This window comes from Pan troglodytes, chromosome X, assembly GCF_028858775.2.
Source record: "Pan troglodytes isolate AG18354 chromosome X, NHGRI_mPanTro3-v2.0_pri, whole genome shotgun sequence".
Lineage (NCBI taxonomy): Eukaryota > Metazoa > Chordata > Mammalia > Primates > Hominidae > Pan > Pan troglodytes.
In genome coordinates, this window is record NC_072421.2 from 150909110 (window position 1) to 150964092 (window position 54983).

A 54983-nucleotide genomic window follows, 5' to 3' on the forward strand; every position below is an offset into this window, starting at 1 on the left:
CAAGGAAGGTCTGAGGTGGTCACTGCCTGTGCTCTGGCCTCACCGTCCTACCACCGTGCACGCTGCAGTGGCTCCAGTCATTCTGACCTACTTAGGGCTTCCCAGCTTGTCCAGCTGGCTGGAGGCTCAGGCTTTGCTCGTGTGAGTCACTCTCAGGAGTGGCCACCCCATCCCTTCTTACCTGACCCAGCGTTGGTGACAGGTCTCTCCCCACCCATGAGGCCTCCCAAGACTGGGAGTGCCTCAGGGTGGGGCCCCTGAGGCAGGTTAGCAGGGAACCCAAAGCACAGTGTGGTGGCCAGAAGCTGCCCTCCCACCGAGCGGCCTCCTGGCCCTACGGGGACATGGGCTGCAGGATAGGCTCCCTTCCAGGGTCACCCTCACAGCACCAACCACCCCACCTCTGCTCCGCGCACCGTCAGGGCCCTTAGCATGTACATGTACATGTGCATGCCCACATGTGGGGGCACCTCCCTTTTCCCCAGCACCCCGTTTCTTAACATTTCACCCTGTTACCACTTCACAGAGCAGGGACAGAGACTCCAGGTCCCACGGCGGGCAAGCGCTGCAGCTGAGCTTTGTGCCCAGGCAGGCGGCCGGCTCTGTGGGCTTAAGGCCCTACTCATGGCTTCTTTGGGCCTCCGGGGCGACAATGCAGATGGGCGGCACTCAGCCCACAGCCACAACCCATCAGCCCTCAGACCAACCCAAGAGCTTGACGTCTCCCTACCCAGCCACCCACGGTCCTCACCGTGAGGAGAGGCCATAGGGGGGCGGCCCTGGAGGTCTTGTGCTGTCCCCTGGCATGGCTCACCGCCTGGCCCTGCTCAGCAGGGGGTCAAGGGAGTCCAGCCCCTAGTATCTGGCCAGCGAGTCGGAGGGTGAGTAGTTGGCAATGTTTATTAGGAAACAGCAAACTCTGCTGGGCACGCAGGCTAGCCGGGAGAGCATGGCCCTGGAAGCAGGGCCTGGAGAGGAATCCAGGGCTGTATGGCTGGTCAGGCAGCCAGGGAAGGCCTGGCAGGTGCACAGACCTGAAGCTGCCCAGATAGGAGGAGCCAGGGGTGGTAGAGGCCAGCTGAACGGTGGAGGCTGGCACTGTCCATGGCACAGGAGGTGGCCCTGGTGCTCAGGCCTCCAGGCTGGGGTCATCAGGCGGCAAGTACATGGGCTCGATGTGGGCCCACCCGCGGGCCTGCTCATCGGCCCAGGCGAGCAGCTCTGCGGCGCGGTGCAGGAAGATCAGGAGCAGGGTGTGCACGTCGCCCTCAGCTGAGTGGGCCGCGCTTGGCTCTGCCCGGAAGTAGCGGTGGAAGAGGCTGCCAAGGCTGTAACCCTGGCGGCCCCGGGCCCGGGTGCCGTGGCTGTGGGCGCGGTCCAGGCCCCGCAGGGCCGGCAGCGTGTCCAGGCAGACAGTGTCCCGGGGCAGGCGGGCACCCAGGCGCCGCAGCTCGGCACACAGCAGGGGGAAATCATAATCAAAGCCATTGTGGGCCACAAGGCAGATGGGCCCTGCCTGGCGGCTCAGGAAGGCTTGCAGCGTCCGCACCACGGCGCCATCAAAGCCAGCCTTCCGGCATCGCGCCAGGCCCTCGCTGCTCAGGCCGGTGATCTCGCTGGCCTTGGCAGTGAAGGGGCGCTCCGGGCACATGCACAGCGTGAGCTTGTCCAGGACCCGGGGCAATACTAGGGCACCAGACTCGTCGTGCTCCGGGTTCTCCAGGGAGGAGCGGTGGACAGCAAAGAGGGACAGCTCGGCAATCTCGGGCTCCACACTGGGGAGCCCAGTGGCTTCCAGGTCCAGGAAGACAAAGGTCTCGGCCCGGGGTGCCTCGGACATGGTGATGTTCCCACGGGGATAGCAAGTCCTCAAACTGCCAGAGCGAGAGGCACAAACCCTGAGGACTGGAGAGAGGGGTTCGCCCGGGCCCTGCTGTGTACCATCCTCCCCCTAGCCAAAGCTCTGACCCTTCTGGGGCTCACTTCCTGCCACCCCCGACCACAGCACCTGTGACCTTTGGCTCTGGGAGCATCAGCCCCACTCCTGTCACCTACTGAACAGAAAAGGCAGGCCTCAGAGCGCTCTACTGCCTGCCTCCAGCCACAGTCCCCAGCAGGGATTGGGAGAGGCAGAGGCAGCTCAGGGACCGCACCTTGGCAGGGTCCAGCCCCTTCACCGGAATGCCTTGGCTGGGAACCTGGGGCATAGCACACTGGGTCTCCAGCCCTGGAACCAGCTGCCGGGAAGCAGGCAAGCAGCCACCCGAAAGAGCCCATGCAGTGCACCCAGCTCCCGCTGGGCTCGACCTCCCCACCCTTGTCCCTGGCACACAGGTGCTGGTCCCGAGCTGGCCTCTGCCTGCTTGCCCCCAGGCTCCCGGGGAGACTGTCCTTGCCAACCCCACCGCACCAGCTTACCTGGGGCGGGCACTGACCGGCTTCCTGGGCTTCTGGGCACCTGTCGCCACACAGGCTGCTCTAGGCGGCCTTTAATCAGCGGCCGCAGCCCGCCCCCAGCTGCCTGTTGGCCAACAATGAGGCCTGGGGCCTCAGGACCTGCGCAGCTCGCTCGCCGCCCCCTCGCTAGCTCACAGCCACTGAGACACACGCCCCGTGTTTACAAATTAGGAAGCAGGCCCCGAGCTCTTCACAGGCACGGGGAGGAAGCCAGAGTGGTGCGGAAGGCAGTAACCTCCACCTAGCCAGGCTGTGGCTGCCAGGCCTGGCAGGCCTGGGGTCAATGCCTCCCCCATGCTGGGGCCAATGCCTCCCCCGTACTGGGGCCAGTTACACAAAGGCAACAGGTCCTCTTTGCCAGGCCTCAGTCTCCCCGTCACTGGAGATCAGGTGCCGCTCGTGGGGATGAAGCGAGCTCTGGAGTGTGACCAAGGTGCCCACACATGCCGTGCTCAGCCTCCAAAGGGGAAGGGGTGCTCCCCCAAAACCTAGGGATGGGGCAGCCTCGGGAGATGCTATCTGCTCTAAGGACGTCGCTTCATCATGTCTACCGTGCACCTAACAGTGGCTGCTGGGGAAGGAAGGGAGGTGGGCCTGGCCCGGGAGCTGTGCAGGCCGCAGCTGAGCTAATGCTTCCTCCACCACAGATAAGCAACATTAGGGGGTGGGCCACGAGCGCCGGGACTACAGGAGGAGTGAAGCCCAGCCCCTCGGACCCCAGGCTCAGGGACCTACCCTGTCTATCCCGCTCCAGGCAAAGGGCACCAGGTCCTTCCCGGTCCTGCGAGCAGTGGCGCCCTGAAGACCTCATTCTGGAGCAAGAGACAACAGCCCTTGATGGTGGGTGCACTGCAGGGCCAGCCCCATGCTGGGGGCACAGAGAGGTGACCAAGAGGAGTCCCTTGGCCTATAAATCAGGTGGTGCACCTGTACCATGGTGACCACAGGCCTGCCCGGCCTCCCACCTCTCACAGTGGTGGCTGGGGGATGCCTCAGGCGACTGGGATGGAGGGGGTCTGGCACCTGGCTCCTCCTGGCCTCCTTGCCTTGTGTGCCCACAGGGACCTTGGGGAAGCAAAGGAGATGGTGCCAGGAGGGAGCAGGGTGGGGCGGGCAGCAGCAGGTACAATGGCCCCAAGGAGGCAGAGGCCCCACCAGTCACGCCTGTTCCGGTACTCACAGGGAGGGAGGCAGCTGTGACAGGCACACTGCTCAGGGAGATACTGGGTCACCCTGGGAAGCCCAGACAGCATCTTCCTGGACAACCAGTCAGGCTGAATTCCCCAGCCCAGAGCTGAGCGCCCAGGCCAGGGAGGAGCAGGAAACTAGTACCCCGCGTGGGATCCAGGGGCACTCGAGGAGGGCGGCTGAGGGGTGCGTCTCGCACAGGACCCTAAGGCCAGCCGGGGGAGGCGACAGTGGGGTCTCTGCTTTCAAGTGGCTGGCAGCAGCAGGGAGGAGTGGAGCCACAGGAAGAGGACGCAGCCCAGGCCCGCCAAGATGACAGGAGGGCCGCCGCCAGCCTGCCCAGACCTGGGCCACCTGAGCAGCTCAGGACAAGGGGAAGGAGAGAGACATAGAGCTGAGGAAGCAGAAAGCAGGCTGGAGGCGACTGCTTAGAAACCAAGGCTTTCTTTGTGTCCAAGTCAAACCGCCCGTCTGTCTCTCCCTCCCCAAACGGGCCAAAGGTCCCTGCCTAGAGCACAACGTGGGGCTGCAACGGCTTCTGCTGCCACAATCATCCATCCTCAGCCAACTCGATCTTGGGAGAGGGCTTCCTGCCCGCCCCTATCCTGTGCTTTGGCGTAGGCCATCACTGAAGACTTTCTGTTTCTCCATTAGTTCATTCATCTTGGTAGCTGCAGAGGAAAGAAAAGAAACCAAAAGGATGGTGGGAGTGTAAACTAGTTCCACCATTGTGGAAGTCGGTGTGGCGATTCCTCAGGGATCTAGAACTAGAAATACCATTTGACCCAGCCATCCCATTACTGGGTATATACCCAAAGGACTATAAATCATGCTGCTATAAAGACACATGCACACGTATGTTTATTGCAGCACTATTCACAATAGCAAAGACTTGGAACCAACCCAAATGTCCATCAATGATAGACTGGATTAAGACAATGTGGCACATAGACACCATGGAATGCTATGCAGCCATAAAAAAGGATGAGTTCATGTCTTTGCAGGGACATGGATGAAGCTGGAAACCATCATTCTCAGCAAACTATCGCAAGGACAGAAAACCAAACACCGCATGTTCTCACTCATAGGTGGGAATTGAACAATGAGAACACCTGGACACAGGAAGGGGAACATCACACACCGGGGCCTGTTGTGGGGTGGGGGGAGGGGGGAGGGATAGCATTAGGAGATATACCTAATGTAAATGACGAGTTAATGGGTGCAGCACACCAACATGGCACATGTATACATATGTAACTAACCTGCACATTGTGCACATGTACCCTAGAACTTAAAGTATAATAAAAATATATATATATAAAATAAATAAATAAAATAAACAAATAAATAAATAGAAAAGAAACCAACAGGAAAGCGAGCCTGGCGCAAGAGGCGAGGTGCCTCCTGCCCACCACTCAAGGCACATGTCCTCAGCTGATCCTCCTTGAGCCCCAGGCACCACCAGGATGGCAGGGAAGGGACAGGCACTGCCGAGCGGGGAGCTGCTCAGGCTCTGTGGGGACCAGGCCAGCAGCTTGGGAGCCCTGGGCTGGGTCACACCGACCGCAGCACAGTTCCGAGACCCAGGCCAGGGTCTGCTGACCCGGCTGTGCCCCCGCCCACCTGCCCCCTGCCCCCCAAGCCCCAGGGGCAGCACATGGCACACAGTGAGGAGGCAGGGGCTGTCCTGACTTCAGTGGCACGTTCAGTATTAACCAGATGGAGAACACTGCACACACAATAAACCCAATCACACAGACAGCCCTAAGCCTTGGCTGCCCGGCCCAGTGGCGACCGTGGTGGCTGCGCTGACCTTATCTGCCATGACCACATCTGCCTCTCAGTTGCCAACCCTAGACCATGGCCATCATCCCCCTCCCCCAGCAGACAGAGGAGGACACAGCCCCTCACCTGCCCTGCCTGTCCACTCCCCATCCGTGGCCCCACTGTCAGCTACACTTTGCCTTTTACATGTTGAAGTCATTAGCATTGACATTAAGTGCTGTGAACCCTGAATCTGTCATCCTCTGCCCATCCCGAGGGTGACTCTGAAGCTCAGGAATCCCGGGGTGTGCCTCGGGGTGACACCGAGCTGGGGAATGTGCTCAGCCCGCCTGGAATTGCACCCCAGGACCCTCTCCACTCGCCATCAGCTTCCAGTGGCATCCCAGCAGAGGGGCTTCCTGCCGCAATGCGCACTGCTCTAGACTGTTTTCCTAGGCTCCGGACTGTGTCCCTCGTGTGGCATCTGCCCTTATCAAATCGTCTAGACCTCCATCCCGGCCTTCCTGCTCTGCCCTCACTCTTGGTGCAGGGCTTGGCAGGGTCCAGAGCCCAAGGCTGGGTGTGCAGGGCCCTCAGTGCTTGTAAGGCATCCTGGCTGCTCCTCTGAGGCCACAGGCTGTCTCTCTTGAAGCTTTGGCCCCAGCCCTTGGCCCCTGTACTCCAGATGGCAGGAGGTGGGTTCCATCTACCCTGTGCTCGGTGCCTGCACTCACCTGGCTTGTACTGTGTGCCCACTTCCTCCGGAGCCCTGCCCTTCATCTCCCCTGCCCCCTGCCCTGAAGACCCTGTGCCTGGCTGGGGCCTGTGTGATGCTGATCTTTGTGCTGGTTTTTCTGTCTCTTTTCTCTCTTCTTAGAGATCCCAGCCTCACTTCGTTTCTAGTCTCTTTGTGGCTGGGTTTTCACAGCTGTCCAAGCACGTCTGGATGTCGCACTGAGTGTATTCAGTGGTGTCGGAAAGTCCTTCAGGTCAGATTTCCTGCTCATCCAGGGCTTCCTTCTCTCCTGCATGGGGCTGCTTTTCGAGCCACGGGGGCTGGGGAGAGGATCTGGGTAGCTGCCACTCCCCCTGGTCTGCTGTGGTGGAGCCGTTGCCTGTGGGGTCTCTCTCTGGAGGACAGTTTGGAGGAGTTCCATGGAGGCGAGGCAGGGATCAGCTCTTGCCCCATGGACCCTCAGAGGCTGCTGAAAGGTAGGTTTCACCCGGGCTGCCGCCAGCCACATCAGCCACATCAGCCACATCAGCCACATCAAGAGACGAGCTGGGAGCCACTCAGGCTCTGTGTGAGCCGGGCCACTGGCTTGGGAGCTGGTTTGCTTATTCATTTCCATCACTTTCTTCACAGAAGAACAGGCTAGGGTCTCGCCGGGGAGGTGGGCCTCTCCAGACCTGCTTCACCTGTGCCCTCTGCTTCCATCTGTTCACCACTGCCCTGTCCCTGGCACCCCGCTGCCCCTTGGGCTGTCCTCTAGGCTGCCACCTTCCCCGCCCGCTGAGCCCGTCACCACTTCCGGGGTTGGTGGCATCTCTCCACTGTTGGTACCCTCAACTCTCCTGTCCCATTCTTGCACTGACAGCGTTGCTTCGGTTTCTAAATACATTGATGTTTTCATGGCAGTGAGGTTTCAGGAAGCCTGGGGGGCGACTCCTGGTGTGTGGTGCTGATCCACAGTGCCAAGGCCCTCCCAACTCACATGAGGCCATGCCCCCAGCAAGAGCCCAGAAGGCACACTGGCTGCTCCTCACTTCATAGGTGGTGCCGCACCTCCAACAGAGCCTGGCTGCGGGCATGCAGATCGCTGGGAGGTGAAACAGCACAGAAACACAGGCCTTCCACAGCGGGAGGAGGGCCATCGAGACCACGGCCCTCAAGGGGTCAGATGGGAAACGGGACAAATAAAGAACTGTCCCGAGTGGCCTTTGGCGTGGATTTGATGCTGACCCTTTCTCTGGTGTGTCCAGACACTAAGAATTCATCTCAAGCCACATCAGGATGCTGAACTGAGGGGAGCTGAGTTGAGAGCCCCTAGAGAGGCCGATGCCCGCCGTAGGCCTGCTCCCCTGGCGTCTCTCCAGACCCCCAAAGTGGCCGGGGCTCAAGGGTGAAGAGACACTTCCCTGTACACAACGCACTGCCCAGTTCACACGGCCTGGATGTAAAGGGTGCCTTTCTGGTAAGAACAGATACTACACTTGATCTTAGCCAAGAAGCGATAAGGGGCCTTTCTGAAAGGCAAGACCTGCCACCAGTCCTATGGTGCCACAGTCACAGGTGAGAGGGCACACTGTTGCGAATACCAATGATCATTATAAGAATGATGGCATAGATTATAAGCAGTTTACTAACAGCAATTATAAAAACTGGGAAGAGAGTCATAGTGACAGTGGTGATTAGGATAAACGCTATAATACATTTTAAAGTGGAGGGTTCTGCTGCAGTTCAATTGGCAAGAAGAGGCTCCTCAGTGCCTGGTATCCATGGGGTAGTTATGTGCCGAGGCCAAGAGCAGTGAGAAGCCTGGCTCTCCGAGGAGACAGCTGGCTGGAGGGTTCATCCAAAGACAGTCTCCAAAACTAGGACTCAGAGGCTATGGACCTGAAACCACTACTTGGGGGTGCAACAGTGGAAAACATTTACAGCAAATGCTTTAGCTGCTGCTGCCTGAGGCAGTGCATAATAGCCGGGGCAAACAAGAGACTAAACACAAGAAGCTCAGGAGAGGCTGGAAAATCAGATGTCCACAAAGGCTCTGGAAAGCTCTGGCACAGTCCTGGGAATCTGGAAGACCATGGGTGTGTGCCGGGCTGTGAAAATCCCAGAGAGAGAGACCTGAGAAGGCCCTGATCTCTCACCTCTGGCTGACCTTGAGGCTCTGAGCAAGCAAGATGTGAAGGAGAAAGAGCTGTCAACTACCTGGCTGAGTGTTGATGAAAAACATGAATGACGACACATTTACAAAGCTCAAAAAGCTCCCAATGGAATAAATTCACAGTGATTCACACGAAGACACATTATAATCAAACTGTCCAAAGCCAGGGACCAACAGAATTTTGAAAAGAAAGTGAAGAGACTCATCATATACCAGCTGGCTTCGCATCAGAAGCTTTGGCAGCCAGAGGACACTGAAATGACACATTCAAAGTACAAAAGAATTCTATGTTCAGCAAAACTATCCTTCAAAGATGAAGGAGAAATGAAGACATTCCCACATAAAAAATGAGGGAGCTCATCACTAGTGAGCCTTCCCTACAGGAAATACTAAGGGTAGGCCTCCGGGATGGCATGGAAGGACACTAGACAGTAACACAAATCCACATGAAGAAATAAAGAACTCCAACAAAGGTAACAACATCGATAAATATAAAAATGTGTACCAATGTACACACTCAATACAGCTTCATTCTAATGGGCAAAGTGTTTGTATACAACTGAAATTAGTTTGGTAATACACTGTTTTCAGTTAGGATGCTAAATGCAATTCTAAGGACAACCACTTAAAAATAACTTTTAAAAAAAGTGTTAAAGAAACAACAAGGGAATTAAAATGGTGTACCCAAAAATATCTAACACAAATATATTTTGCTTTAATAGGAGACAGTTTCTGTATACTATTGAAATTCATTTGGTACTAGACTGTTTTCAGTTAGGATGCTAACTGTAATTCTAAAGCCAACCACTTAAAAAATAACTTTAAAAAACAGAGGTAAAGAGGCTGGGCGCGGTGGCTCATACCTATAATCCCAGTACTTTGGGAGGCCGAGACAGGTGGATCACCTGAGGTCAGCAGTTCGAGACCAGCCTGGCCAACATGGCAAAACCCCGTCTGTACTTAAAAATACAAAAATTAGTCAGGCGTGGTGGTGAGTGCCTGTAACCCCAGCTACTCGGGAGGCTGAGGCAGAATTGCTTCAACCCAGGAGGTGGAGGTTGCAGTGAGCTGAGACTGCACTCCAGCCGGGGTGACAGAGCGAGACTCCATCTCAAAAAGAAAAAGAAAAATACGTTCACACAAAAGACTTACAATGTACATAGCCAAAAAGTAGAAACCCACATCTACCAACTACAACAAAATGTGGGATATCCACACAATCAAATATTATTCAACCATGAAAAGGAATGAACTACATGGATAACCCTTACAAAACTTTATGCTCAGTGAAAGACACCAGTCACAAAAGGCCACACATTGTTATTCCATTTATAGGAAATGTCCAGCACAGGCAAATCCATAGAGACAGACAGCGTCTCTATGACAGTGGTTGCCAGGAGTTGAGGCTAGGGAGGGATGGGGAATGGCTGCTAATCATATGGGGTTTCTTCTGGGGGTGATAAAAATGTTCTGGACTCAAATAGTGATGAGAGGATGGTTACACAACTCTGTGAATATCCTAAAGACCATGAAATTGTACACTTTTAAAAGGGTAAATTTTATGTTATATGAACTTGAATTCAGTAGAGCTGTTATTTAAAACATAAATTAGAAGAGGTAGAAAACTGGCTTTACCTTCTTTCTTTGGGTTTATTTTGCTGTTTATTTTCTAGCCCCCCTGAAACGTGGTATTAGTGCAGGGATAGCAAAAAAAAAAAAAAAAAAAAAAAGGAATAGAATGGAACAGAGGAGAACCCAGAAACCCACACATAACGTATGGATACTTAATAATTACCAAGAGTGATGGTATTGCAGATCAATGAGAGAGAGAGTGATTTCCAGTCAATGGTGCTGCGACAAATGTGTATCCATATAGGATACGAGGAAACTGGATCCCCACCTCACTCCATATGCAAAAATCAACTCTGGGAAGATGGCCCTCATTATAAGCCTTTTCCCATTTTCCTTAAGTAACTTTTTTTTTTTTTTTTTTAAGACAGGGTCTGGCTGTCACCCAGGCTGGAGTACTGTGGCGTGACCTCAGCTCACTGCAACTTCCCTCTCATGGGCTCAAGTGATCCTCCCACCTCAGCCTCCCAAGTAGCTGAGACTGCAGGTACACGCCACCATGCCCAGCTAGTTTCTGTATTTTAGTAGAAACGTGGTTTTGCCATGTTGCCCAGGCTGATCTCTATGCTCAAAGTGGTTCATCCTCCTCTGCTTCCCAAAGTGCTGGGATTACAGGCATGAGCCACTGCGCCTGGCCCAAGTTACATTTCTAATTGTCAAATACTATTCCATTCAGGCATTTGCTATCATTTGCTTCACATTTTCTATTACTGAGTTATCTCAATTTTCTACGATGAGTGTTTTCATTTGATAATCCACTGAAAGCATTTTTTCAAGTGAAGGAAAACATGCATTAGAAAATGAAAAACAAAAGAAGGGGCCGGTCCCCAAATGCTCCTCCAGGGCTAGTGGAGCACAGAAAAGGAAGCCCACGCGTGGGGCAGCCCCAGGCAGAGGGCCAGGTGGGCAGCCACGTACCTAGACTCATGACGGAGCTGCTGCCACCCCAGCAGATCTGCTCGCCTTGCTGCTTCTTCACGGTCTCCACGGCTTTCGCAGAGGTGTCAGCAACTGCCACGACCACTTGCAGCAGCTGGGGAGGGAGGGAGGGAGCAAGCGAGCGAGCAGGCACTAAATGCCGCTGGTCTCACGTAGCGATGGCATCTCCTGCTTCCCACCCCCATTCACACTGATCAGGTGGCATTCACCCGAAAGACAGCCAAGAGTGAGGGACAGAACTCCCAGCGGGGAAGTCACCAATCAGAGTTCTTGGACCTAAGTCCCCTCTTCCTGGCCCAGTGGGGATGCCACACTCTCATGTCGCTCTGGCAACCCTCGATGCCTAGGGACATGCCAGCCAGCACTGCGTGTCCTCCCAGCCCCAGCAATTGGCAAGGGGGGAAAATAAATGTCCCAAGAAAAATGGACAGGAGAGGGCTGTGGCCTCACCATCCCTGATCGAGGGGTCTCACAGGACCAGCCAGTCAGAGGTTGGAAGGCTCGGAGCCTCTCGCTTAGAAAACCAAAATAAACATCACGGAATCCTTGAGCCAAGGGCAGAGTTGCGCATATGGGAACTGTAGTCATCGTAACTAAAGCCGGCTTTTTAGGTTGGCCTCTGGGGATCTCACGTGTGGAACAACGAAACAAGCAAACATTGATGAGCCCACTTCCTCTCATCCTGTCTGAGCAGGCTCGTGGGCAGACAGGCAGGCATTTGTCCGCCTGTCTGGCACAGTTCTTGGTCATCCACAAGAATGAATGGACCTTGCTATTTTGGAGCGTAACATGACAACAGTGCGGCCAACACAGGAACAGCACCTGGAGGCTGGGACACGCAGGACCCCACACCGGATCTGGGCCTAGCTAGTGCCTGCTAAGGTGGGCAGGTCCAAGGACCAGAAGCAGCAACTCCCCAGCCCACTGAGGGGCCCAGAGCCCTGCCATGCCACTGGCCCGCAGGGAGCCCAGCCCAGCCCCTCCCAGCCCCTGGTCCCGCCCTGTGGTCCCTTGTCAGGGGCTGCTGAGGCCCCTGAGCCCAAGCAGGATATAAGCTCTCAGTCTGAGTGAACAGGGGAGGGGGCGGTTAGAGGGGAGGGGAAGGGCACCCTTACTTGGCTGTAGGAAGTCAGATTCTGGTGCGTGGCCTGGATGATGGGGCCGCACGGGTGGAGGTCAGGGCCTGGGCGCTGGCAGCACTCGCCCAGCTCGTCGTCGTAGACTTGGAGAAAAGCCAAGATTAGCTGGTGGAAGTCGGAAGTGACCAGACGCAGCTTCTGGTCTAGGGTGCTGATGTCGGCTGCGCCCGCAGCGGCCCCTTGCTCATGCTGTGCAAAGTACTGCAAAGCCAGAGGCAGAGTCCCTTGAGGCTGCCCCGCCCACCAGCCAGGCTGCCACCGGCCCTTACCTCAGACACTGCACACCCAGGGCGAGGAAGAAAGCTTTCAGAAACAGGGACACAGGGGAGCTGTACCGAGCGACTCAGGCCAGAGCAAGACCTTCTGGCTCCCAGCCTCAGCCCCCTCACTCACTCTCCTGTGGGCCCCGGTCTCCTCCGCAATCAAACAGAGGCCAGGCCAAGGGCTGCCAGGAGGACCACGTGCGGCAAGGCACATGGCAATGTGCTCAGGCGTGGGCACCACCCAATACCTGAGGCTGATCCCTTCCCCCAGCCACGGGACCCACCTCTCACCTCCCCGCGGACTGAGCACCACAGTATTCTAGAACATGTCAGGCCCGGTGCACAGGCAACCTCGCCTAAGCCTCACGTGCTGAGGGAGGTGACAAAGCAGGGCCTTGCCTCCAGGCAACCCCCTCCCAGGAGCTAGCACCCTTACCTCCGTTCTAAGCGCATGCAACTTGGCAGCACTCTCCTGCAGCTGCCTGGCAAGCTCCGCCAGCTTCTCCTCCTCCTCGGACTTGGCAGAGGCACTGGCCCTGCAGGGAGAGAAAGGGGACACTTGCAACTCACCGCTGCCAGGGGTGTCTGCAGTAACAGAACCAAGCAGCCTGGGGCTGGGACAGGAGGCCAGGGTGCTGCCACTGAGGCCTCCAGGAGCACGTACCACTGCCAGTCATCACTCTGCTTGTTGAGGAGGGGCTGCATGTCCAGGGGCCACGGGTCGCACTCTGGATTCAGGAGCATCTGCAGGTGGGGGCTAGAGAAGAGCTCCCCCAGCAAGGCCTCATTCTTCTCCCTGGTGTCCTCGAAGTGCTCCATCAGGCTGCAAAGGCAGCCCCCAGGGCCACACCGTCACAGGCCAGAGCACTCGCCCAGCAGGCCCTCAGCCCCACAGGGAAGGCCCCAGAAGCACATCGGGGCCAGGCACAGAGGCCAGGACAAGCCCCACCGCGCAGAATCCTGCCCCACCTGTCTGCCCTGGCTCCTCCATTTTTGCCCGCCTACCTACCCACCCATGGAGCACCCTAGGTGCTCACCCTCCTCTGTGCCTGGCCCGTCTGCTCTGAGGCCCACATCCCACCTTCATACTCACCCCCGGGGCCTTGGGCAACAGCCAGCACCCTTGGGACACAGCCGCCCCTCGCCCGTATGCTGCCCGGCCCCTGACTGGCCAGCCAGATCCCCAAGTGGGGTGTCACACCCCAGCCAGCATCAGAGGGGGAGTGACACCCCAGCCCCTACCAGCTCCAGAACTAGGACCAAGAGAAGCCCGTCAATACTGCCCACCTGGGCCATCCACAGCTTTACCTCGAGCAACTGGAGCACCCAATAGTCAGGCTCCGGATGGCATCGAGCAACTGGTCCATGAAGTGTAGCTGCTTCTGGGCGCAGGCACAGCCCTGGGCAAGGAAGACCACAGACATTCACTGGCTCCATCTAAGCCAGGCCAAGGCCAGCTGTCCCCAGTGCCCCTGCCCCCACATGCCACCCATGCCAGGAGCCAGGGGAAAGGAGGGGCCTGGCCCATCAACGACCCTGTGCCTGCCCAGCAATGTCTTGGACTAGCAAGTGCTCCCTGCCTGGTCCCTGCCTTGGGCTGTAATGATGCTGGGACCACACGCCGGAACGGGCTGAGCACTGCAGAAACATACAGGAGCATATGTGTCTGTCGTGCAGCCGACAGCATGGCTTGCTGGGTGGGCAGGCAGCACACAGCAGGGCCTGCTATGACAGAACACAGCCCACAGGGACACCTCCAGGACAAGGCCTGTTCTCCTCCAAGGATCGCCGTCCCAGCTGGGAACAGATGAAGCCGACAGGATGGGGCTGAGAGGTGGCCTGCTTTCCAGCCAGGGGACTGGCGTTCCAGCCCGGAAGGCCCAGGCTCCAGGAGCAGCAGCTCCTGGGGGGCTGAATTAGTCCCCCACTCGCCGGAAAGGTGAGTGAGATACCCATGGGAGCCACCCAGCCAGAAGCTCAAGGCTTCCGGAAGCACAGCTCTTTCCTCCTTCCAGAAAAGGGAAGAGGATCGCTGAGGAGCCCCAGGACCTGAGAGGCTACGCCTGCTCCAGAAAGCCCCCAGCCAGGCCTACTTCTTGAGCTCTGAACATCCTAACCACGTCAAAAGGGTCAACTCCATGGCATGAAATGCCACCGGGAGTGCCTTGGCCCTTTCACTGTGGCCTGTGCCTTCAGCGCCAACTTGTCACACAAATGCTCCTTGGGGGGCTTGGTGAAGCTGCCAGAGCAGCTGGCTGAGCCAGTCCGTTCTGGTGCATTCCTCAGAAAAGTGTGTGGCAGGCGGGGGCAATGATAAGGTAAAATTGGCAACACTGCCAATAGCATAGAGCCTGGGCATCACCATGACATCCAACTGAGGCAGATTCAGGAGCACAGGTGCGAGAAGCTCAGGGCACCCAGGACAGGGGCGATGGCACTGGGAGGGCTCACTGCCTGCACGGTGGTGCTGACCACAGTCATGTGCTCCAAGGTGATCTGGGGGCAGCGGGCTGCCACGTCCCCACAGCACTGACCTGGCCTATCTACATGCTGCACAGCAATGGAATCATACACTACCAAGCATGAGGCTGGCGAGGATCACGCGTGTCCCAGCGCAGATGAGTAGTTGATTTCCTTTTTATTGCTAGTTAGTTTATACATTCACCAGTTGATGGACATTTGGGCTCTTTCCACTTTCAGGCCATTAAGAATAACACTTCTATGGACGCTCAGGTACAGGATTTTGTGTGCATGTATATTTTCACTTCTCCTGGGTGGACAGCTGGGAGTGGAACTGCTGGGTCACGGGGTAACTGTGTTGACATCTTTCAGGAACTGCCAGACTTTTCCATAACAGCTGCACCATTTTATATTCCTACAGCAATGCAGAAGGGTTCCAATCTCTCCTCATCCTGGCCAACACTGGGATTTTCCTTTTTTTTCTTAAACAACAGGGTCTTGCTCTGTCGCTCAGGCTGGAGTGCAATGGTACCATCATAGCTCACTGAAGCCTTGAACTCCTGGGCTCTATGTGATCCTCCCGCCTCAGCTTCCCAAGTGGCTGGGACTACAGCAGTGTGCCATCATGTCTGGCTAATTTTTTACTTTTTGTAGAGATGGGGTCTTACGATGTTGTCTGGGCTGGTCTTAAACTCCTGAGCTCAAGCGATCCTCCTGCCTCGGCCTCCCAAAGTGCTGGGATGACAGGCATGAGCCACCAGGCCCGGCCTCCTTTTCTTTTTTGATTCTAGCCATCCTAGTGTGTGTGAAGTGGCATCTCATGATGATTTTGCTTTGTGTTCCTCTAATGGCCCGTGATGCTGGCCATCTTTGCATGTGCTTCTTGGCCATTTGTTCATCTTCTTCGGAGAAACATCTATTCAGACACTTTGTCCATTTTTGAACTGGGTTTTCTGTCTTTCTTATTGAGTTGTAAGGGTTGTTAATAGATTCGGGATACAAGTCCCTCATCAGTCATGTGATTTACAACTATTTACCGCCTTTCTGTAGGTTTTTCTGTTTCTTCACTTTCTTCATGGTGTCCTTTGGTGGACCAAAGTGTTTCATTTTAATGAAGTCCAATTGATCTGTTTTTTCTTTTGTCGCTTATGTTTTTAGTGTCAAATTGATGACTTTATAAAACATCACTATGAACACCTGGATTTGGGCATACGTGAAGGGTGCCTGTCTACTGCAGCCCCTATGCTTACCAGGCTCCCACTGGCCCCTCTCTGACTATTGCTAGTTGGCTCCTGAGTCCCTCGGACGTGACCCAAGTCTTGGGTGACTGCTGCTCTCTGTGTTTCCGCCTGCATTACAGCCGGGGTGTCATATTGTTCTACGCATTTTCAGGGCACAAGATAAGGAAATACATATATATCCCTTAATGTAAAAATATATGCGGAGGATGGGCACAGTGGCTCATGCCCGTCATCCCAGCACTTTGGGAGGCTAAAGTGGGAGGATTGCCTGAGCCCAGGAGTTCGAGACCAGCTTGGGCAACATGGCAAGACCTCCTCTCTACAAAAATTTTAAAAATTAGCTGAGTGTGGTGGCGCATGCCTGTGACCCCAGCTACTCAGAGGGCTGAGGTAGGAGGATCGCTTGAAGCCCGGGGGCTCATGCTGATATTCCCAATTAAAACTCAGGACTACAAGAGTTGACCCTACCTAGTGATCTTAAATCTGTATCTCCTTCCTCCCTCCTCCAACTCCCAGGTCTCAATAATACCAGTGGAATTCTCCAATTCCTTTGATTGTTTATCCATAACAAGGAATGCAGTCCTGCTAAGTGCTGCCGCAACATGGACAAACCTTGAAAACCTTGTGCTCAGTGAGGAAGCCAGGCACCAAAGGCCACACATTCCAGCATTCCACTCCAATGACATACAGATGGTAACTCAGTGGCTGCCAAGGCCTGAGGGGAATGGGGAGTGGCTACTCAGTGGTTCAGGGTCTTTTGGGGGTGATGAAAATGTTGTGGAACTGGATAGAGGTGGTGGTCATACAACATTGTGAATGTACTGAAGACCACTAAATCGTATGCTTTAACGCGGCTTAAAAATTGAGGACAAAGTTTCAGTTTGGGAAGATAAACAAGTTCTGCGGCTGGATGGTGGTGATGGCTGCACAGAACCGTGAATGTGCTTATGCCCCTGGACCGCACACTTAAAAATGGTGAACATGATACAATTTAGGTGATGTGCATTTTACCATAATTTTTTAAATTAAAAAAAAAAAAAGAAGCAGCGAGCTCCCACAGGGCCTGTTAGGAAATTGTTTTTCATGACTGACATGGCAGATTTTACGTAAAGTGCACTTTGCCACAATGCCAATGTGGAAATATAAAGCAAGCGCAGTGCTCCCACGGCTGGGCAGAATGTATGGGGCAGGTGCTCCCAGGCTCTGAGAAGCGAATGTCAGCAGGTGGGTCAGGGAGGAACACCAGGATTCCGAGTTCTCCTGCAGACTGGCAGGGAGCTGGCCGTGCCACCACCATCACGGAAGTGGGTGGTTTATGTCTGGAGGACAGGAAAAGGGAGCCCCAGGGAACTAGAAAGTATCCAAAAGACAGTGGAGAGGAAATGGCTCAAGAAAGTGACCCCACAAATCTGTTTACAATGCCTGGGCTCAGGCCCACCTGTGCACAAGTGGATCTGATCTTGGTGAGCCCAGCAAAGTCTCCCAGGCTGACCGCTGGATGGCGCACACACAGGGGGGACCCGAAGAGCCATGCAAAGGCTGCAGAAACAGAGCTGATGCTGGAAGGAACGGCAGGCAAGAGGCGGGAGGCGGCTGAACTTGCTCCTTAAACCTAAGCAGGTCAAGTGCCTGCTAAAGCACAAATATGTATACAAATATAAATTGCGTGGAGAATACATTTTCCCAGAGCCAAAGTAATAGGCAAAATGTCGAGAGAACTACTTGGCACATGGAGAACCACGGACTCTCAACCACAGGAGAGAAGACTCACTGGATATGGACTTTGGGTGACAATGTGTCCATGCTGGTTCATGGACTGTGACAAAGGAGCCCCCGTGTGCAGGGTGTCCATGGCGGGAGAGGCTGTGTATGTGTGGGGCAGGGGGCCTGTGGAGACTCTCTGTACTTTCTGCTCAATTTTGCTGTGAACCTAAAACTACCCTAAATTATTAAGTCTACTAATTAAGAAAAAAAACAAAACAAAACAAAACAAAAACCTCACTGGACAAGTGACCCAATTAAAAAGTGGGCAAAGGACATGAATATGAAAATTTTTCCAAAGCATATACAGAAACGGCCAACAAGCTCACAAAAAGATGCTCCGTATCACTGGTCATGGGGAAATGCAAATCAAAACCATAATGAGATGCCACCCCACACCGAGCAGGGTGGCTAGAATCAACAAGACGGATGCCAGCAAGTGCCAGCGAGGACGAGGAGAAACTGGAGCTCTCCCACGCTGCTGCTGGAAAAGGAAGATGGTGCCGCCGCACTGGAAAACAGTTTGGTGGCTCCTCGAAAAGTTAAGCACAGAGTGACCCTGTGACCCAGCAATTCCACTCCCAGCTATACACCCAAGAGGACGGAAAACATGTGTTCAACCAGCCAATGTACATCTCACATGGATTCACTGACGTCTTATGTCTCCCTAAATCGTAGAAAACCAGCTGTAGCCCAACCACCTTGTGCACATGTTCTCAGGACCTCCTGGGGCTGTGTCATAGGCCATTGGTCACGTGAATAAATCTCTTCAGATATAAAAAAAAGAAAACGTGTTCAGTCAAAAATCATATGCAAGAATGTTTACAGTAGTGTTACTCATAATCATCGAGTGAAAACAATTATTTCAAAATTTAGAAACGATAAGGTGGGTGCTGGAGTTTCTTTGACCTACCGCAGGGTAGATGAGGGACCTCGGGAGAAACTCTCGGGCCACAAGGGCTTGGGAGCCAGGCGCCGGGATGAATGAAGAATGAAGTCATCAACCAAGGACAGGACACTTTCCATCCCACTGGTCATCAGAAGCCAGAGATCTGCCCCTCCCCGCATGGCTGCCCTCTCCCCTGCACCCCAGGGACAACCAGGTTCTACCCAAGAGAATCCCAGCAGTTCTGGCCCCAGGGATGCCTAGAGAAGCAGCCTGCCCGGGCACCCAGCCGGCCCCAGGGCCTGAGGAACCTCAAAGGCACTAGGGGAGGAAAATCCTCCCACCTCAGCTGGCACCATGAGGTTCCCTGCCCAGGGCAGAAAGCGTGCGTGCCGTCTGCAGAGCAGACAGAGGCCCTCTTACCTTGAGGAGCTCCTGGTCATCTGGCGCACACAGCATCAGCTCATGGCCCAGCTTCGTCATTTCTGTTGAAACACAAAGAGCCCATCACGGCAGGCACCTGCCCAGACAGCAGGGGACAGCAGACACCCAGGAAGCCCAGCACCCACAGACTAGAGTGGGTATAGGAGACCAGGGTGGGCCAGGAGGCAGGCACCCAGGTGCCAGCGCTGCCTCTTGCTGAGTGGCCCCACCCCTCTCTGGGCATCAGCTTCCTCGTCTGAAAATTAGGAATTGTACCCAATGCTCTCCCAGGTTTGGGGTCACTCACTCTGGCTTTGAGCAGAAGCCAGCAGCTGCCTGAGGAGTGGACAGGGGTCAGTGAACCTCTACAGTGCACTGTCTGCCACTCTCTCCAAGACCTCACAAGGCCAAAGCAAATGGACTCACCGCTCCCATCTGGCCATGTCCTAAAGGACCTTCGTGCCATCATCTGCTATCACCCTGCCAGCAGCCCTGGGGGTGGAAGACCTTGTTCCATTTCATGCATGGGGAACCTGGCGCCGTGCACACTGCAGACTATCCAGCCACATCTGCCAGGGTGCCCAGGGCATTTTCTGAGTAACTTGGAGCCAGAAAGCCTGGGGCCGATGCCAGACCTGCCCCTCCACCTAACCCTAGAGGGTTTGTTGCAAGAAGTAAGCAGAGAGTCTGTGGGGAAGCACTCAGTAACCCCAGAACCACCATATAAATGCCAACTGCATGCCTAGGCAAGCCTGTTCCACCACTGCCCTTAACCCCCATCCTCAAGTCCTCCCTGACCCCTCTCTTCCTCTCAGCGAGTCCAGCCAACTCTATAAATCCAGATCTGGCCAGCGCTGCCTCCTGCACTGTCTCTCCAAACTTTCACCTGGACCACTCACTGCAAGAGCCCCACACCGTTCTCCCTGCCTCTTCCCCGGGCACCCTGTTCCCAGCACAGTGGGCCAGGGGTGTCGTTACAGCCAAGAGCAGAACTCGGCCTTCCTCGGAGTCAAAGCCCACGTCCTTCTGGGGCCCACATGGCCTGGCCTGATCTGGCCCGTCCCCTCCCAACCTCACTCCTTGCCCTGCCCTGCTCTCCAGCCACACCAGCCTCCTTCTTGTGCCTCCAAGCTGCCAGGCACAGCCCACCTGGGGCCCTGTGCGCATGCTCTTCCTCTCCGCACATGCCGCGCTGGCTTCCGCCCCTCCTGCCGTCTTATGTCAAGACAGCACCACCCTTTCCCCAAGCCCTGCAGGACCCTCAGCCCTCAGCTGGCTGTTCCCAGTGCTTCTCGCTGGCAGGTGCATGAACAATTCTCCCACCCTCTGGCCCTGTCTCTCCCCGCTAGCACGCAAGCGCCACGAGGGCAGTGGAACTCACTGCTGCACCCCAGCACCAGGAACAGCGCCTCGCGTGTGGTGGGTGCTCCTTAACCATTCGTCGGATGAATTCCTGAACTATCCTCACACCCTACTGGTCCTGGTCTCTCCCACCTGCCCTCTGACAAGCCTGACACTCAGTATATTCCCATGAGGTAGGCAAGGCTGGGTTTCATCCCCACTTGACAGGAGAGGAAACAGGCTGGGAATGGCGGTGTCAGGGCTAAGGCTGGGCTGGGTCGGGTCACACATGTGTTGGTGTGGATCAGAGAATCTGCAATGTACCAGACACGGCAGCTCCGGGGAGAAGGGCAGTGCCTCTGTGTGGCCCAGGCCAGCCCACCGGCTGCTCTAAAACAACACCTCCTTCTTCTGGCCCACTTCAGCACAGGAAGAACTGGCCCCAGATAACTCATGTGGCAATGCCAGCTGGGGCACGGATCAGGACTCCAGGGTCCAGCTTATCTACCCTGGAGTGGCCAGAACAGACACAGGCCCACGAAAAATTTGACCTTTGACATTCCACCAACTTCTAGAGAGATCACCATGAAGATGAAAAGTTAGCCACCAACTTGGGGACTGCAGTTTTGCTCACCTTTATCCAACATTCATTACCAGGTTAAGCACAGTTTCTACCAAGAAATGATAGAAAGGAGGTTATAAGGCAAGCTCCGCTGGAGAGCAGCAGGTGCCCCTAGATATGCCACCTGTAGAGAGCGTGTCACACACCACTGACACAGGGAGACGGAACCACTGCTGGCATCGGCAAGAATCTCTGTCTCTGGCCACCAGCGCTGCAGGGACTGATGTGCTCTAGGTCCCTGCGAGAGGAGTTCTCCCACCTGCCATGCCTAGGGAAGGGTGGAGTTCAAGAAGGCTCTAGCAACATCCACACAACGTGCACCACCTAAAAGAAAACGTTGGTCCAATGGAACATGCACCACCACTCCATAAGGAGGCTGTGAACAAGCTCAGAATGGACCAAGATTCCACCTACCTTGGATCTTCACCTCTGTTGGGACCCCTTTCAGTGAGCTGAACCTGTCCTGCAGTGAGGGCCAGACCCTGCAGGGAAACAGCAGAGCTGGTCAGGCCGGAGACAGCCAGAGAATCCCCCTGGGCCCTCTATATGCGCTGGAAGAAGTGAATTCCTGTGCACGTGCTCAACGGCACGGAGCGGCTCACTTTAAAGTGGTTACTTCTGTGTCACGTGGATTTCATTTCCATTAATTATTAGGGAAAGAATATTCCAGGAAGTTTACCTCAGAAATCTGGATACAGAAATGAATCTGGACACTGAAATGAAAATTCTTCTCAAGACCAAAAAAAAAAAAAAAAAAAAAAAGATGGCTGCAGCAGAGGCAGAGAGGGAAGCTGCCAGCACTCAGGGCTCTTTCTCGAAATGGCGCAGCGGGTGGGTTTTGAGGGCTGGCCCCGGGCTCCTGGCACCCTCCCCGGCCTCGCCTGGGTCGGCATCAACTGCTCCAGGGTGGAAAACTTTCTTCCCACCCGGCCCTCTGCAGAAAAGGCTTGTGAGGCCTGCTTTCAGTCATGTGGGGGCTCCTGCTGCAACAGAGTCTGTGGTCACCGTCGAGGCTCATCACCTTGGGCACAGTGAAGGCTTGCCCTTGACTGCAGCACACAGGGGCCGCTCAGAAGCATGTCACCTTAAAAGCCATCTGGTGGGCAAAACCAGATCCACATGCACAGCGCATGGAAGGCAGGAAGTCCCACGACACCCAGACATGCGCCACAGGTGACACACGGCTCAGCCCTCCACTGGGTCTCCTCCTTCAGGGGAGCACAGCCCAAGCACTGCATCCCCAGTCCCAAGCCCCATGCCTCAAGCCCGGTATGACACTGAGGCCCAGAAACATCACTCCGGTCGCTGGGGCCACAGGCTCTTACCCGGGAGCCCCAGGCACCTGCCACCACAGCAGCCTTTCATAAACAAGAAGGAGTCGCTTTCCACCAGGCTGCCAGAGCCTGGCTACACCTCACCATTGCCATCACTCTAGGAGCCTGCTGACTCGTGTGGTGGGAAAGGGCTGGTGGCTGTTCCCTGGAGAGGCCACGCTTGCCCCAGAACTGCAACAGAGATCGGGCTGGGCTTGGCTGCCTCCACAGCACCACCCACCTCTGTGACTTATTAAGACAACCGCGGGTTCTGCGCAAGCGGGGTTGGGGAAGGAAGGGGGAGGCCAGCAGGCTGGGCTCTGCCAGCGGGGTTGCCGAGAACATCTCTGAGCACAAGGCTCGGAGGAGCAGAGGGCACTCACCCAGCACTGTGCAAGGCCGGGCACAGTAAACCCTGAACACACTCAAAACCCACGCTGCAGAAGCCCCAGCAGCCAGACTCAGTAAGGGCTGTCACTCAAGTCACCGCACCGTCACAGCAGAGGGCAGAGCAGGAACAGAAAATGCTGGAGGCCTTGGAGGCCCCAAGGAAAGCCACAGGGCCTTGACCTCCACAATCCAGGGGGCTCCATGAGCTCTGCCCCAACCCACACCAAGGACCAACACTAGGTGCAGCTTCCAGGTTCTACTGGGAGGAGATGAAAAGGCGGCCCTAAATGGGGCTGACAGGTTGCGGTCACATACAAAGAAAGGCAATGGGAAATTCACAGGAAAACTCCCATCCATCTGGTTCTCCTGTAGGACCCTCAAAAGGCCTAAGGAATTCTCGCCAACCTGAAATCAGACAATGTCATCGTATGCTCCCTGGCAGCTTTTTCAAAGGATTCGGTTTCTGGTATTTACAGAAGTACTACAGGTTGAATATCCCTAATCTGAAAACCTGAAATGCTCCAAAATCCTAAACTTTTTGATCGCCGATATGACGCTCAAAGGAGATGCTCATTGGAGCATTTGAGATTTCGGATTTTCAGATTAGGGACACTCGACCAGTATAATGCATATATTCCAAAATCCGAAGAAATCGAAATCTGAAACACTTCTGGCCCCCAGACATTTTGGATATGGGACACTCAACCTGTAGAAGCATCTGAGGGGCGTGGCTTTGGCCTCCTACCCGTCCCTCTCTGGCCAGATGACCCCAGTTCCCCAAGTGCCCCCAGCTTCCACCTGAGTCAGGCAAATCTGCGCCCCCTCCCACAAGAGCCTCCTCCTGGGAGCTCGCTCAAGACCCTCACACTCCACCCAGCTATCTCCAGTCCTGCCTCACCTCCCAGCCTCCCAGGTTCCCAGGCCAGGGGCTGGTCCCTCCAGGGCCAGTAGTGGCTGCCAGACAAGCCGTCTGCCACTCAGCGCAGGGCTCCTTCTGTCTTTCCCTGGGGTATTGGTCTCCCCGCCTGCAGCCACTGCCCTCCAAATCCATCTGCCACAGAGCACCCTGAGTCACCTTACCAAAATGCCAATCTCAGCATGTCGCTCCCCAGGTTCCATGCCTGCCCTGCCCAGAACATAAAGCTCAAAGGCCTTGGCACAGCATGCAAGGCCCTGAGGGAGCTGCCCTGAGCTGCCATTCCAGCTGCTGCTGCCCAGCTCTCTCTCCCACACCTCAACTCCCTGCTCCTGTCCAAACGAGCACCCCGCTGTTACCGTCCCCATCCCAGATCAAATGCCACCTCCTCCCTGCCAACATCCACAGCACCCAACTCAGACTGCAGTGCTGTGCATCGTTTCTGCTGAACCCCAGGACTTGTACCCACTAAATACCCAGCTCCTGAGGACACCCAGTCACATCTGCAGCGCGTGGAATGGCACACAGGTGCAGCCTGGAGAACCCCCCGACTGCACGGCCACACCATGCTGCGGCTCCCATACTAAAGAGCCGGAAATGACAGCAGGCCAAGAGTGCACCCACAGGTTGAGGGCTCCAGCAGGGGCAGGGTGTGCTCAAAAGGCTGTGGGCATCCAGAGGGAAGCGGAATACATTCTGCCCTGGGAACAGGAAACATTTTAAAAGGAGACAGGACGTGTGAGTTGGGTCTTTGCGGGCTGTACAGGAGTACGTACGACATGCAGAGACTAGAAGGGCATTTCCAGGAGGGGGAACAATGTGAGCAAGAGCAAAAGGTTATGAAGCGAGGAGCTGGTGTGCTGAGCCCTGGGGAGAGGCCTGAGGAAGGGCCTAGAAGGCAGAGGCAGGAGACGCCTCTGGAACAGCAAGGGCTCAAACACAAAAACGCCTCCTCCTTCCTCTGGGGGCCTGTATCCAGCTGGGCGTCCTGCTGATGTCCCTGGTCCTGGCGGGCCAGACCGGCTGGATGCGGGTTGGCACCTCACTGCTCTACTGCCAGGCTCCCGCCCAGGCCCCTTCCTCAAGCAGCAAGGGTAGGCAGGCCGCAGGCTGAGGAGGGGGAGGCCCGGGCCTGGACTCACGAGAGGCTTCTGTACCAACAGACTACAGCTGTTCCTGAGCATGGCCTGGGCACACACCCAATCCCACAGGAGCCTGTGCTCTGTGGGAGGCGGGGCAAGCCTTCTCCACTCACAGCTGTGAGGCAGTGAGACAGACCCTCAGCTCAGGGACTACGTCACCAGGGGAAGGATGTCTGCCCTGGGAATGGGACAATCTGGATCATTTCCTCCACCATCACTCAGGAAGTCACCCTGTCACCATGGGCTTCGTAGGGTGCCAGGCACACACCATGCTACACCCTGGCCCAAAGGCACCAGAGGACTGGGAAACGGGTCACGGCACAGAAACTGACAAGAGGTGACACTGCATGAGGACCACTTGGCCAGCTGAGACCCAGCCAGGAGCCCACGCCCTGGCCCTGCTTGTCACTCCTCCACTGGGAGACCAGAGACAGTTCATGCCTCCAGCCTGACCCTTGGCTTCCGGGTCTGAGAAGGAAAGGACTGGAATGGAGCATTTCTCAGGTGCCTGCCAGTCCTGAACCTCCAAACTCATAAGGCAAGGCAAACGCTGAGGGCAAGTTCAGCACTGCAGCAAAGGGGTGGCTGGACTAGCCCAGCACCGCCAGGGGCCACTTTGCCCCAAGTTTGATCATGCCTGTCACCAGTACGCCTTACCTACACAGCTGTTCTCACGAGGGTCCAGGCTAGGGGGTGGAGCCCTCTGGGAAGACAGCTACTCACAGTAACCACAAACCCCATCTTCCCCAGGTGGGGCTGGCTGGCGCCCATGCACACCCCAGGTGGGAAGAGGAAGAAACTGATGCATTACCGGGTACACATCCACTCTAGGATCTCCAAGCGGTACTTTGAGGGGCTGCACAGCAGTTCCTGAATTGTCTTTGGCTCTGTGATATACAGACCCTCGAGGAAGGGGCAGTTTAGGTCCTAAGCAAGGAAAAGGAAAGCAACATTCACTGAAAGTCCCAGTGTACATCATTTCATTTTATTTATTTATTTATTTTTGAGACGGAGTCTCACTCTGTCGCCCAGCCTGGATGGAGTACAGTGGCATGATCTCGGCTCACTGCAGCCTCCACCTCCTGGGTTCCAGCAATTCTCCTGCCTCAGCTCCCAGGGTAGCTGGGGGATTACAGGCATGCGCCACCACGCCCGGACAATTTTTGTATTTTTAATAGAGACGGAGTTTCACCATGTTGGCCAGGCTGGTGTCAAACTCCTGACCTCAGGTATCTGCCCACCTCAGCCTCCCAAAGTGGTGGGATTACAGGCGTGGGCCACCGCGCCCAGTCCTCAGTGTACATCTGCAAGCTCCCAGGACCCTTTCCTTTACCCGCGTCCTGCCATCTTGCCAAGAGCTTAAGTCCCCCCATTCTTAACCCCACATCTCCCGCGGCATGCAGACCCCACCTCTTTCAAGTACTCCCACTCTGGGCTCTTGTGGCAGCAGGACCTAGGAGCAACGCCTGAGACTAAGACTTAAGAGAGAGTCCTAGGTTTCGGGACTGAGGGAAAGGGGAGAGGGAAAGGGAGAGGGACCACTGAGCCAGTCGCGGACAGGATGGGGGAGTGGCTGGCGGGAGGAGCGAGCGGGCCGAGGGGACCTGGGACAGCTCCCTAACCTCGTGGGCCAGCTTTCCTCACTGCTGCAGTGAGGGCTCTGTCCTGTGGGGCTGTAGAGGGCTTCTGGAGGCTATCACCCCTGGCATCTGACACCAACTGACACCAAGCCCTAGTCTCGCTGACTTGACAGAGTGGCACGAGGCTCTGCCCATCTGTCCCCCCAGACCCCGCAAGATCCCTAAGGCCAGGCCTGGGTCCTCCGTGTCTGCACTTGCTCCGAGCGCCCAGCGCGGGTACTGCAGTTCCACAGGCGGTGCTGGCCCCAACTACCAGGCACGGGCCGTGGAGACAGCAAGAACGAAGGCCTGGGGCACCCCAAAGGGCAAAGATGAATGATCCACAAGCACCCCCTGCTGCAAGGGAACAGGGCGCAGCCGGAACCGGCGACGGTGGCCGCGTGGCGCCGCGGACTTCCGCAGCAAGCCCTCCCGGGCCTCGGGCGGGACCCTCCCCGGTCTCCCGCCCTGGAGTGGCTTTCTGGGCCAGCAGCACCTTCAGCTTCCCGAACACCTCCACAGCCGCCCTGAACACGCTGCTGTCGCCCTCGTCCTCTGAGTAGTCGTCGCCGCCACGGCCGCAGCCAGCGTCCTGCCCCGCCATGTTTCGCGCTCCGAGCCGCGCCCCGCCCACGCCCTGGCTTCACTGGCCGGCAAGACCGCCAATCAACCTCCAGCGTTCTTCCCGCCCACCCGCCTGCGCCCACCCCCTTCCCGACCGACCCTTCCCATTGGGCGACGGCTCCGCCTGCGCGGGCCCCGGGCTCCCACCCCCCGCCCCGGCACCACCCAGAGGCAGGACCACAGTGAAGCGGGCAGGGCGGACACAGGGAAGGGGGCGGGGCGGACACCGGGAAGGAGGCGGGGCGGACACCGGGAAAGGGGCGGGGCGGACACCGGGAAGGGGCGGGGCGAACGGGCCAAGCTGGCTCTGAGTCGCCGGCCTTGCTGGCGTCGCCCCTGCTGCCGGCCGGGAATGATGATGCGTTGAAGCGAGGCTCTTCCAGGAGGGGGCGCTCCTGCCTTGGTCGGGTTCTCCTGGGCCACCACCACTAAGGGGCACCCTGGTTCCCAGGAGGACCAAGGGGAGCCTTGGGTGCAGAATGGAACTCGGACTGAAGCGTTCCTCTCCCAGCGCGGGGCTCCGTCTTCTCTTCACCATGCTCACGCTATAGTTAGAAGGAAATTTCTTGTCACTCACCAGCTGTGTGCCTTTGAACCAGTTACCTAACCTCTCTGTGCCTCTTTGCCCTCACCTAATGGAGCTAATGAGAGCACCTTACCCACTGGGTTGCTAATGAGGATGGCAGGCGGTAATAATTCCTGTGGAATCTCTAGAACAGTGCCCGGCGCATGCGAAGAACCATGTAAATGCTCACTATTGTAATACATGCTGGGCCCTGCTCCCCTCACGGCTCCTGGGGCTACCTGTGGCTCCTTCCTATCCTGTCTACTTAACAAATTTTTCTACATCCCTCAGGACCCTCAAACTCAATGCGTCTGCAATGAAATATGTCAGTCGCTCCTCCCCCAGACCTGCAAAGCCCCCAGTTCACTGAATGCCCCTTACCCAGGGACCTGCTGATTGGGCAAGGCAGGAAGGAGTTGGAGGGTGGCTTGTGCCCAGTAGCCAGGAGACAGCAGCAGGCAGCTGCCACTGTGCCCTCCTCTGTGCCCTACCCTGCCATCTCCTGGAGGGTGGGATCAGGGGGCAAGTCTATAGTCAGGGAGACCCAGGGACCTGCTGGGAGGCAACTGCAGTCATCCAAGTGACAGGAGGGGACTTCACTCTGTCCTGGGAGGAGGGAGCGGGCAGGAGTCCGGGGGTCACAGGAAGGGACCTCAGCCTGGGAGGCCCCGACACAGGCCCAGCGAAGTGCCTCAAGGTTGCTCTCTACCCTTCCACGTGGCTGCTGCCTCAGGCCCTTCTGGTAGCTGAGGGCTGTCAAGGGCTTTGGGATTTTTTTTTTAAGCTTTTTTTTCCCTCCTTTTTGTTTTTGTTTTTCTTTCTTTCTTTTTAGAAAATTTCATCTCAATCACAGCCCCAGCTCAGACATTCAAATTCTTGTGGGTTTTTCTGTGGATCTTTCCTAGGACTGGGGAATTTGGCGGAAGAAACCACGGCAGTGTGGCAGCCTCCCCCAACCCTCCCCATATTCTCTGCTCCTGAGGACCGGGAAGAAACCAGCTCCTGTGTACTCTGGAGGAAAATCTCCCTCCTCCACCCAGCTCCACGGAGCCAGTGTGCTCAACAGGCCTCCCCAACCTCAGCAGTTCAGTCTATGGGACCCTGAGGAACTGGCAGGGCCTTGAGAGGCGAAGATCATCTTGAGAGGTTATGGAGGCCATCCCCCTGCATGGAGAACCTGTTGGCCAGCCCTCAGCCCCTGGAGATGGTCGCTGAAGACCCAGCAGCAGGCTGCAGCTTCCCTGCCCACACCACCCCACCACCCACCACCCACCACCCGCCACCCACCACCCGCCACCAGAATCATAGCACCTCCCAGGCATCTTCCTCCGGAAAAGCTGGAGGCTGGGGAGGGAACAGAGAGGCTGCTGGGCCTCTCAGGAAGGGGGAAAGAAGGGGCCCAGAGGTAGAAGCTTCTGGAAATGTGGACTCAAGCTCAATGCAAGAAAGCACTCCTCCCAGAAATCACTGTCTGAACACCAGCTGGCTGCCAGGAGAGGAAGGGAGCTCCCGGTCCTAGAAGGTCTACAAGCCCAGGGAGGTGGGTGGGCGGGGATGTGGAGGGTTGAGTCCTACCATGGGGGAGGGAGGGGGCACATCTCTAAGGGACATTCCAACCCAGAGACCCCAGGTTCTGTGAGGGAGGCCTGGGTGGGTCAGGAGCCAAAAATGTGGCTGAAGGACCCATTGACCTGGAGGAGGGATGTTGGGGGGAAGCTGTGGATGTGGCGGGGAAGCTGGGGGGTCCTGGTCATGGAGGAAAGTTGGCCATGCGTCCCAGCAGGGCCTCAGCCGTGTCAGTGCTTGGAAAACACGTTGGAAAATGAGACTGGTTCACGGCACTGGCCCCGCTGTGCCAGAGATGGGCTGGCGGGTGCTGGTGGCATTCGAGACCTCTCAGTTTGTGTGGTGGGCCCAGAGATATATGGCCAAACAGTTGAGCTCACCAAGTGGGCAGCCTCCCTGACCTGTGGAGGGTATTGAAAAAGTCCTCAGAGCATCCGGGCCCTGCTCTTCATATGACCTTTAGGGCAGACCCCAGGGTGCAGCGGGAATCAACCAGGGACCCCCCAATCCCCCAAAGACACCACGAATCAAAGGAAGCTGAAGTCCAAGGGCTTTCCTCTCTGCAGAGGCGGGTCTGCTTCTGGCAGGGGCTGGAGTTAGACCTGAGGGGGAGCCACCCCACCTGGGGGCGCCTAGGCCCTAGAATGCTGTCAGAGCTAAAGCCCTAGAAGGCCTTGCTCCACGGGGCCACTTCGACTCCCGGCCCTGAACCAGGGAACCTGGGGAGGAGCCTTTGAGGGACTGAAGTGTCCTCCATCACCCCCCACCCCTGGCCACTAAAGTTCCTCAGTAAGGGTGGAGAGCACCAAATGCAAGCTGTTGAAGACAAGGCAAGTGTGTGCGTGTGTGTGCGTGTGTGTGTTTTGGGGGAGAGTTCAGGTCTAAGATGAGAAGCTGATCACACCCATGCGAGAAGCAAGTGGTGAGCCCTGGCATTGGGTTTGAGGGAGAAATGTGACAGAGTAATGAGGTCAGGCTCAGGACGGTCTGAGTGTGAGGCTCTCCGCAGGCAAGGCAAAGCCAGGGGGCTGCCTCTGCCTCCCCTCCCCTCCCTCCCCCTCCTGTCCTCCTCTCCCTCTTCCTTCTCCTCATCTCCTCCCTGTCTTCCTGGGACCTCTCTGCTGCTAAGCTGCCAGGCTGAGCTGTTGGTCACCCATCCACCCTGCATCCTGGCATGCAGGCTCAGTACCCAGGTCTTGCGGGCAGCCCACGCCATCTGCACCAGCCAGGAGCCCACCCGAAACCCAGCCCTATCCTTGCAGATGGGGGAAGGGATGGAGAACACGAAAGCAGGGGTGGGGGCCTTGTAGATGAGACAAGGAAGTGGCTGTAAGCTTGGGGGAGCCCTGCGGCCTGTGGCCCTAACTCTGGAGGGACCACACTGTCAACCTGGGAGCTGCCTGAAGACTCAACTCTAGAACGTTCTCCTCCTAGGCCTCCGTGTTCATCTTTGGAGTCTACTGGCATATGAGAATGGAGAGGCTGCCTTGGGACCTTGGCTTCCTCTTCCTGTCACTTCTAGTCCCTATGCTGGGCCTCCTGCTTTAGGGCCCCACCCTCACCTCCTGCAGTTGAGGGGCCCTCACCTGCCCCATCCTGCCCCCAGGCCACCAGCTCCTGCAAGAGCACATTCCGCAGCGCAGTCAGCATGGTACCACCATCGCCATCACCATCGCCTCCTGTGGGCCTGGAGGTGCTACCATCACCTACCCCGCCCTGTCCCCCAGGCCACAGGCTCCTGCAAGAGGGCAGGGCCTGCGACCTAGGGCGACTCTTGCTCTGAGGCCAGAGGCAGTTGTAGGGGGTGTGGACAGAGTCTGGCTGGCAGGGAGGCAGTGGCTCAGCGGTCCATCTTTGTCCTCCTGCCCCGGGCCCCAAAAATGGGAGGGATGGTCTGGGGCCCTGGGGACCTTTCGGTTTCCCGTTTCTGCCCTCGAACTGCCTGTTTGCAGTGGACGCAACGGGAGAGGCGGGGGCGGGGGCGGGGGCGCGGGCGCTGGCGCGGGATGGGCGAGTGGCTGCGCGTGCACGCGGCTCGCGGGAGGTGGCGGGCGGGGGCGAGCGCTGCTGCACGTGCGCGGGGCGCAGCCGCGCAGGCGGCGGCAAAGGAAACGGCGGCGGGCGGGATCGCCCCCTCCGCGGGGAGACGCTCGGGTCTAGACGGCTTGGCAAGGCCGGCGGGGCTGAGTCACATGCGTCTGGAGCGGGAAGCGAGGGCGCCAGGACGGGAACACGAACGTGCCCGCTCGGAGGGCCGGCCGGGGGAGGGGGCGCCCGCCTCGCCTTCTTGCTTTGCCCGAGCTCCCCGGCCGGGCCTGAGCTGCAGCTTCTGCCCAAACTCCGTTCCCTGCCGAGGTCCTCGAAGCCCACCGGAGGGGATGGGGCGGGGCCGCTTTCACACGGAGTCCAGCGAAGCCACGCTATGGGCGGGAATGAACTCGAATTTCACACGGGCAAGGAGGGTGGGAAACTGGCCCCTATTCTGCCCCCATCCCGACCACGGCCCTGCTCCCTATGGGCTGGTCCCTGCTGCGTGCCACCCTCTGCAGTCCCCCTCCACTGGCACCCTCCACCCCATCCGCAGCCACCCTTGTCCCATTTGGGGTCCTGTGTTCCCCTTCCCTCCTTTTTCTTCTCCACCCCCACCCCGCAGCAGGCTCTCTCGCTCAGGATCACCAGGTCTCAAGCATTTAGTGCTCACCAAAGCGTCTGCAAGAAAAGTCATTTAATTGGGACCAGATCCTCTGAGGTTTCAGTAGCATTAAAATAAGATGGGTTTCCTCTAGGGAAGAGTTGCGGGCAACAGGAAGAGGGCATGGAAAATGGGGCTTTTTTCTTCTCCAAGCTTTAAGGGGGAAAGGCCCCATATTGTTACTGACATATAAGATAGCTGCAGGCGCATGTCCCCAGAGAATGCCACCCATGTGCCACACACTGCTGTCGTTTTCACTCAGACAACATGTGGAAAGCTCAAGAATGGGCCTGTTCCCTTTCTGTGGGGGTCACTCCAAGGCTGTGTCTCTGGCTGCCCTGGGCCCTGGGAAAAGGACAGGCACGTAGTAGGTGCTCCTGCAGAGAGCAGGAGAGCAGGAACAGCCCCCAGACCTTGACCCTGAGGCCCAAATGCTCCTGACCCCACCCGCTCCTCCTCGCAACCCCGCCTCCACCCTTGGCCAGCCACTATCACCTGGCCCCTGGCGGGCTCAGCTGCTACACGGTGGCTCCCACCTTCTACCCTTATGCCCCCAGTACATCTGCTCGTGCTCCACCCCACAGCCTGAGGGGGCCGGATCCTGTGACTCCTCTGCTTAGCAGTCCAAGGTGGCTCCCTGATTCTTTCAAGGACAAAGGCAAGCCAGCCCACCTTCCCACGGCTCACTCAGCCTGCTCAACCACATTGCTGTCATTGCCAATGCTCAAATTGGGCCCAACCCTTTCTCACCTGGGGCCTTTGCACTGGCCATCCCTCTTTTTCGGAGGGCTCTTTCTGTGGCTTTTTGCATGGCCATGGCCTCTTCACTCACGCCTCTGCCCAAATGTCACTTTCTCACGGTCCTCACCTGATCCCCTGTCAGTGAGCAAAGAATCCACTGTCCAGTCCTCGTTGATGACAGCCTTGAGGGACAAACAGCATTGCTTTGGCATCCTCCAGGCTACCAATCTGAGTCCCAGCTTGTAGAGGGTATGTGTGTGCCTGAGTGTGTGAAGAGTGGGCTACATGGAAGGGAAGGGGGAGGAGGACAAGGGACAGGAGTCCCTTCCTTGACCTGGGATTGTACAACTAGAAGCGACCTTGATCATGTAATCCAGCTTCTCTAGGCGCCTTCTGGCTCTCAGATTCTAGAACTTTCTAAGGAGCCTGTTTCCACCATACTGAAATGAGGAGACTGGGGCACTGAGGAGGGAAGCTTGTTCCTGATGTCACATGGCCAGTCCGTCCATGGCAGAACTGGGAGCCCAAAGCTCTTTCCAGCAACCCTCGGGCTGCATCCCTGGTTCCTGGAAAATCCCAACAGCCCTCCCACCCTCTGCTCCAGACACCGGTCTCAGGATTACTGTTGGCTTGGGGCCTGCCTGTCTCAGCACAAGTCCATCAGTGAGCTCTTGGGCGGGGGGGGGAGGGCAAGGCAGAAACTTGCGGGGAGCCTCTGGCTCTGCTGAGCCCCTGAAGGCTGGCTCTGCTCCATGGGGGTTCCTTCAAGATCCCCACAATGGCCGGGTGCCCTGGGACTGGACAGAGTGGGCAGCAGGAGTACCACTCCCCAGGGGCCCACCCAGGTCAGCCACCAGGCTCCCGACCAGGGGAAGGGCAGCGAGGCCAGGCCTCCATGGGAGCTGGGAACTGAGAGCACCCCAGGCCTCACCCCTTCCTGCCTAGGTGGGTAGGAGCGGAGTCCCTCCCTCCTCCAGGCTGGCTGTGCCAGAGAAACCTGGGAGCAGGCTTCCCCCACCCCCAGCCCAGCTAATGGGAACCAGATGGCAGGATGTTTAGTCAGCGCCTGGGGAGCGGCGCAAACAGGGGAAATGGGTAGGGGGCCAGGATTCCAGAATCCATCCCCAGGCAGGGGGAGGGGCGGAGCCGGGGTTCCCATCACCGTCCAGTCTCCCGACCCCAGGTGCTAGGCTCAGCTCAGGCAGGGACCTACCCCGTTTCTCAGGCGATGCCTGGACCAGGAGGCAGGAGGACTGGCCTCTGGTATCGAGACTTGGGTGAGCCCCACTCCTTCTCTGTTCCTTGTCTGTAAAATGGGGGGTCGACTGTGCTCTGTCTTGCAGGATCCTGGGGCAAGCTTCACTTAGTCTTGGCAGCATACTTCAAGTCTGCCGTGCCCCAGTGCTACCCTGTCCCAGCTTCGGCAGCTGCCCCCAGGCAGGACACTGGCCCACAGCCATCCTGTGTCACCCACAGGACGCACAAGGAGATGGTGGCCTCATCTCTGACTCCAGAGGCATTTGCTGACTCCCTAGATGGTCCCTGTTTCTGGTCTGTACGTGGCAGGGTCCAAATTCAGGTCAGAAACCAGAGCCCTGGATGGCGAGGGTACCCTGGATATAGCAGAGGACCCCATGTGGCTCCTACGGGACTGTTAGCTGGAGCGGCAGCTCCTCAAGGAGCCCAGTGAAGACCCAGTTGCCAGGCCTCCTCCCCACCTTGACCAGCCCTGCACCCCTCTGGATCTCACACATTGCCCCATTGCCCCAGGATGGAGACTCCTGCCTGATGGCCCTTGCCGGCCCCTGCCGGCCCCTGCCCCTCCTCCACTGCTTCCCTTCTCCCCTCCACCCAAGCCTTGCCCACAATTAACTCATTTCTTAAGATTGCTTCCAAACCTAAGTCAACGCTGGACAGGGCTGTAGGAAAAGCTTCCTCAATACTGGCCCTGAAGAGCCGAGCCAGCGGTGAGATCAGTCCTCTCTGCCAGCCCCCGCCTGCCTGCTCCCACAAACCCTGGCTCCCACAGCAGAACCCGGGGTTGGGGCTGCAGGGACACCCCAGTTGGAGCAGGGACTTCCGGCAGCCCTCTGAGGGTGGCGGGCTCTAGGAACTGGAGCCAGACACCCCCTTATTTGCCCCTCACTCCACCACACGCCCCTCTGGCCGCACCCAGCAGTCCCCTCATCGAGCCCAGCCTATTTTCCACCTCATGTCATCCTGACCCACAGGTGCCCCTCTGACCAAGAGGATGCGTGCAGCTTAGGCACATCAGAGACCCCAGACTGTTGGCCAAGAAGTCTGGGGGGGGACCTGTGACATGGCTTCACCCAGGCAGTGCCTGGAACACCCATGCTCCTATGTAGGAGGTCGGGACAGCCACAGAACGTCAACTCTGCCCCCTACCCCATTTTACAGAGGAGAAGGTAGAGACCTGGAGGGCAAGCAGAGGAACCAGGAGCCAGCCCAGCCCGAGGCACACCCATGCCCAAGCAGCACTGGGGTCTCAGGCACGGGAGGCATACCCTCGCCGCCTGCACTGTGCCCACAAATTCTATTTCCTCTGGAACCCGGAGGCCTCCACACTGCTGCCCACGGCAGAAGCCCACGGCCTTGGCACCCACCCCCTCTCCTTTCGCAGCCATGGATGCAGGGCCCAGCAGCCTGCGGTGGCTGACCCGCTCTGTGGTGGGCCTCTCAGGCCTGCCACGTGTGAGACAGAAGCCCCATTCATGGAGGCCACTGGGCCAGAGCCAGCGGAGAATCAATGCGGGCCTCACAGCAAAAGGGCAGGACCGCCCGGTCTGAGGAAAGGGCAATCTGTCTTTCTCTTCAGGTGGGAGCAGTGCACGTTGTGGGGAGTTGGGGGCAAGGTCGGGGGAGGCGTTTGCTCGACAGAAGGGGGGCCTTCCCAGGGAAGGGCTGGGGTGGGCAGGGAAGACTCCAAGTGCCGCGCCAGGGCCAGGAGCTCAGGGAGCAAGACCAACTTGTGCCGTCCGCCATCGTCCTGCCGTAGCCACCACCGTGCCTCTCCCAGCTCTCCTTCCCTCCATGGCAGCCAAGAGGAGTGTGCTGCTCCCCATCCTGGCACTGTGGGCGGGGTGCTGCTCAGGAGGGGCCCCACCAACCCCCATGGGCTTGGCTACCCTGCAGCTGCTGCCCAGCCCACCAGGGGCCCCCGACGGTGAGTAGCTGGCACCAGCAGGAAGAAGACTGCCGCAGGCTGTCCACCTCAGGCCCACTTTGGGTACTCAGGCAGGGATGCAAAGGGCCCATGGCCCTGAGAGAGCCCTCCCTGGAGGGCGAGGGGTGTGTGCAGACTCTAGGGGCGAGGGAGGGAAGAGGCCTTCCTAGGAGCGGGCGCTACAGTGAGGCTGAGAGCGGGCTGGGGTGTGCTGGGGAGGAGTTGCTCTGGCTGCCCCAGTGCCTCCTGAGACAGGAAGAATCTCAGGTGGCTGGAAGTATAGGGCTTGGGGGTGAAGTGGGGTTGCTGGCAGAGAGGGGCTCGAGGGGCCCGAGGACACGGGCTATGAGTGTGGCCTTTGTCTTATAGGCCAGTGGTTGTAGCCACACTTGGTGGCCCTGCCCCAGGCTTGGGGGTAGGGCAGGAGGGGCCAGGTGGGTGGGTCTGGCCCTCACCCCTGCAGACAGAGCGGTGCCCCCCATGGTTGGCCCTGGTTAAGGAGGAGCTGCTCCATAGAGGACAGGAGGCATTGGGGTTATCAACATTCCTCCAAAGTGGCTCACAGACCCCTTGAGGTGGCCCCTGGGCTTGCCTAATCCCCAACAAACCCCCTGTAGCAGACACTGGGGCTTTCACTTCTAAAAGCAAATTGTGCCAGGTCGCAGCGACCCCTTCATCTCCCCAGAAGCTGTCCCTAGGAAGCACGTGTGAAGTCCTTGCTCACTAATGGGTACGGGGCAAAGGGGATGCTGGGGAAACGCCCTACCCCCCACCTTTGGGACACACTGGGGAAGTGAGGGGAGGTGGGACCCAAGGTCCCTTGAGCAGCCCAAGGCTTTCTACCCAGGGCTGCTGAAGCTCCCTGGGCCCAACCACCGGTCCAACCCCTGGGCCTAACCTATAGGCCCAGCCCCTTAGCCCTAATGGGCCTAGAGCGCCACCCCCCCCCCCCCCAGCAGTGAGGAGCTGTGTAAGTTCTGAGAGGTAGTCTGGGTTACTGGCCCCAGGGGCTGGTGCCCTGCTGCTGACGGTGGGGACACACTGTTCTCTCGCCAGTGCTCCTCAGGAGGTAAGGGAAAGGCGGGGGGAGGCCTGGGTAAAGAGGAAGGGCGATGGGCTGTCTAGCAGCTGACAGCCCCTTGGGGAAAGGAGGCAAGGCCCCCAGCCCACACTGGCTCCTTCCGCAGGTCAGCTGCAGCCCATCCCTGGCATCGGCCACCCAGACAAGCCTGAGGCTGGGAAGCTGGACCAGTTGCGGTGTCAGCCCACCCTGAAGCAGGGAGCTCAAGGAACCCCCACCCAGTCCCCCTCCACTGGCTGGAAAGCGCTTCCCAGGCCAGGGCTGGCCCTGAGGAAGGAGTCACCCCCAGTGACCTTGGAGCAGGAGCAGGGTCACAACAAGGGCCTGGTCACTGAGTGGGCTCAGCCCCAGGCCACAGCTGCCATGAGGGCTGGGGCAGGGAAGCCCGAGGCCTTGAAGCTCAGGCCCTGGCAGGCCGGCAGGGACCCTCAAGCTCAAGAGGGGGCAGCAGTCACCGAGGAGGACCAGGGCCAGAGGACAGGAGGCCGGGAAGACAAGGGAAGGGGCCTGAAACCCAGGAGGCCCCCCAAAGGTGAGAACTGGCCAGGACAGGCGGCCTTCAGGTGGGGCCTGGGGCCTGCTGGGGCTGACAGGACCACGCATGAGTTTGGCCACCCAGGCACTGCCCCGTTCCCGGTGTTTCCAAGCCAAGTGCCCTCGTGTGTGAGGTGGGAGGGAAGCCCTCCAAAGTCACGTCCCCTCCCCAGCCTCAGAGCCCCCATTTGGGCCTTTGCCCTTGGTGCCAAGGGGAGGGGTCCCAGTAACCTGTCGCTCCAACCCAGGCTGGCTGAGTCACTGGCAGGCCCTGGGAGCCTCAGGCAAGCCCCTGTTCCTCAGTAGGCCCCTGTTGCTTGTGACCCAGCAGGGGCTGTCTCTCTTCCTCCAGGGACCTCCCATCAACCTGGGCTGAGGATCCGGCGCCCACAGAAGGACCGCAGCCGAGGCCAGGATGGCGGCGGCAGCACCTCCAAGACCCCAGGCCATGGGTGGAAAAGACCAGGAAGCACACATGGGCACAGGCACAGGCACGCAGACCTGGGCACCACCCAGCAGGCCATGCCCTCTCTGCCGGCCTCGTGCCTCCTGGCCCAGGCAGTCATCGCCTGTGGCAATGTCAAGATGAAGCATGTCCCTGCCCTGACCGACCCTGGTCTGACCACACTCTACCTGGCAGGTGGGTGGCCTCCTCCCCCCACACCCACCCCTGCAGCAGGGGTGAGAAGGCTGAGACCTGGGCTCCCACCCTGGCTCCCCTGAGCAGCCCTGTCTGGTGTGGGAGGTACAGAGTGGCAGCGGGCAGGGGGCAGAGAATATGGCTGCCCCATGTGCGCACAGAGAATGAAATTGCCAAGATCCCAGCCCACACGTTCCTGGGGCTGCCCAACCTGGAGTGGCTGGATCTCAGCAAGAACAAGCTGGACCCCCGAGGCCTGCACCCCCATGCCTTCAAGGTATGCTGTGGCCCATTCACCTCTTCTCGGGGGCCGGGGCTGGGGCTGGGGCTGGCAGGTCCCAGGTGACCTGAGGCATCCACTCACTGCAGGGTGGAGCTGCTTAGGGGGTAAGGCCTGGAGGAGGCACTGCAGAGAGCAGCCAGCATGGTGGGCTTCCACAATTTGGTGTGACGTGTTCCATCGCTGGGAGTAGGGGGAGCAGCACAGGCTTGCAGGCCCTGTATAGGAGCAAACAGAAACCTTCCCAGACAGGCCTGGATTCAGTGGGAACTAGGAAGCCATGATGCCACCAACAGAGTGCCCTTGGTCAGGATGGGCCCAAAGCCATGCCCAGGAAGGCCTGTGCCCCGACCAGCAGGCCCCCAACCCCAGCCCACCTATTCCCCATGACCTCCCAGAATCTGATGCGGCTGAAGCGGCTGAACCTGGATGGGAACTCGCTGACCACAGTCCCGGCCCTACCTGCCTCCCTGCAGGAGCTCAAACTCAACGACAACCTCCTGCAGGGCTTGCAACGCAGCAGCTTCCGTGGTGCGGGCGAGTTCCGGGGGCAGGGACCGAGGGGGCAGGCCTGGGCAGGTGCCCCACCCCCAGGACAGGGGCTGGCAAGGGGTGGGTCCGCCCTCTAGGAGGCACACTCGGGAGAGTGCCCAGGGCAGCCTGGCTGGAACGCAGAGGAGACTGCCAGCCTGGGTAAGGGGCCCTGGCCTCTAGGGGCAGGCAGGGGTTCTGGAGCTACTGCGAGCAGCTCTGCAATGGCTCACCGCACCCCTCTGCCCGCCTGCAGGGCTCAGCCAGCTGTTGACGCTGGAGGTGGAAGGGAACCAGCTGCGTGACAGGGACATCTCCCCCTGGCCTTCCAGCCCCTCTGCAGCCTGCTCTATCTGAGGCTGGACCGGAACCGGCTGCGGGCCATCCCACGCGGCCTGCCGTCCTCCCTGCAGTTGAGCTGGAGCCCCCAGGATGGGGAGGCAACATTGTTACCATCAAACAACCCTGCCTCTGCTTCTGCTGAGGGGGCGTGGAGCAGCCCATAGGGGGATCTGTGCGCTGAAACTCACGAGGCTTCAGGCCTCTCCCCAGCTTGACCTAACCTTCCAGAAGCCCACAGTGGGACCTCTTGAATGGCTCTGCACCCTCTGGGTTCTCTGAGTAAGGCCCATACCCTCTCTCTGGACCATACAGTCCCCTGAAAATCCACCCCTGCCATGGGCCTGACTGCTCAGGGCAGAGACTGGCACCTGAGTTGCACAGACATGGCTGGGTGGAAGGAGGCAGTGCCGGCAGAGAATGGGCACAGCCAGAGTTGGAGCCTGACGAGGTGGCCAACAACTGGCAGGTGGGCCCCTCACCCCAACCCCTGACCCCGACCCTAGGAGCTGCACCTGGGCACCAACCTCATCGAGGAGGTGGCGGAGGGCGCACTGAGCCACATCCACAGCCTCAGCGTGCTGGTGCTCAGCTACAACTGGCTTCAGGAGCACTGGCTGGCACCCCGAGCCTGGATTCATCTCCCGTGAGTGGCAGTCCCAGAGCTTCGCCCCAATGGGCATTCGGAGGCAGAGAGCAAGGATGGCCCAGAGCAGCCCCGAGAGGCAGGTGGGGAAGGCGGAGAGGGCAATGCTGAGCCACGGAGCCCCAGAGAGGGCCAGGAGGCAGGGGGCTCCAGGGGAGGACTTGTTCCTTGGGCCTGGTCTTCGGTGGGTCACTGGGGTCACCTCCCTCCCTGCTTAGGTTAGCCTGGGCCCTCAGTCACCACAGACTCTTCCAAGATATTGCTTGCAAGCTTGCAAGGCCTTCCTTCTGTCCCTCCCACCCAGAAGAATCCCCCTTGCCCTCCCGTGCCTAGGCCTGCCCTGCCGGCCCCCAGGAAGCTCACCTGGGAGGTGCCACGGGCCTGGATGGAGGGCAGCAGTGGTGGGGAGAGCTGGCCCGACGATGGGTGCAGTTAGGAGGTGACAGGGGCAGGAAGCAGCGCGGAAGGTCTGGGGGCACAGGAAAGTGGGGAAGAGAAGTGCATGCATGTCCTGGGGCTGCCATCACTGAGTGCCACAAGCTGGGTGGCTTCAAACAGCAGAAATAACCTCTCTCAGTTGCAGACGCCAGAAGTCTGCAATCTAGACGTTAGGGGGCCGTGCTCCCTCCGGAGGCCTAGGATGGGATCCTTCCTGCCTCTCCCAGCTTCAGGGGGCTCCAGGTGTTCCTGGGCTTGTGGCTGCACGTGGCCGTCTCCCCTGCGTGTCTCCCTCTGTCTCGTCTTCTCTCTTCTGTCCCTCAAAAGCACACCTGTCATGGGAGCGGGGCCCAGCCCGGGAACCCAGATGAGCTCAGTCGACATCCTCCCCTGCAATCCTTACATCTGCAAATAAGGCCACGTTCACAGGTTCTGGTGGACATAGGTTCTGGGGGCCACTCTTCACCTCATTCCAAGAAAAGTCAAGGGCAATTCCCTGGATCTGGTTGGGACAGCTAGGTAGAGATGCTGGCACACAGGCCACTCACGGCAACCAGATGCTGTAGGGCTGTAGGAGTCGGGCTAGGGAGTCAGGACACGGTCCCGGGAACAGCGGGGAGGGCTGGGGGAGGCTGGGTGCCAGGCGAGAGGCTGAGGAGGGCCTGATGACCACCAAGGCAGGGTGGGGCTGCAGTGGGGAGGGAGGTGGGGGTCGACAGACAGTCTGACCCGCCATTCCAGGGACCAGAGCCTCCCGCCCTGCATCCTTGCGTTCCAGGAAAAAGTTACCAGGACGTTTGGGTTTAATTATTCCTTTTTCCTCTCCCCCACTTGCCAAGGGGGCAAAGGAAAGCAGACAGCAGCCTGGGAGGGGCTGCCCGGCCGCTATTCCACTCCCGCCGCGAGGCCTGGGCAGGGGGCTGGCGGCCAGTCAAGCCCCAGCTGCCTCAGCCCCGGCCTCTCCTGGACTCTGGCGCCACCCATCTCTTTTCGGGCTGGTGGAAAAGGAGGGGACCGAGAGGCACAGGAGCAGCCCAAAAGGCTGACCCTAGCCACGGGGGCTGAGGGTGTTGCCAAGAGAAGCCTTCCCTGCTCCCTCTCTCCATGTTCTTACCTATTCCAGAAGCCTCACCACCCTCTGCCCTTGCACACCTGCATGGCCACAGGGACCAGGGCTTCCTGCTGCTGGGGTCAGGGCCTCAAGGAGTCAGGTGTCCACCATGGAGCGACCGGGGGCTCCCAGCTGAAGGTGGCAGCCTGAACTCCACTATTGGACAGCGAGGGCTGGGTGACCTCCCAGGGTCCCCCAGCCCTAACCCTCATGGAGCCTGATCTTTTTCTCCCCACACATCTAGCTTCTACACATCTGAGGATAAGACTGGGAGAGGCAGGATGAGGGCAAGAGAGTGGGAGGGACATAGGAGAGGGCTTCGAGGCCGAGGACCGGCAGGGGCAGAGAGCTCCCCTGCCCCACTTTTCCCCTAGATTTTAGGCGTCACCCTCTGAGCTCTTTCAGGTGTCAGGATTAGGAGACAGGAGACCCTGAGGCAACACCTGGAGGGAAGGAAGTGAGTGGGAGGACAGTTCCTCAGTCTCCACAATGACAGCAGGTATCGCTAGCCCTGCAGGGAGCAAGGAAGGCCCCCACCCAGATCCTCTAATCCCTAAGCCTTGGGGGACAGAGGAGGACATAAACCCACACAGGGCCTGGCCTGACTCACACAGGAGTTGCCAGAGTCCCAGCTGTTGAGAGTTCGGGTTGCGGCTGCCATCTCGGAGTGAATCCCCACGCTCGTCTTGGGAGTGTGGGGCTGCAGCCCCTGGAGCTCCCCTCTAGGAGTTGCCAACCGTCAGCTCCCTCTGCCCCTGTGTGCCCCGCCCCACAGGAAGCTGGAGACCCTTGACCTGTCCTACAACCGGCTGGTGCACGTGCCCCCCTTCCTGCCGCGGGGCCTGAGGCGCCTGACGCTGCACCATGACCACATCGAGCGCATCCCTGGCTACGCGTTCGCGCACATGAAGCCAGGCCTAGAGTTCCTGCACCTGTCCCACAACAGGCTGCAGGCTGACGGCATCCACAGCGTGTCCTTCCTGGGCCTGCGCGCCTCGCTGGCGGAGCTGCTCCTGGATCATAACCAGGTGCAGGCCATCCCACGCGGCCTCCTGGGCCTCAAGGGACTGCAGGTGCTGGGCCTGAGCCACAACAGGATCAGGTAGGGCCCCCCTCCTCGACCCCACACCTGCGGCCGTCTCCACCCCCACACCCCTGCCAGCACACAGAGGAAGAGGTACCCTGAGGCCAGGAGGCCCTGCCTTCTGGCTGGGCTAGGACAGGCTGGCCTTTGGGCTCCTTACCCATAGGCCGCAGAGGCCGAGGGCAGGAGTCGGGGCTCATCCATCCTCCCCCAATCCAGCCATCCACCCATCTTGGTTGCCATGATGGAGGCTGTGCCCAGTGGCTGGCAGGCCTGGAAAGCCAAGGGCAGGCAGTGGCCGGATGCTGGCAGGGCTCCAGCCTGGAGCGACAAGGGCTGGGGCTGGGGGCCTGGCACTGAGCCTCGAGTTGGGAGGGGGCCAGGAGGCCGCAGTGGTCTCTGAAGCCCGCCATCACTCCTCCACAGTTCCGATTCTGTGGCTCGGTCTTACTGCTTCTCTCAGGGCAGGGGTCTCTGTCTCTTCTTGAATGATGCCTACCCCTTCTTTCCGGGGTCTTCTCTCCCCTGCTCTGCCCCACCCCTCCCTTGCAGACAAGTGCCCTTGAATTCCATCTGTGACACGCGCGTGGCTCAGGACTCCAACCTTATCTCCACACACCTGGAGAACAACCTCATTGACCGGCGCCGCATCCCGCCCACTGCCTTCTCCTGCATCCGAGCCTATCACAGCGTGGTCCTCCAGCCCCAGCGGGGGGAGGAGGAGGGCTCCTAGCCCCGCTTGCCGCCTTCCTCCAGCACACACTCTGCTTCTCGAGGGGGTGGAGGGGCAGGCTGAGGTGTGCTTGGCCTTTGCACCACTGGGAGAAAGGTCTAGAAGACCCCACTGCTTCTAGTGCACCCACTTCCCATTGACTGGTGAGGCCGCTTCACTTAGCAAATGGCCCAGGGGCGAAAGGTGGCACTGGTTTGTACTTGAACATAATAAATGCAGCTTGGGCAGGCTCACCAGCCAGCCTCCCTCCCTCCAGGAGCTGCGCTGCATGTCCTGGCTCTCCCATGTCCGTGCAGTTCCTGGGCTGCACCTGAGACTGTCAGCAAAGAGATTCAGAGGGCTTGGGTCCCACAGCTTCTCTGAGAGCCTCCCCACCCCCACCCTGCCTCACCAGGGTCCTGAAGTCGTTGCTCGGTCCCAAGCCATCAAGGGGCCAGGCTCCCCACCCTTGCTTGGGGCAGCATCTGCACCTGATCCCTCTCATCCCTATCCTGGGCCTGGACCCAAAGAGGTGGGCTTGGCTGGCAGAGCAGGAGGGTGTGGAGGTTCAGGGCACCTGCCATTGGTCCTAGAGCCACCCACACCTGCACTGAGGCCTGGGGCAGGGGCTGGTGACCACCGCACAGTGGCACCTCTCGGGAAGCCCCTTTGCCTCTCCCTTGACACCTCCCCCCCATTCCTGGCCCCAGAACCCTCATCCCAGCCCCCAACATGCACACCCACCTGCAAGAGAGGTCCCCAGGGCCCCACCCTCAGCTCACAGATGAGTAACTTGCCCAGGGATGTATGGCTGGCTCGCTGTGAGACCAGGCTGTGCCCCTATCTGACCTGGTGCCAGGGAAGGGTGGGGAGTGAGCATGTGGTCTGTGCAAAGCCAAGCCCCGCCCTGAGCACTGGGCAAGGACCACCCCTGGCCAGAGTTTCTGACTGTTTGCCTGAGCGAGGCCGGCCCTCCATGTTGACCTCCCCATGTGCCAGGAGTCCCTGGGAAGTGACAACTCAGCCCTGCCGAGCCCTGAAGACAGACTGGCCAGATATGCTGGTGGAGACACTGGGTCTGCGGAGCCCTCGAAGGCCACTGAGGCCATTGCCCCGTTGGCCTGCCTGAGTGAGGGGGCCCCTGGGAACCGGATGGGGTTCCTGGGACAGCCTCCACAGCTCTCTAGGCCACCAGGCCCTGTGCCAGGAAGGGATAGGGACAAAGGGTCACAACCGCAGGGAACACGACAGCCACTGCCCTGGGATGGGGCTCACAGAGACAGCCAGGTGACAGGCATGAAGGATGCCGCAGGAGAGGGCCCAGCAGAGACACAGCCCAGCCCCAAGGAGCACATGGCTCCGTCCCTGTCCTCTGTCCCTCTAACTTGTGAGCCTCCAGCATGCCCCTCTGGCCCTGGCTATCCCACTCCATCACCTCAGCACCCCCATCTCGATCTGGGCACGGCCTTCCCATTCCCCGGCCTTCCTCTACCCTGGCGGGGCCGCCCCTCTCCTTCCCCTCTGCCTCCGGGCTGCTGGATGTGGGTGGAGCAGAGGAGGAAGGGCACAGGGTGTCCGCTGCGAGGACCTCGCCCCGCCATCAGCTCTGCCTAGGACCGGGGCCTGGGAACTGAGTCTCGCCTTGCTCCCATTCCATGGCCGATTCCCCCTACCCCTGCCCCCACCCCTGAGTTCTCAGTGGAGAAAGCGCCAGACTGTGGCGGGGGCGGGAGAGGCCTGGGAAGCTGTGGGCTGTTTGCTTTGGACTCATCCCGGCATTCCTTCTCCTCCAGCTGGCCCCTCAGATATGGCACTTCCTGTTTGGGCTGGGTCAGAGGTCAGCAGCCCACGAGGCGCTGGCCCCACTCTCCCAGCTCTCACGACCCCTCCTCCCTGCCTGGCCGCCCCGGTCCCTGCGCCTCTTGCTCAGGTCACCCTGCAGCCCCCACCTTCTCGCAGTCCCAGAGGTCAGGCCCGGGAGGCACAGGAAGTGCAGGCTGGGTGAGTCCCCGACATCTCCTGCCCACTTCTTACCACTGCCCGACAGATGAGGCAGGTGGGGAGGAGAAGGGGAGGGGCCCCTCAGCTGCAGGAGGGCAGGGGCCAGGCAGGCCACCCACAGGTGATTAATTCCACTTCTCAGAGCCTCGGCCGGGGCTAATCCTCCTGTGACCTTCCCAACTGGGGAGGCAGGGGACTCGCACTCGGGAAATGTACCTGCGGGCTCTTGGGGTCGTCACCTGGCCAAGGGAGAAGCTGGGCTGCAGCCGACCCCACAGGCCCGGCCAGGCCTCAGCCAACCTGCACTCCGAGATGGGGCAAAGGGACTGGGCCTTTATTTCCCCCTCATGACTGGGACAAGGGTGCTGTTTCCAGCCCAGGGGATTCCCCAGAGGGCCAGGAGTTCAGGGCTGGGGACTTCACTTCTTGGGGCTGTGGGAGGGCTGGTCAGAGTCTAGCTGGCACCACGAGGGAATCTCTAGACAGAGCCCCAGCCCGAGAGCAAGGGCAGCCCAGCCGTGGCCCTGCACCTGCCCCTCCTTCAGCACGGGCCACGCTCCGACACCCACTCACTCCCACCTTTGCTGTGATTACTGTGCTCCTCTTCGGGGTGGCTGCTGGCTCCATCTGAGGGTACAGCAGTGGGTGCAGCCAATCAGTGACCCCAAAATGCTGGGCATCTGAGGGGACATTGCAGTGACAATTGCGATAGTGATGGCAACGGGATAGGTGTGACTAGGGTCAGAAGGGAGGCACTCATCAGTCCTCAGATGGGGATGAGGATGCTGAGGTGATGGGGTGGGACTGAGGGTAAGGACAGTGGGGACAGCTCACAGTTCAGAAGGGTGGAGAATGGGGGCAAGGAGCCGTGCCCTCCCTGGGGCTGGGCCTGTGTCTCCGGCCTGAGACCTGGGTGGGACCTTGCACCTCTGCTCCGCCTCTGCCAGCTGCAGTCCCAGAAAACTGCCCATCAGCTTCCAAATTCTTCTCCAACTGCCCCTCACTGGCCCCCCACGGGCCCACCCCTCGCCTTCGCCACATTCTGTTCTGAGCCCTCCCTCCAGCCTAACACCCCCGTTCACAAGCATCTCGCCTACTGTGCCACCCTCCACCCCCTATCCCCATAGTAGCTGCCACCATGGCCACACGGGGACAGTCTGGGAGATGCTAAGTTGTCTGGCCCTCAGGCCGGGTGCTATCCCACCCCATCTTCTGAGCATCTGGGCCAAAGATTGCTCCGAGCTGAAGTCAGGGCTCGGGACAGGGCCCAGCCCCTTCCCACTCCCACCAGAGCCTCCTGGTGCTGCTCCTGGGCTCTGGCCTCTGGCCTCCCTGAGGGAAGACCACAGGGGTCCTAGGGTGCCCCTGGCCTCTGGCTCCCGGACTTCGGCTTCCAAGGCAACCCATCTTCCATCCTCTGGCCACGCCCCAGACCATGCCTCTCTAAAGATAGCTAGACGCAGGCCAGGCCTCCCCGGAGGCCCCACGCAGGCCCTGAAATTACAGCCCTGGTGGCCCGGAGGGGAGAGATGCTGTGTGATTATGTCCTCAGAGGAAGGTCAAAAAAAGCTCCTGGCATGGAGAGTGCCAGCTTTCACCAGCCACACCTCGGCCATCCAGCACTGGGAAGCTTCCAGATAGTGGAGGCTCCGCTCACTCAGCACCAGCTCAGCTGCCCCAGGGCATGTTGGCACAAGCCTCCTCCATAACCACCCCACCCCCTGAACCCAGAGGTCCCCGCTGAGCATGAGCTTCATGCTGCTTCGAGGCCGCAGGTCATCCAGAGACCCTTGAGTGGTGGTGGAGTTGCCCACTGGTGTCTGCCCACGAGGGTGCCGACACTGGGAATGGACGAAGCCCACAGGCTCGGAGTGAGGCCCACTCAAGGCCATAAACTTGGGGCCGCTCTCGGCAGGGTCACTTGCTCAAGAGGTAACCTCGATGTGTGAGTGACAGGTCCCTGGATGGGAATTTGTCCTGGAAGCTGAGGCTCTGCAAGAGCTACTCCCCAATGACAGGCGGCCTCAGGGCACTGCCTCCTCCTCTAGAAGCTCTCCCTGCCCCCCAGTCTTGTACGGGCACATAGCACTTGTCACTTCCTTGCTTCTTGAGGGTCTTGCTGATGGTGGGAGTGCTGCCTGTCTGCCTCGCCCCCTGCAGCTCTCTGTCCCAGCTCTGTCGGCTCTCCCTCTGTCTCTCTGTCCCATCCCCAAGACAGGCATGGGCCCTTCTGTTCACACCATCAGAATGGAAGGGTGGGGAGGTTCGTGTCCAGGCAGAAGGGTTCGAGAAGCAGCCACCCACAGAGAAGAGGGCCCACTGGACACACTTGGGGAGCAGGGCAGAGGGAGCCCGGGGCTCAGTTCTTGTTTCCAGACCCTGGAGAATCATGGAACAAGCAGCCCACCTCTGTAGGGGACCCCTGCATAAGAGACCACCTCCCAGGCTCCTAGGCTCTGCCCTCTAGGACTCACACCACCCGCCAGTATTTCATGCCCAAATGGGACCAGAGAGCTCACAGCCTGCCCTCTGGGTGCCCCCACCCTGCTTCTCTCCTGGGCCTCCCTGCTGTAGCTTTGAAGACAGGGCACAAACAGCTGCAAGCCAGCTGTGGGGGACAGGCTGCAGCTGACTCCAGGTCCTCTTCCCCACACTGGCCAAGGAGATGGCAGCTGGCTTAGATCCCTGCGCCCTGCCTCCCCTCCTCCCAGCCCCCTTCCTCCGTGGCCCTCTCCCTCCCTCAGACATGTCCTTGTCCCATCCTTCCGTCCCATGGCTGCCGCCCCACCTGCTACCTTCCAGCAGCTGTCCTGGGCGCTGTCCCAGGCAGGCTGGGGTGGCAGCTGCCTGATGAGGCCTAGACCAGAGTTAGGCTCAGAGCAGGGAGACCACAGTGTGGCCTGGGGCCCTGTGCAGGGGCAACTGCCAGGGCAGGACAGCTTTCCCTGCAGGGAAGCCTGAGCAGGCTGCCCAGGGCTGCCCTCCCCACGCAGCTGAGGGGGTCGGGCTCCTTGTCAGGTGGAGAGAGCTGAGCTCTCGGCTCCATCCGGCAGGAGAAGGGGTCTCCCGGGCTGGGATGCAAGGCAAGGCTGGTGCCAGCAGGACCTTCTGGCCCTCTACAGCCTTTTGGGGGAAGCATCCCAGCTAGGGCCTAGGGGGCCCGTGCAGTGGCATCCCAGGGTCACATACAGGCCGTGCTGGAAGGGGCCGGGTTCTGCTTCCCCCACCTCCTGCTCCCTGTCTGCCGCGGGTTCCTGGGGAGCTAAGACAGCTGTGTGTCCGCCTCCTCCCCAGGAGCCCTGAGGGCCTCAGGAAATGCCTGCTCTTCCTTCCTGCCTTGCGCCCCCCGTGCCTGCCTTCCCCCTGCTTCCCCCTGCCTCCTCCCAGCCCTGAGAGGCCAGAAGGGCAGAAGGCTGCCCGCCCGCCAGCTCTGCTCGCTAGCAAGGAAGCACTGTTCCTAGAGCACTTCAGCTGGGATCAAAGTACCTTCTGCGCTGCAGAGAGAGCCCAGGCCTGAGGAGGGGGGAGTGGGAGGGGGAGCAGAAGGGGGAGGCCCTAGGACTGAGGTACTGCCTCTCTGGTCTGGGAGTGGCCCCCAAATTAGAGGGCCAGGCCGAGTGACTCAGTGGGCCCTAGCCAGGCCGAGTGACTCGGTGGGCCCCGGGCCAGGCGTGCAGTTATGGCTTATTGCAGACTGCAAACCACAGATACAAAAACCTTCCAGGTACAAGGACCGTATTTATATGAGTATTGCCCCCAGAAGCAGCCCCCAACTTCAGGTAAGAGCTGCAAGGTGCATGCATAATGTGTCTCCCCCAAGCAGGGTGTCGCCTCATCGCCACTTCCAAGCCCCCATCCAGGAACATGCCTGGCTGAGACCTGAGGGTGAGGTCGGTGCAGGGCCGGACTGCAGCGCCGCCTGGCTCCCCTGTGTCTCCCCACACCCCCCGCACGTGTGCTCTTCCTTCCACCGGCAACTTCCCTCTTCCCTACTGGTCTGCTCCAGGTCACCTCCTCCAGGTAGCCCTCCCGAGCCTCTGGCACTGTGCATGGCCCTGCGCCCCCACGGCATTCAGAGCTGTTTCACCCCCACTGGGACTCCTGGAGGCTGAGGCCCTGAGTGACAGCTCCTGGGTTCTCAGTCCCCAAGCAGTGCAGGAAGGTACTGGGTACCAGCACCTCGGGCAGCAGGCATGCCTTGAGTGGGTTTCTCCTTTTTTCTGAAACGGCTTTACTGAGAGTGGCTGTGCTTACCACACGATTTGCGCATTGAGCACGTACAAGGCAAGGGCTTTTATATGGTCTATTCACAGAACTGTGCAACCATCACTCAGTCGATTGTAGAACATTTTCATCACCTCAAAAAGAAAACCCATACCTTTAGGTACCACCCCTCTAGCACCCACTGCCCACAAATCCGCTTTCTGTCCCCATAGATGAGCCTAGTGTGGACATTTCAAATGAATGGAACCAGAGGCTCTGCGGCCTTTTGCGACTGGCTGCTGTCACTGAGCGGAATGTTTCCAAATGCGTCTCTCTCCACCCAGACTGCTAGTCAGGCTTCGCTGCCTGTCCCGCTTTCTACCGACATATTTCTCCACGAATGAGTTGGCAGGGGGGGAGGGAAAGAGGGTGGGACAAAGATGAGACCAGGCTGCCAAGAGTCGGACGCTGAGGCTGGGCAAAAGGTAAAACACACAAACCTGCCGAAAGACAAGCCACCTCCTTTGTCTGGAAAGGGCATATGTGGTCTCCAATCTCCTCATTCCAACCATGAAATCAAGAGAGAACCAGGGTTACCAGCCTGGCCCCTGGTTTCCCACGTCTCTCTTCTCCCTGGCCCAATCTAGAAGCTTCTTGCAGGCAGGTACCACAGTTTGGTCAAGGTGCCATGCGTCCCAGATCCTAGCCAGGCCCTGGGCTGCCGCTGGTGAACAGGAAGGGGGTCTGTGCCCTGCCATGCCCCCAGGTAGAGCTCCCCTGGGAGCATCCTCCCTGGCCTGGGACCTCCCAGACCCCACCCCCCAGTTGAGTGATGGCACTGCCAGGGGTTGAAGACCCTCAGCCCTCGAAATTGTCCTCTCTCCATTGGATGCCGCCTCTCTCTAGCCACGCCTCTCTCCCTCTCTGCCCCTTCGAGCTTTTTCTCTCAATATGCAATTTTCTCTTTTGGTCTTCCGAACTCTTGGCCCCCAGTTCTATTGCAGATCTGTTTCTCACTCCATCTAAACTCTTACCCCTGTGTCTCAGGAGCTGCTCTTGCTGAGGGAAGAAGGGGACACTACGGGACAGGGGGGCAGTGTCGTACTAAGGACCTGGGCTCTAGACACTGGAGAAACTGGACTCATTTGGGCCCTCAGGAAGCGGCTGAGTCTTGGTGGGGTAACCCGGTTAGCCCCCGTAAGTGACCAGCACAGGGTTGAGCCCAGAGGAAGTGGCCACCCACAGAGTGGTTCTCATGTCCGAGGGGACCTGCAGGGATTGAGCAAGAAGACTGACTCGCTGGATCCTTCGTCTCTGAATCAGTTCAGGGCAGGCAAGCTGGGGAGCCCCCTGCCCCGTCCTGCCACCACCAGCCGGATCGGGCCCTCTTTTTAAGGGAAGAAAGTCTGGAGTGGAAGGGAGGGTACAGGGCGCCAGGAGCCTACATGAAGTCCTTCCAGAAATCCACAACAGCTACCTCTCTGATCCTGGAGAAACCACCTCCTTGCTTAGGCCCAAGCAGGTTCCTGGCAGGCTCAGGACCAAATTCCAGGGGCCACTCACGGGCCTAGCAGCCCAAGGCCGCCTCCCCCTCGTCTTTCTTCCATCTCTCTTTCCTCTGCCTGGCGAGATGCCAGCCAGCACCTCAGTGTCCCCATCTGGGCAGTGGAAAGTTTGACTCTCTGGGTCCTTGTTTGAGTGAGTGCGAGTGTGTCCGTTCCTTTGCTGTCTGCCCCAGGCGGGGGAGCGGGGGGTGGGGGAGGTGGTGGGGGCGAGGGGGCGGGGGCTCAGCTAGTCCAGCCGTCTACAAGAAAATTGCTCCCTTTGAAGCTGTCAGGGGGGCCGGGAAGCCTGCCCCCTCCTGCTTGCCCGCCCTCTCCGCCCCACCAGCCCCCTCCCTCCTTTCCTCCCTCCCCGCCCTCTCCCCGCTGTCCCCTCCCCGTCGGCCCGCCTGCCCAGCCTTTAGCCTCCCTCCCGCCGCCTCTGTCTCCCTCTCTCCACAAACTGCCCAGGAGTGAGTAGCTGCTTTCGGTCCGCCGGACAGACCGGACAGATAGACGTGCGGACGGCCCACCACCCCAGCCCGCCAACTAGCCAGCCTGCGCCTGGCGCCTCCCCTCTCCAGGTAGGGCTGGCTTCAAGCTGCCTCCTCAGCAACCCAGAGATGCCTCTGGCTCTGCTGCCTCCGCTGTCCCAAGCCCTGGTCCTGCTGTCCCCAGTGCCGCGAGGGTGTCCACAGATTTCCCCGGTGCTCTCTGTAGGCTGCTGATCCACGCCCCTTCATCGCCACCCTGCGGCCCCCTTGGTCCCTGTCAGGCTTCTGCCTCGTCTCGCCGCCCTCCAGGCACCTTTCCCTCACCCCTTCCTCTCCCTCTCCCTTCTGACCTTGCTCTGCTTCATCCACCTCTTGTCTCTCTGCCTCCCACTCGGGGTCCATCTTCTTGGCTACCACGCTAGAGCGTGGCTGGGTGACTGGTACCCCAGCTTTGCCAATGGCCCTGTTTCATCATTGCAAGTCCCAGGCGCATGCTCCACTCCCTCAGCCTCGCTCTGCCCAGGCGCCTCCTTGCTCCAGGGCTTGGCGCCTGGCCCGGGTTGGGTCGGATCGGGGAGGACCGCCCAGCGCCCACCGAGCTCAGCACCCAGGAGCAGTCCTCCGCTGCACTGCCTGAGGCCAGTCCTTGGCATGGGCTGAAAGACTTAGTTTCCCAGGCACACCCCAGGCACCCTGCCCAGATATTCCTCGCTCGCTCACCCCCAGGTTAATGCTCTGCCTCTACATCCTCTGTGAGAAGTCTGGGTCCTGGGAGCCCTGGCTGCAAGGGCCCTGACTGGGGGTGCCTGGGTGGCTCAGCCCTGTCTGTTTCCAGGACCCCCTTGGACTGGGACTCAGAATGGGTGTGGAGGGGAAGGAGAGAAAATCAGGCAACTGTGCCATGCTCCCCAGGGCGGACCTGGCTTGGGGTCCCAGAGGGGCCTGCCAAGGGACCCAGGAGAGGGAGCGAGAGAGTGCCCTGGAAGGCCCACGGAGGGGAGCACCCCCTCACTGCTCCATGGGCAGGGCTGGGTGCCTGAGCGCCTGCTGAGCAGAGCAGGGGGCCCAGGGATCTGCAGGGCACAGGGTACATCAGTCTCCAGTGGTCTGTCTTGGTGGGCAGGCCTCTCTCCTGCTGTCCTGGCTGCCAGACTGCTCAGGTCCCATCCTCAGGGGGTCCTGTTTCTGGGCCCTCGCCCCTCCCTGGCCTGCCAGCTCTCTGCCCTATAGCAACTAATTGGAACTGAGACAAGCTGGAGATGCTCAGCCCCCCTGCCCCCGTGCCAGAAAGGCTCCCGGGGACCAGCGCCCAGGGGTGCGGGTGAGCACCTCCTGGTGACACCCAGCCGCCGGTGCCAGCCGCACCCCAGGAGAGCTGGTGTATGAGCATGGGTGTCTTGGTGCGGAGCATGCCCATGTATGGCCACTGTGGGCCAGCATGGTGAGCCTTTGAGGGCAAGCCCGTGTGGGTATATTGAAAGGAAGATGCAGGGCTGCCTCCAAGCCACCAGGGCTGGGCGGTGGGAGCAGGTTGTGAGCCAGGGAGCAGAGAGGGCTCCCATGGCAAGCTGGCCAGCTGTGGGTGGCAGCCCTGGCCTCCCTGGCCCACCTTCAAGCCCCAAGGACCCGTACGGCAGTGGGCATTAACCCTACCAATGCATAGATGGGGAGTCTGGGAAAGGAAGGGGGGTGTTTCCAAGGCAAGAATGAGTTTCCTGTCTTTAGCAACATTCCAGAGTCACTCAAACAAAGCTATAGCGTGTCCCTTCCAGTGACAGCGCCAAGTCCCCAGAGGAGGGGTTTGTAATGAGTTCACACTTGACAGTTAGCACTCAGAGCCTTCAGCAAGGGCTTCTGAGTCCTTGCCACCCCGTATAGAGGTGGGATGGGGACCTCCCCACCTGCCGTCTCCTGTGCTTCCCGGGCCCACCCCCAACCCCCCACCATCTCCAGCCTGCCCGGGAGTCATATGTCCTCGGCCCACAGAATCCCCAGCACACGCCCCACCCACAGGCCTAGCCCCAGCCCTGGGGTCCCTGGCACCCCACCTGCCAGGGCCCCTCCCCTGCCTTGCTCACCCCCCAACACCCCTGCTTGTCGGAAATGTCTTCCCATGCCCACCACGACCCCCTCCCACTCATCTGTGGGCGGGAGAGCTTGGTCCCTGCCGCACGTTGCCCCCCTAGCATCCAGGCCCACCACGGAGCCCCCGACAGGCCTGGGAGCCCCACTGGTGGGTGGGGACCCACCAGCTGCGGGTCTTGCTCACACCGAGGGGCTGGAGGTGGCGGTGGCTTTCCCAGGGCACCCTGCCTTGGGCTGCAGGCCGCTGGGTGGGCACCGGCTCCCTCGGAAGGCAGCTCAACCCGGGATCCTGCCGGCCCTGGCCCCCACCCTGCCAGCCGGGCCTGGGGCGATCAGTGCCCCAGCTCCTGTCCTCTTCTGCTCAGATGCTGGGTTGGGAGATCAGGGGCCACAGCTCGGCCACTCAGAGCCCTTTCTGCAAGTCTTAGAGGGACCAGTTGTGGGGTGTGTGCAGAGGGGCTGCGCTGTGGGGAGGGCGCATGGCTCAGTCCTCCTGGCCTGAGGCCCGCCTAGCCTAAGTGGCCTCCAGGACCCACGGCCAGGCCCTTCTGCAGCCTTCCAGAAAGAACCAGCTTCCCAGGGTTCCCTGGGGAAGGCCTGGGGCCACCTCCTCTGGAGGGGTGGGGCCTGTGCTTCATTCCTCCTTCCCCAGGTCCCCTTCCAGGCCAGAAGATCCCCTCCACCACTTGAATCCCACAGCCAGAAGCCCCTTCTGGGACTCTAGACTCCTGGGAACCATCCCAGCTGCCCCCTTCGCTGTTTGCCTTCTTCCCCTGCCCCGTCATGGCTCTAGGTCAGAGCAGCCTCTGGGGTGGCTATGGAGGGGCCACCAGCCTTGGCTCTTCCGAGGACTGCAGAACCCTCCCACTCCCAGCTTCCCACCTGCGCAGCTCTGATCCCAGCCAGCCCAAGGGGCAGGGTCAGGTCCCGGCTCCCTGGCAGGCCTGGTGAAGGTGCTGCCCATTCCCATGAGGCTCATCTCTGAGGCTTAGGGGCCTGGGGCTCTAGCCAGCCTTCTTGCATGGAACTCTCCCGGTCCACTGCATCTTAAGCCTGAGCTCCACTTAAACACTGGCCTGAGATAAGCTGGAGGACCAGGGGCCCAACGGACTCTGTGGGCCTCTTGAACTTGCCTCTGCTGGCCATCCCAGTCCTGTTTGGTCCCTGAGGTGTTCAGATGGGCCAAGGGGAGCATGGCGGGCAGACTCCTGGGTGGCCAGAAGATTAGAAGGCAGCCCTGTCCCTGGAGGCAGGGGAAGTCTGGGAAGCCAGTGTGACTTCTATCCTCTGGAAGTCTGAGTCCCTGCTTGGCCTTGACTGCCATCCCGTGGTTCTTGGAGGCTGCCCTCATCCAAAGAGACACACACCCATGGGAGCCCAGCAGTCCCAGGAGCCTGAAGCTAAGCAGGCTGTGGGCCACCCTGGCTGGCTGAAGGAGGCTAATCCCAGCCCAGCCTGAGCCCCTGGCAGAGAGCGGGTTGCGGCAGGGAGGGGCTGCAGGAAACCT

General features: G+C 59.3%; 3 protein-coding genes across 6 annotated transcripts in view; 1 reads left to right on the plus strand and 2 right to left on the minus strand.

The window, feature by feature from the left end:
* Positions 1 to 882: 882 nt before the first annotated feature.
* On the minus strand, positions 883 to 3973 carry TREX2 (three prime repair exonuclease 2). Of its 2 annotated transcripts, XM_063804432.1 has the most exons (4): positions 3638 to 3973; positions 3193 to 3522; positions 2419 to 2521; positions 883 to 1874 (listed from the first exon to the last, which is right to left on the minus strand). In XM_063804432.1, the coding sequence occupies exon 4, from the start codon at positions 1838 to 1840 to the stop codon at positions 1130 to 1132; it is 711 nt and encodes a 236-aa protein (XP_063660502.1). In that variant the 5' UTR covers positions 1841 to 1874; positions 2419 to 2521; positions 3193 to 3522; positions 3638 to 3973; the 3' UTR covers positions 883 to 1129. The 2 variants fall into 2 exon arrangements, with proteins under 2 accessions (XP_063660502.1, XP_009438075.1); XM_009439800.5 differs by lacking the exons at positions 2419 to 2521; positions 3638 to 3973 and having other exon boundaries at positions 3193 to 3467.
* Positions 3974 to 4073: 100 nt separating this feature from the next.
* Positions 4074 to 27059, minus strand: HAUS7 (HAUS augmin like complex subunit 7). Of its 3 annotated transcripts, XM_054676980.2 has the most exons (11): positions 26881 to 27059; positions 25577 to 25692; positions 21419 to 21486; positions 19042 to 19103; positions 13579 to 13670; positions 12935 to 13093; positions 12707 to 12806; positions 11984 to 12208; positions 11319 to 11495; positions 10848 to 10962; positions 4074 to 4316 (listed from the first exon to the last, which is right to left on the minus strand). In XM_054676980.2, exons 1-11 carry the CDS (start codon positions 26986 to 26988, stop codon positions 4246 to 4248), a joined length of 1293 nt encoding a protein of 430 aa, XP_054532955.1. In that variant the 5' UTR covers positions 26989 to 27059; the 3' UTR covers positions 4074 to 4245. The 3 variants fall into 3 exon arrangements, with proteins under 3 accessions (XP_054532955.1, XP_016799986.1, XP_009438070.1); XM_016944497.4 differs by lacking the exon at positions 11319 to 11495 and having other exon boundaries at positions 26881 to 27054; XM_009439795.5 differs by lacking the exons at positions 11319 to 11495; positions 26881 to 27059 and adding an exon at positions 26176 to 26263.
* A 24227-nt stretch (positions 27060 to 51286) lies between these two features.
* The window catches only part of BGN (biglycan), a 14784-nt gene continuing 11087 nt past the window's right edge, over positions 51287 to 54983 (plus strand). The window contains exon 1 of the mRNA XM_016944499.4: positions 51287 to 51481. The gene's annotated coding sequence lies outside the window, so the exon portion shown is untranslated. The remainder of the gene's footprint in view (positions 51482 to 54983) is intronic.

Bases quoted from the DNA above. Each gene is read 5' to 3' on its own strand.
- HAUS7 (XM_054676980.2), bottom strand. From the start codon at position 26,988: ATGGCGGGGCAGGACGCTGGCTGCGGCCGTGGCGGCGACGACTACTCA. The intron at 25,693-26,880 runs GTGCTGCTGGCC...TTCCTTGCTTAG, and splicing joins AGGTGTTCGGGAAGCTGAAG to GACCTAAACTGCCCCTTCCT. The intron at 12,807-12,934 runs GTACGTGCTCCT...CTCTCCCTGCAG, and splicing joins CAGAGTGATGACTGGCAGTG to GGCCAGTGCCTCTGCCAAGT.
- TREX2 (XM_063804432.1), bottom strand. From the start codon at position 1,840: ATGTCCGAGGCACCCCGGGCCGAGACCTTTGTCTTCCTGGACCTGGAA.